The sequence below is a fragment of the Syzygium oleosum genome, unplaced genomic scaffold (genome assembly GCF_021117445.2).
Source record: "Syzygium oleosum isolate NSW1041296 unplaced genomic scaffold, Sole_v2.1 Sole_v2.03, whole genome shotgun sequence".
NCBI lineage: Eukaryota > Viridiplantae > Streptophyta > Magnoliopsida > Myrtales > Myrtaceae > Syzygium > Syzygium oleosum.
This window is the reverse complement of record NW_026607487.1, coordinates 13,952,991-14,016,949: the sequence shown is the minus strand read 5'-3', so window position 1 is coordinate 14,016,949 and position 63,959 is coordinate 13,952,991. Positions and strand designations below refer to the sequence as shown.

Below are 63,959 nucleotides of genomic sequence, written 5' to 3'. Positions count from 1 at the left end.
ATTGCTAGGGTTTTGGAGCCATGACCCCACATGTTTCGATCTTCTTCCTTCTCCTCTTTCAACCGGAGCATTAGGGCTTGCAAGATCGGATTGCGATCGTTGTTCGCATACGACGACATTGATTATGTTACCATATCTGTGTTCCCCACTCTTACAGCTGGAGGTGATGTGTATTCATCTCCAATTGGTCAGATTGATTCGCTGTTTTCTAAATTGTTCCGCATCTTGTTACGAACTCTTCCAGTATTTAATCTAGGGTGCCTTTGTTTCGTGAAAAATTTCTCCTTTTTTTACTGTTTGGTGACGTGCCTCGAAATAAGAAGGAAGCATTTGTCGGATATTAGGTACGGTTTATTGAGAAGATATTTCCCGTTGTACACAAAGAGTTGTATGTGTTTTCTAGTGAAATTATGTTGTAGGTCTTCAAAAGCTACAAGAGAGACAGGAAGAGCTGCAGCTCCTGTCCTCGGCCAGATTGAAGTTTTGCATAGTATCTCCTCATAAGGAAACCGCTTTCCTTTTTAGGCTCCGTTTATTTCGTGAAAATTTAAAATTTCAAAAAAAAGAATTTCAAAAAAATGTCAATATTTTTAGGTGTTTGATTGAAATCTGAAAATAAATTAGAAATTATTTCTTTCGTTTAGAAAGGAAAAATTGATTTTATTTTTCTTGAGAGACATACAGTATTCGTGTGATATAAGAGATACCCAACTATTGAGATCCCGGTTGCACGAGTGGGGGTTTCTCTTCCCAACCACTAGCAATTTGAGCCAGGCATTGGGGACCCGTGCTTGGCCTTGATGAACTCAAGTCTGGGTGCCGATGACTTGGGTGTAGGAGTCGGATACCCAAGCATGGTCGCTAGAGACCTAGGCACAGACACAAGAGTCTTGGGTTTGGCCTTAAGGGACCTGGGCCTAGCCTTTGTGGACTGGGGCTTGGTCATCGAGGAACAGAGCTTGCGCTAATGACTAGGGCATGGGAGCAAGGTACTCAGGCACAAGTATTGTGGTCTTGAGCATGGCCGATGGGGCCTTCGGCATAGGCAATGGAGACCCGAGCCTGACCTCTGTGGACCCAACCATGGGCGATGGTGCCTACACAAGAGCTGAATACCTGGGATAGCCATTGAGGACCCTAGCACGGACATTGAGGACTTGGCCAAGCCTTAGTGGACTCGGGTTCGGGTGATGTTGACTTGGGCGCGAGAGCCAATGGCCTGGCCATGTTGTCGCACGGGCAGTGGGGTCTCGAGCATGAGGACCCTAGCACGGACATTGAGGACTTGGCCAAGCCTTAGTGGACTCGGGTCCGGGTGATGTTGACTTGGGCGCGAGAGCCAATGGCCTGGCCATGTTGTCGCACGGGCATTGGGGTCTCGAGCATGGCCTTTGTGGACAGGGCTCAACCTCTATGAACCTAGCTTCAAGCACCAATGACTTGGGCAAGAGAGCCAAGTAATCAGGCGTGGCCACCGAAGGCTTGGTTAGGGCACTAGGGTCTCAAGCTTGGCTTCTATGGACCCAGGCTCGAGCGCCGGTGATTTGAGTGGAATAGTTGGGTACTCGAGCATTGTCATCGCGACCCGGACACGGGCACTAGAGTCCTGAGCTTGGACTCTGTGGACTTGGGCCCTGGCCTTCATAGACCAAGGTGCCAAACTAGGGTCCTAAGCCTAGGCACTATTGACTGGTGCGAGAGCTGCTTGGCCATCGAGGACCTAGGTACAATCACTGTGGTCTCGGGCCAGGCCTCCATGGACCCCTGCTAGCCTCGATTGACCCAGGTCTGGGCGGTAGTGACTTAGTCATTGGAGCTAGTTACTTGGGCAGAGCGTCGAGGACCCGGGCATGGGTATCAAGGTCTCGAGCGAGGACTATGCAAACTTGGGCCTAGCCTTGATGGACCTGGGCTTGGGTGCCGAAACTGTGGTCCTCAGCCTAGCCTGTATGAACTCGGGCCTAAGTGCCACTAACTTGGGCGTGTGATCGAGGTATTCGAACATGGTTGTTGGGGACCTAAGCACCCGGCACATGGGTCTTGGGCCTAGCCTCCGTGGACCCAGGCCCAACCTTAATGGACCTGGGGCTAGGCGTTGGTCGCATGGGCGTAGGAGCCAAGTACCCGGAGTCTTGGGCATAGCCTTAAGGAATCTGGGTCCAGCCTTTATGGACCCAGGCTTGGCTGTTGAGGAATCGGTTCCAAACTCTATGGACTCAAGAGTCGAGTACCCGAGTTTGGCGGCTAGGGATTGGGCACCGATTTTGGGGTTTTGCGCATGGCCATTAAGGACTCAGGAACAAGCAACAGTGTCTCGGGCCTTGCTTCGTGGGCTCAAGCCAAGGCATCGGTGACTTGGTGAAGGAGGCGTGTCACCGGGCATGGGCACCAAGGTCTTGTGCCCAACATCAAAGGACCAAGGCCTAGCCTTTGTGGACCCGTGCCCGGACACTGAGGAACATGGCTTGGCCTTGATGGGCCTAGGCCCAGGCACCAATGACTTCAGCGCAAGAGCTGAGTACTTGGGCATGGGGACCAATGTCTCAGGCCTGGTCTCTATGGACTTGGGTTCGACCTCTAGACTTGAGCTTGCTATCGAGGACCTTGACAAGGGTGTCGTCATTGCCATCCACAAGCGCCGAAGTCTTTAATTCAATTGTCAATATTTAGCATATTTTGGAAAATAATTTCCGATTTTCAAAAGAAAAAAATTATTTTTCCTAATTCAAGCATGAGTCTTCCGATTATTATGAAAAGATTTTCCGTTAACTCGTTTTCTTAAGCGATCTAAACGCCGAAAAAAGAGGAAATATTTTTCGAGAGAACTTTTTTTCGTGAAAGAGAGCCTTAGAAAGTGAATTTCCACTTTTTATGATGTGGGGGATTCTCTTGACCAAAAATAGTTCAAGTTGACCATTCATTTTCCATGTACCAAACACCAAAAATCTACGAAAACCCTTTTTCCGGAAAATCCGATCTACTTTGCTATCATTACTTTTAGCGTGGAGTGTCAAGCCTATTCTCTAAAAGATTAAGATGTTTAATCGAAGAAATTTGGAGAATGTGAGTGGGGCTCTTGTTTTTACTTGAAGTTTATGCTCGAACTTGAAAAGACAATCTCAAGAGACGTGATGAGCCCCATTATAGTCAAAACCTACTTTTAATTAGCAAGATCCTGACTAAATCAGCTTCCTAGAAGTCAAAAGGTAATCTATCAAAATCTTTAGACAATCTTGACCACTTTTCGGATTTCAGAATCTCACTCCTGCTCTCTCAGTAAAAAGAAAAATAACACTAATAGTATCTAAACTTTAGTTTAATATGTAATATTTATTCAATATGATTCTTGAATTATTACTAAATGTTCAATATAGTCCATTTCGTCAGTTCGAGTTAACATAATTTGCTAACACACTGTTCAATTTGTTAAGTTTTAAGAATAGACGATGAAAATAAAAATCTGCTAATTCAAAAGAACATGGATAAAAGAAATTGAATTCATTGTCACATACATATTCCTGTAGCGTATTGACCCATCATTTCAATAGTCCAACTCGGCATTGAGTATCCTATTATGTCATCAAATCAAACAAAACGATTACATCAAATTTTTAAGGAATAGTTCAAGAACTACGTCGAATGAACTAAAAGTTTTAACATGACATTATGAGTCGGGGCGAAATTCAGGAACGATCGCCCTGACGAAATAATGCATTCAATCATTCGATCCACGAAACAAAAAAGCTAACTATTTAGGATTCTTTTTGCGCACACGAAAAAGGAGAGTTTTTTTTTCTTTGGTCGAAACGAAAAGGAACCAAAGAAAAAAGTTGACATGACAAAAAGTTGTTCTTGTATCGAAACCCTTTCGTGAGCTGTACCCAGAGAAAGGAGATGCTGCAGACCCCTTGTGAAAGGCGCAGAAGAGAGAAAGGAAAAGAGAAAGGATTCGATTTCGACATGCAACAAACTCCCAGCATCATTCCCTTAGCTGGATCTTACCACATTTATTCCTCCCTTCCAACGACCCATGCCCCCTCTCCATTTAATACCTTATAGCCCCCCCTTCCCCTCCTTTGCATTATACTGTGGTGTTTGTTCATGAGCTGCTTTTATATTCACCAAGAAGCAGCAGCAGCAGCGGCAGCAACTTTGCACCTCCTGCTGCTCTGGATGATGTACTTTGCTCGCTTTATTACACGGGGGGTCGTACGGTGGGGCGTTTGACATTTCGTTTTCATGTTTGAACCGACTGCAATTAAAAGAGTACACACCTGTTGCTCGGATTGACTCGGTCTGGACCCTATCTATACACATACGACCAAGTACACAGGTATACACGTCCGCAGAATTGATTACTTTCTCTCCCTGTCTTTCGAAAAGGTAAGGGCATACAAATGGAATGCGTCAAGTCTGATTTGAGATGAATGAAATGCTAGTAAAAAAAAAAAACACGAGGCCCGAAAACCCGGATCATCCCTAGTTTTCTCGGGCTCAAGTAGTGCCCGAAAACCCGGTCCGGCCCTACTTCTGAGTTCGATCATAGACAGATAAGGCGCGAGTCAAATATAAACCCAAATTGGGCTACATGTAAACTGTCGAAATGGGAAAATTTTGGTCAATGGCAAAAGCAAGAGACGGGAAGGAAAGTGATTGCGCACGGATCGATCGGCAGCAATCTGAGGACCATGACAGCAATTGGATAATCATAAGGAAATCAGAACCGGATAAGCGCTAAGTAATCATCACGAAATCGACCCAGAGGGGCATAAAAGAGGGAGCGAATCATCCTGGAATGATGCCGTGATTACGCCACCAGCGGGAGGGCATTCTCGGAACCCGACCGGGACAGCTCCCTCGGAGCAGTCCCTGTGGTCCGTCCCTCCCTTTAGAAACGCCCTTCAAAAAGATCTCTCCTTTGACCGTCGTACTCTCTCTCCTCTCTCCTCTCTCCCTCTCTCTCTCTCTCTCTCCAAAAAGAAAGAAAGGACCTTTTTTTAAAGATGTCGCAAGCATGAATGCGAAAATCAATTAATGGGAATCGTATCGCCTCTCTCCTCTCGCACGACCCTTTTTAGCCGCGGTTGCTGCAGAGAGACATACAGGAGTCGAGCCTCGCTCTCTCTGTTTCTCTCTCTCTCAACCTTTTTGATCTCTGTCATCATCGTCATCATCGAGATTTTGCTAAAGCTTTCCCCTCCCCTTTGCCTCAGATTCAGATATATATATAATTTCCTCGGTGCAGAGCGAAAAGGGTGTGCCCATCATCTTCTAGTTTTCTTTTGCTGCTGCTCCTCTCGTCAAACTCGCACTCCCTCTGATGCATTGAATACTTCGCCGCCCATTAATCTCTCTCGCGCGCGCGCGCGGGGGCGAGCGCGCGAAGGGACCGACCTCCTCGAGGATCGATCGACCCGTCGTGGCGGCGGCGGCGGCGGCGGCGGTTCCCCTTCGCGTCGTCCCCGCGATCCGACGGCCCAGATCTTCTCGTCTGTGATCGTACGGCCGGGGATCCTCTGTCAGCCCGTCCCTTCTCCCTCTCTCTCTTTCTCTATCTTATCTCTACGTAAGTCTTGCCTCAGTATCTCTCTACCTACTTCCCCTTTTGGGTCATCGTTTTTATGGACCCTCTTCGTGTTTTTCCGTTTTTTGCCTCTCTCTCTTTCTCTAGTGCTGTGCTGTGTTGCGTTGTCGTTGTCGTTGTTCTATGTTCTCGCAACTTTCGTTTTTATTTTTTTTTCTCGAATCACCGAGTGAAAGACACGCAGATACTAAAATCTTCTGGCATCTCTGTTCATTTCTTTCCCTCGTTATTGCTTCTCTATTAAGCTTAATCCTCCACGTGTTTCAGTTTTTTACCTTTTCCCACTCGAAAAGGTCATCTCTTTCGTGTGCATGTTGATACCCATTGCTCTCCTCTTCTTTTCTGATTCTTGTGGATTATTCTCGCTCGGAGTTATTGTATAAGTGAGAGTGTGGCCGGCCAATTCGCATGTATATGTTGTTTTTGGTCTTTAAGGAATACCTGTAGATCCCAATTATCAAAGGTGTTCCATATTCTTTTCTGGTAATGGTAAACCATTTCAAAGTAATTTTCTCATTTCGAAATGGTTGGTGGTGTTTGGTAGTTGCACAGCGGGTAGATGCCTTTCCAGGTTTTATCTTGAAGGGATGAATTGTACGAAAAGCATCCCTTTTTTATGGGACTGTGATTCCTATGTATTAGCCCAAGTGAAAAAAAAAATTTCTTGGTTAATCGAAAGATAAATGAATAAGCAAATAACTGGTGAAATTCCGGTGTATCTCAATTTTCGGAAATCAGATTATAGAATGCCAACTTTTTTTTTTAAGTGAAATTGGTTCTGTTTTTGTATTTACTAGTCAATATTGATATGCATTTCAATTTATTAGTTTTTTTTCACTTGAAGGATAAAGACACGACATATTGAAGTTGTAGCGAATATAGCAAATGCTTCCCAGAATTTATGCTTTTAAAGGTTTTGAGATGAGATGTTCAGCATATACTTCTTAACTTGCTGAAACTTAGATAGATACAAAATGCAAAGTCTGGGTCAAGCAAGCAAGGTACAATTGCTTTGTTGGAAAGTTGAGGACCTTTTTTTAATGGTATTGTGGTTACTTGTAGCTATAGCAGCACATAGAATGCTTCAATGTCGGGAACTTTATTTCAATGGGTACTCATATCATTGGAGTGATGCTGAATGTCAGTGTAGTATCTGGGGCAACCTGTAGGGGTCCATAACAGTTTGTGGAATGAGCTGGATTCAAAGATCAGACATCCCATGTTCTTTATTACCTGCAGATGTTTTTTTGGGGCGGAGATGCTCTGGAAAGATTACCACATATTGGGATGAGTACTTGATGGAACTAAGAATTGTAATCTGCATGTTGCAGTACATTCCTCAAAGGCTGAAAGTCACTACTTTTATCGACTATCAAAAAAAAAAGTCACTACTTTTATCTTGTGTTGGGAAAACCTTAGAAGTGATAGTTTTTGCTATGCCTTTTATTTTTTCTGGGGTAAGAGAGAGAAGGGGGGAGGGGGGGCGCACGGTGGTCAGCTTTTTGCGTGTTAAGATGGTGTCAGGACTAATTTAAGCATAGACTGATTTTTTACTACAGGCAGATGTTAATATGATGCATGCTTTTGTTTCTTCTGGACAGCACTAATTTTTAAGGATGTTACATTTGCTATAATTGGCTCTAATTAGTTGTTGGGAGAACAGTGTTCTTTTTTCTTTACTTTAATTTAATTACCAAGCTTTTCTTGTGTGGTTTTTTTAGTAGTTTGTTATGATCTTTATTCTCTTGGAACTAGCAGTTTCTTATCTGATTTTATTTTTAAAGGACGTCATGTTTTTATCATCTTCCATGATTTGCAGTTACTAAGTTGTGTCTTATGAGCTATGGAGCCTCATGATCATAGAAGACAAAAGAGACAGAATAATCTTTTGCATGCAAATGGCGAAGGCAATGCGACCACTGTTGATGAATTAGATCCTTGGACTGCGTGGGCGTACAAGCCACGGACCATATCCCTCTTACTAATTGGAGCATGTTTTTTGATGTAAGGATATGCTGATTGGCAACCATAGTTCAGATGATATGCAAGCTTACGTTAAGATTTTTGCGTATAGCAAACATTGAAGGACAGACTCTCTTCATCTATCCTCTGATGTGTTTCTGTTTTTTATTAATGTTGAAGTGAATGTTAACTATGGCCAAAAAAGAAAAACAAGTGGGTGATATCTGCAATCTGTTTCTTTTGTCCTCATGGTGGCATTGTCAGACCTGATTAATTTCTAAGCTGTGCATAACTTCACCTATCTTATGAACTGGAAGAAAGATTTGACGGTCTTTCTTTAACTCACAGGACCATATGATATATTGACCTTTCTTGAGCAAGTGGAATTTGCTACTGAAAGTTTAGTGATGTAAATTAAACTATAATTGAGCTGTTGGTTAATTTCCAAAATTCAAATATCTTCTGTCCAGATGGGCAAGTGGAGCTCTTGATCCAGAAGGCAGTGAATCTGGTGATCTTGTTACATCCGTGAAAAGGTGCGTTATCATGTTTTACCTCGAATGCTTCATGTTGCATTTCATGTACTTCGCCCATCAAGAATTACCTTTTTGATGCCCTTACTTTGGTTGTTTCTTGCAGGGGTGTGTGGGCCATGATTGCAGTGTTTCTAGCTTATTGCTTGCTGCAAGCCCCTTCCACGTAAGTCTGTATGTTATTAACTTGCATCTAACCATCGGTTTGTCTTTCTCCTTTCGTGCACATACTTTGCTTACAGGTGTAGCAAATTAGTCTATGTTGAATATCCTGACATCTGGAGAATGAAAGAGATCAAAACCTTATGTTATTCTCTTATTTAAAACTGAAATGGAGGGACTAAAAAGAATGAATGAGGGAATGGACAAGAATGGAAGGAGGAAGTAGATAGAGTACTAACTACAATTCCTTTGTATGGTTGTGATTGTGAGGCTGTAGATCGCCACATTGCTTAAATGGTTGCATGTCGACTTGTTGATTAAATGCAGTAATATCAGCGAATTCTGTATTTCCATTAATTTAAAATAGAGAAGGGGATTGTGTGATGGCATGATGAGGGGATGCGTGACGGCATGATCATTCTTGCAAAGTCGGCCATCTCCACTTAGTGGGATTAGCAATTTTTAGTTGTTCTTGTATTTACCCTTGCAAACCGTCTGTTGTTACACCTCATGCAATGAGCTTAGGGAATTTTGATATGTAACATATCCAGATTATAGTGATATTGTGAAATTTTTTTGAATGACGGTTTTAAAAATGGAGAATGGAATTGTGTGATAGTCATGACTTATGATAATTGTTAATGCCTTTGGTTTACCAGTATTAGTTTGGTTTCTAGCACATTCTGATCTTCTAATGGCTTATGGTCAGATTAAGTTACTTTTGTTCTTCTAATTTTCAATTTCTGTTTATTGTTTTATCCAACTTTCTCTTTCTGCTGCAATATTTGGGGTCTGTCTAACTTTCACCTATCTGCTGCATTATGCAGGGTTCTTATTAGGCCTCATCCTGCAATCTGGCGCCTAGTCCATGGGATGGCTGTTATTTACCTTGTTGTGCTCACATTCTTGCTTTTTCAGGTTGGTTCCCGTGTAGCCAGCCATTCTCATAACTACTCTCTCTGGACAAGGCTGCCTTCGTTTTTTTCTCTCATGTTTTTTTTTCCGTTTCTTCTGGCTAAGTCTCCCTTGTTCTTTTTTTTTTTTTTTTCCTTCTGGTTCACGGAGTGTTATTCTTTATTTTGTTTTGGGGGAGGGGGATGGGGATTTGTGATTTTATTCATTGAGACAAATATTTAGGAAAACTTTAAGGATCTTCAACTCGTCCCAATCAAGTGTTCTGCTGAAATATCCACTTCAGCTGATGATTGTCTGAATACACTTTCTCAATTTTCGATAAACTTTTTAATGTTATGTCTGACATTCTGACTAGGATATACATGCTTGGTACTCTGAAGTTTTAAAAGACCTTGTTTGCTACTTATCTCTGCCTTAACCAATGGTGTTTAACTGACATCATATTGCAATATGTTCCAGAAGCGTGATGATGCTCGACAATTCATGAAGTTTCTCCATCCTGATCTGGGTGTCGGTAAAGATTCCATTTAGACCTACTTTCATGATGCATTAGTTGTTGGGCATTTTGAGTGTTCCTGTGTTGATGCAGTATAGTATGAAAAATTCAGTTTCTTATGTTAATATGGTTAGTTGGATTTGGGACCAAGTGAAATCTGTTCGACTTTGCAGAACTTCCTGAACGATCATATGGAGCTGACTGCAGGATTTATCTGCCAGAAAATCCTACGAGCAGGTTTAAGAATGTTTATGTATGATTTCTTCCTGAATGGTCGTTTTATCTTCCCTTGCTTTAAGTCTCATCTTATGGAAAGTCTATCTGATTGTTTTCCTTAATGCCATTCCCTTTCCAGGATACACTGTTTGACGAATTTGTGCTTGCCCACATCTTTGGCTGGTGGGGAAAAGCGATATTGATTCGTAATCAGCCACTTCTGTGGGTGCTTTCAGTTGGATTTGAGTTCATGGAGGTTTGTGCTTTTGGCCTTATGTGTATGCTTATGTGCATGTAAGCATGTGGATGAACCCTCTTGTGTTTGTCTACAGTTGTGGAATGTTTCCTGTTCAACTTATAGTGGGACCTTTGTTTTCCTCAATTAAGTTGCTTTGCTCTTTGGTTTCAGCTCACATTTCGTCACATGTTACCGAACTTCAATGAGTGCTGGTGGGACAGCATTATTCTGGATATATTAATATGCAACTGGTTTGGTCTGTTTTTTCCTTCCCTTTCTTAGGTTTTCTTTTAATTTTCTCCATTGGATCATTATAGTTTAATTATTACTTTATTTATGCATGTCATGATGTATAAATTGGTCTTGTAAAAACGGTTATACCTATTTTCTTGATTTTATCTGATAGGATTTGTCTGTTTGGATAATTTGTTGAGCTTTGTCACAAATGTACAGGCTTTTTTGTATGATTGTGTAGCTCCTGTATCATTTGTGTTACAGAGACTGTCATTGCCTTGCTGCATGAACCTAACATGCTTCATGAATTATATCGGTCAAATTGCTAATGGGTCTATGGCGATGTCATGTCTTGACTTTGTCGCAATTGACAGATTAACCGGGCAAAAGAGCTGTTTGATTCTTAGTTAAGCATTTGGTGACTAGTTTTCCGTTTCAACTTTCAGGTATTTGGGCCGGAATGCATACTGTCAGGTATTTTGATGGGAAAACATATGAATGGGTTGGTATAAGTCGACAGCCTAATGTCATAGGGAAGGTATGGTCCTGAACTCGACAGTGTAATTTACAGCTTGGGCATTGTAATTTTTTTCTCATTTTTGTAAATCGATATTGACTATCATTTTGCAATTCAAGGATAAAAGTGATAAGCATGATAAAAGGACGCATCTCAAGATTTTTTACATTGGATTTTGCAGTTCCATAAATGAAACTTTTCTTCATGCAATCCACGTATATATTATATGCATGTCGATGCGTGTGTGTGTAGGTGTGTGTGCGCGCGTGCAACCCTCACAAGTGAGAGGGAGGGAGGGACGGTTCTGTGAGTGGATTACTCATGTGGCTTCATTTTCCATTCGATTTTTCTTTGGTAAAGTAGTTTACTTTTGACTCCCAAGTCTAAGGAAGGAAAGTTAGCATTATTTTTAAAATCAGCTACACTTCCAAACTTAATGTCTCCAAAATCAAAACCCATGAAAATAACTGAAAACAAAATAAGCACGACTCAGTTTCATCCATAGTAAGCAGTGTATCACATGGCATCTGGTTGCTTGTTTCTTTTGGAGGAAGTGCTCTTGTGCTCTTAGCTTTGGCAAAAATGACTCGTACACAGCAGCTTAGATTGGATCTTGCAACACTATGTCTCTGAACTTTTAAAACTTTATACCTTGTTAATTTAATGTGTCTCTGCATGCCACTTTCATGCTCTTAATGGTGTGCTGAACTTTGCTTTTCAGGTTAAACGGACATTGGGACAATTCACCCCAGCTCAGTGGGACAAAGACGAGTGGCACCCCCTGCTTGGTCCATGGCGTTTCATTCAAGTCCTTAGTCTTTGTGTAGTCTTCTTGACGGTGGAGCTGAACACATTCTTTCTCAAGTTTTGTCTGTGGGTTCCTCCTAGGAACCCGGTCATAGTGTATAGGTTGATCCTATGGTGGCTCATTGCAATCCCCACAATCCGTGAATACAATTCATATCTCCAGGACAGGTCTCTCTCTCTCTCTCTCACACACACACACACACGCGCGCGCGCGCGCGCACGCACACGCATGCATGCACACAAATGGGACATTCTCTGGCAATGTTTAGAATTGCAGTTCAAACTATTAGTAGTTCATTAACATGATTGTTTTTTAAATATTCAGGAAAAAAGTGAAAAAGGTTGGGGCTCTAGTTTGGCTTTCGCTTGCAATATGTATTGTGGAACTTCTCATATGCATCAAGTTTGGACATGGTAAATTCTCTTGATGGCTAACTCATTGGCGTTGATGGTAGTTGAAATTTTCGTCAGTAATGACTTGGTTCTGCTGAATTTTGCAAGGTTTGTATCCAAACCCGATGCCTCGGTGGTTGGTAGTCTTCTGGTCTTCGGTTGGTTCGGGCATCGTAGCATTTCTGATTGTTTGGTCGTGGCAGCTACATAGAAGCATGCTAAGAAAGAGGCTTTGACTTAGGATATATCAGGCATTGATTCTTTGATTTCTTTTTCTTCCTTGTACTGATGTACATACTTTTAACATCTTGAAGAATTGTAAATGCTTGTTTTGCTAGGTCAGGGAGAATCGGAGTCCTTCTAGAGAGTAGTGAGTTTGCGTTGTTCTCGTTAAAGGGGCGATGTTTCTTTTTCTTTTAGCTGTTACGGTCGGAGAGTTGCTTCCATGTTTTTGCGACATTCGCAGTACTGTTGGTTTGATAATTCTATGCAGCTTAGCCATTTAGAATGTGCGTCAGACGTCTTATCTTGCACCATCTTTTGGATGGTCATCAACTGAAGCAAAACCTCTCAGTAGGCTTCAGTGCGTATAAGAGCTCTTCCATTGAAGGTGTTCATTGGATTGCGTTGACCAATGACATTGTTGTTGACTATGTCAATATGGAAGAAGAAAGTGGTACGAGTTATGATCTTTTTCCAATTAAATGAATGCCAAAAATTGCTAGGCGATTGTCAAGAAGATGGCTTATCAGAACTTTAGAAGGAAAATTATCCAAAAAGTCCTAAAAACAGTTTATTTATCGATTTAGATGCGAAGGTGACCGAACTTACATCCCATCACGAAAAGTTACCATAAAAATGGGAAATTATTTGCACATTGGGTTGCAAAACTTTGCAAAGTGTAAAGGAAAGTTCCGATCAATTATCTACTTGCTGAACAATAACGCAAAAGAAATTTACTATCAACTTGGCTTGATCTTTACTTTTGGGGAAAATTACAAATCACAGTACCAAGAGAACTTACGACCACCAAAGAGAAATTACACCCTCTAAATAAAAGTTACGAAATCATATTTCACCGATAAATTACTATAGTGAAGACAATCACGTTCACTAAAGGAAAGTAAGACTCATAGGTAATTTACAAACAATAAGAAAAGAAATTTATTATTGACTTAGGCAAATTACTATATTTTTGTGGAATATTACGAACCACAGGACCTATACAACTTACGCCGACAAAATGGAAATTACGTCTCGTAAACACAAGGTAGATAATGATATGTAACAAGCAAATTACCACTAGTGAGGAAAATAATGAATGCCAGAAATAAGTTAAGATTAATTAAGTGGTATCCGGTATCGTCCACGGGACTCTAATTAATTGTGAAAACAATACATAGAGAAATAGCCTAAGATCAAATAGGCTGTGTACTATGGAGTTTTGTCCTATGAAAAACAGAGTTATCATCAAAGAGTATTTTCATCATTATCTCCATTTTATGGTAATAACATTAGCCAACAAAGGTAACAATGTGGACGTTGAATTAATATGTATGCTCAAGAGAAAAATGTTGTCGAATAATAAGAGTATGTCCCGGTAATCAGGAGTCTGCCTTGGATCCTTGATGATGGTTATCAATGGTACCTCACAAAAGTAAGAGAAGCATATGCTTTCGACTAGGGCCTCGTCTATTCAGGTGCATTTACCTGGCGAGTTGACAGGACTTTGTTCCTCATTTTAACACGGGCACACCTAGTCCCCAATTGAAAAAAAAAGGTTTTCTTCCTTCTCTCGAGAGAATATCGCGTGTTAAATTGACTTAAAAGATAAGAAAGGAAGGAAAACAAACAAAAGAAGAGAGAGAGCCAAAAACTAACCCCCACATCAGAGTTGCGTCCGATTTTTTTTCTACTAACAATCGAACTTCGATTACGATCGTAGGATTTTGTCCAAACCTCTTTCTCAGCCAATCGTTCCAACACGCAGCCTTCAGATTTTTTCTTTTCTTCTTCTTCTCTTTCTTCTTCTTCGTCGTGCAAGAGAGAGAGAGAGAGAGAGAGAGAGAGAAAGAGAGCTGCAATTCCTGCTCTGAAATCAGAATTCGGGGAAGATGGGGAGCACGAGCGCTGCTCTCTTCCCTCATATGCACCTCAGCAACCACTACTTCAGCCCTCTTGCTTCCACGAGAAGAAGCGGCGGCGTGAGGCCGCTTTGCTTCGGTGGCTCTAGAAGAACGAGGTTGAGATTGGACTTGAGCAGCTTGAGGGGTCGCAAAGGTATCGGTGAAGCCGTTTGCTTTGCCTTTGAGGAGGGTGATGGTGGGAATAAGCAGCCCGAGTTGGGCACGAGCGGCAGCGTTGGCTCGGCCGTGGAAGATAGACCCGGTAAAAGTGCTGAATTCGGTTGCTTTGTTTGTTTTTTTACTTGGTCCCTGTTGATGTGTTTGCAACTTGGTGAATTGGGCTCTTTTTTCGGGCCGTTGAAGGATTGGATGTTCTTGGATAGGAGGAGGTAGTGAATTGGGGAATCGGTATTGGATTTGTGGGTTCTTGTTGATGAGTATTAATTGGGAAGTGTCCTGATTGGGCATAGAGTTATCTAGTTCCAAAGTGTGATTTTCGTATGTACAAGAAGTTGAGTGAAGGAAATGGTGGATTTGGGTTGATGTCTGCAAATGCAATTTTCATGTCACTTGGAACTTTGGCGCTTCTATGTCTGATGATCTAGTTCTTGCTTTTCCCGTAATTACACAATCTCTTCCAGGTTAAGATTATTCAAGCTTAAGTACCTCTTGTAATTATTGGGGACTCAAATAGTTTTTAGTATCAACCCAGAGGGTGATCAGATTTGATTTCTGTGATATATGTTTGGTCAAATGGTGTTGTCGTATGGGGCACCGGCTCTGGAGGTTGTTCCTGAAACACTTATTTATGTGCTACGTTTTTGGTGAAATTGCGTTGTCCTATAGGGCACCAGCACGAGAGGTTCTTCTTATGTATTACCTGACACTAAAACACATTGCATTCTTTGTATCCTGAGTGCTTCCCACTTTGCTGGCAATCACTCTGTTATCTTAGTGTCTGTTTGTGGTTGCCATGTCTTTTCATTCCTTTGTGATGTGTATATGCAACATAGATGAGTATGTTTGATTTGAAGTGATTTTAGCTTTTAGCTGTGTCAAACACATCTTTCCTTTTTATTTTTTCTTTCTGTTGCATAAATTCACCTCTGTTCAATCAAACCTAACACTGGAAAAAGAATTACGCTGTTGCAGCCATGCAGCTACCAATTTACACTTTCCATCTGCATTGTCTGTCGCTGAAAACACATCTCTCCTTAGTTACAGCTTGTATATGCAGGCTAAATCTTTACTATTTTTCTGCTATTCAAATATTCAATTGCCGTTTATTTGTTATCGAAGCCATACGTTTGAGACATGGAAATAATGCACTTGCCTAAGTTACATCTGCAGTAAAATTGTAAGCTAACATCGCGTTAGTGGATGATGCAGGTGAGGTAGATACCTTGAGGCAAGAGACCATTGAGACCTTCAACCAAGATGATGGAAGAAGTCCCCTTTATGATCTTCTGTATCCTGATAAAGAGCTCCTCCCAGATGACAAGGAAATGAGTATATTTGATCATCTTGAAGAGCTGAGACAACGAATGTTTGTGTCTGTTATGGCAGTTGGTGCTGCTATTTTGGGATGCTTTGCTTTCTCAAAAGAGTTAGTAGTGATTCTGGAAGCTCCCGTTAAAACACAAGGCGTTAGATTTTTGCAACTGGCTCCTGGCGAATTCTTCTTTACAACTTTGAAGGTCTCTCTTTCTCTCTCTCACACATGTGCGCGCACACACATACATGGGTGAGCCATTATCCATGTATCTTTTGTACAAGTCAAGTGATTCCATCACTAATGTGGATTTCATGGATCCATCATGACTAGAATATCAGAATTTATAGCTTCAGACATAGTCGTACTAGTTCATTGGTAAGCAGATTGTTTTTGTTAGGTCTGTTTGCACAACGACATTATTTATTACGTGAACCTGCCAATGGGGTGGACTCCTGTTGCTTCATTGTCTAACTCAACAGATTGTGGGACCTGAGTTGGCAGCTTCTAACAAAACAATATATGCCTGAGCTCTTTCATATTATCAAGTTGCATAAATGGTAGAAGAGTCGATATTTAGCATGTATGGCTTATTTGTTTGATTGTGTGATGCAATTCGCATTTTTTTATGCCTTGATCAAACCATGGTTGGGTGATCTGTATATGATGAATGGCGTGCTGTTACAATTTAAGTATTTTATTTCATACTGCAGGTTTCTGGATACTGCGGTCTTCTCCTAGGAAGCCCTGTTATTCTCTATGAGATCATAGCGTTTGTTCTTCCAGGTCTAACGAGATCAGAAAGAAGGTTCCTTGGGCCTATTGTTTTAGGGTCTTCCGTACTTTTCTATGCGGGCATTGTGTTCTCCTACCTAATTCTCACTCCAGCAGCCTTGAATTTCTTTGTGAGTTATGCGGAAGGGGCCGTCGAGTCACTGTGGTCCATTGATCAATACTTTGAGTTTGTGCTAGTGCTCATGTTCAGCACTGGACTATCTTTTCAGGTAAAATTTTAGTTTGCAAGTTCATACATGATATGATTTGGTTGCTTTCTTTTGTCTCTCTAAAATTTGTTTCATGGGGACTTTTACACGTCTGAGTGTTGAGTTAACCATGGAGATTTCTAATGATCTTTTGAGAAATTTTTTCAAAATTTGATGAAACAAAACTGCTGCTTTAAGGATGGAGATAATGGATGGGGGATCACAATGTGGACATAGTTTGCAAATTGGAAACAAGGGATGAAATGATAATTAGGGTTTAACAGTTGATGTTTTTGGATGGGAAAGATGGATTAGGAAGGAGTTGTTACTGCCCAATGAATTGATAATTAGGATTTGTGATGTTTATGCATGGACTTCCTCCAATGTTGGAGAGAATGAAATACTGGACGAATGAAAATATCATCCCATGCTTCTAGCAATAGGTCTTCTGTTTTTTTGGAAAAGTTCTACTTTTATATCCCTGAATTTTCACGCTTTGTCTAATCAAGTCTTACTTTAACATTTTTTCTAGTCAAGTCCATCTAATACTAAATCCGATCAAATTTAGTTGACATGATTGTTGAACGATGCCAAAATATGGTACACTTAAAACATGCGGATGCTCACATGAACGTGTAGAAAAATTTAGCTAATGTAGACAAAGTCAGAGTATGATGCGTATAAAATTTAGCCATGTGGACGCCCACGTGGACATCACATTGGAAAAGTTTTATCCACAACAGAGGGCTACAGCAGTTTGATTTAGCCGGATAATGTCGAAGGGAATTGATTAGAAAGTTTGTAAAAGTAACACGACTATATTAGACAAATTATAAGTCTAGAGACTTGATCAGAAAGAGCGTGAATTATCATCAATGAAAAGTAGAATTTTTCCTTGTTTTTTGGCCAAGGGTTTCTAGCAATAATTTTGTTCAACGTGATTGATATAAGAAATTATTAGAAAACAGCTCTACTTGAGTTTCATCCTTCATTGTTCTCCATCTCCCTGTTCAATTGATAAGATTAGTCAATAATTGTGGTATTGTGTGCTAGAGAATGCAAATTTAGACATCAACCCTAACCTCTACCAGTGTACGTGGATTCCTTGAAAGCTGAATAGTAAAGCAAAATTGATACTAGAAATAGTTCGTGGAGTCTTTCCTGTCAATGACGAGGTATTTATCATGAAAGGCACGTATGACTTCATTTGACTAAAGAGCGAAATTTGTGGTTCCAGTTCTACTTTACTCGAGTCTTTTCTACAACTTTGTTCAACTCCTGATAATTTTACTTGTCCTTCAGGTTCCAGTAATACAGCTCCTTCTAGGACAAGTCGGTCTAGTAACCGGAGACCAAATGCTGTCCATTTGGAGATATGTAGTTGTAGGTGCAGTCGTAGCTGCTGCTGTATTAACACCATCAACAGATCCTCTTACTCAAATGCTGCTGGCAGGACCTCTTCTCGGACTCTACTTGGGCGGCGCATGGGCAGTTAAGCTCACAGGGCGGTGAACTTTATGTGCTCACAACTTTACTGGTGTGTACGATCAGAGAGTGCATGGCATCTGCGACTACCCCAAAGGATGTACTTGAAAATAGCTGGTAGTGAAGCATTTATGTACAAATTTACTGATCGGTCTTCGTGTTCGAGGGTTTTGTATTCTTTTACACTAGTGATAGTGGGATACTGTTCCTCGTTTATAGAGGAGCATTTTTAATACATTTGCTCTTCAGTCTCTTTACTCCTGTTAAAAGGCTTCCATCGCTTATCACCAAGAATTTGTTGCTAACGTAAACACCAAAGCTTCTATGCAGTCTGCCACGCTTCGTCCTTGAACACGTCTTCAATTTTTCGATCAGTAAGATTTCTCAAACATTTTGCACAACCAGTTGAGCTGTTGTTGGTGTAAGTTTGTCTTCACCCATTTGTAATTTGCGCAGGACATCGACTAACTCATTGAAGGCCATCTGAACTTCTTAGCGTGTTGACTTTTCTATAAATAGGTTTCTTACTGTGGATGCAAAGAAAGGGTCTGAGGAGCAAATTGAGATCATTGGTGCATGACCTTTATCCTTCCATCTCCATTTATTTGTGAAAGCATCGAATGATGCCTCCGAGGGCCTTTGGGTCTCTAAAGGACCTTGGACAAAAGTCAAGCCGTTTCACAAATTTTTTTGGAAAGCTTAGGGAAATGCTTTTCATTTCCAAGACAGGTCTGTAGAAACTTTGGGCTTTAGATGTTAATGTATTTTTTTCTTTCAACTTTGGCCTCTCTAAACTTTTGAAATTGCGGAAATGCCCTCTTCACACGACTGTCGCCTGCGACGTCAAATTTGACCACCAGCGAAAGCGTGAGATTTTTTTTCTGTTTTTTTTTTAAACAAATTTTTTACGAGTGTAGATTTTTCCATACAGCGTTTAAACCAATTTTACTTATACTTTACCGAGCACTATTTGCATTTTGAAAAAGCCCTTTAACCTAACGTCCTTTGCATTTTCCTAAAGTAGCCTTAGCAAAGGCAGCAATATTGTACTTTACAGTTGACCACTTTCACGGAAAGGAGCAAACTTCTGTTATTGATGCAAATGCAATGCTGTCAATAGAAAATGCTTTGTTCTTAGCCTAAAAGAAGCAGAGCATAAAAGAAAAGAAAGTAAAAAGGAAACTGGTTGTGCTGACACGGAGGAGAGAATACAGAGGTTGCTTATTACTTTGAAAGTATCTTCACATCGTGCGGTGGTCTAAATGGTACGTTCTCATTCAATGCAAAGCAGTCATCACTTTCTATCGGCAAAACTTCAGCCACTAACTTACGGGAAAGAATTGATTTGAGCATGAGTTTCTTCCTAAGAACTCTTTGCTTGCTCACTCCAGGGCATTGTTAGTCTGAGATCTTCCATGAAATATTCTGTTCCTTGCCCGGTCTGCCTGCAGTATCAGGAAATGGAGAAACAAGAAACACAGTGGTTGTTAATATCTCAATAAAAAACTGTCTGACGAAATCACGCACATCTAGTTCCGGCCTATTTGAATCGTTAAGAAGACTCATGGCTGGAAGCTGAGAATCTTGGTTTAACTTAAGAGTTGAAACGATGATTTCAAGATGATGAATCCTCTTCAATCCTCATTGATTCCTAGTAATCGATAACAGAGCAGCATTGCTGCATTGGAATGCGTATTCCTTTTGGTTTCTTTTCACAAGATTTGCGCTAGGAGCAAGCAAGTACCTGCTTGTCCCAGTCCGTGCAGGTCGTGACAATAATTAGCAGAACCGTCTGAATAAAAGAACCGATCTGAATTCCGATCCAAAGCCCCTTTCCTCTCAAGTGTGCATAGAAACTCAACATTGCAGCAATAGGAATCCCACAAAGGTAATATGCCCCAAGGTTGATGTACGCTCCAATGTCCTGCCAACCACATCCTCTGGCCACACCTGGGACAGAACCAGAAAAGAAAAAAGAAGAAATCAATTGGGGTTTCCAAATTCTCAGGAATAAGATTGCCGCTAACTCTTATTTGATCCCATGTTCTGAGGAACGAACCTGAAAGGACCCCTTGTAAGTTGTCTAGTATGACAGACAGGCACAGAAGAGGAGCCATGGATTCGACATAATGGACCACCTCTTCCTCGTCGCTGAATATGTAGCCAAATGAGCGGCGGGCGGTGAACAGGATTGTGCTTACCACAGCAACCTCCAACACCGTAATGAGCATGGCAACGTTCACGGTGCGGCGACCCGCCAGTGGATTCCCTGCGCCTAGTTCATTTGAAACCCGTGTGCTACAATCAAATACTTGTGTTTTTTAGCAGAAAAAATCGAAGAAAATTGGATGATAACGATGAGGCATATGTTCATATATGGGTAACATGTACGTGCGAGTTTCTGGGTGCATACCTTACTGCTGCCCCAAGTCCATCTGGGATCGTAAAGAGTGTTGACATCACTGCCAAGCTGCCGAGGATTGAGAAATTGAAAATCAATCAGCTCTACAATTTTTTTTCCCTTTGGAAGAAAGGTGTTAAAAGTTTTGAGCATGCAGGCAAAACCAGAAAGAATTCGCATGCGAAAGCCTAAAGTCATACCACACAGATAGGACTGAAGTTTCGAGCTTCGGGTTGGGGAGAAGCCCAGAGAGCATTATCAGAAACTCGAACGACCACCACTCAAGGCTGAAATCATTAGGACGATAATGCATCATTTGGTATAACGTCTCGGAGACTCACAATTTAACAGGAAAACTTAAAGCTAAGACAAGCAAGAGAGTACCCACCAAATCATGACAGCAGAAGGGACAGCGAAGCTGAAGAACTCTCTCATCCCTCGGAACAGCTCCATGGAGATCCTCACACGGGTCTTCATCTTCGCGGAATGGGGGGAAAACTTCATGTACAATGCAAGCAGAATCGCATTCAACCAATAGGACAGGCCTATGGCCATCGCTGCCCCAAGATTACGGAAGCTAGAGTTGAACACCAGAGTCCAGCAGAGCGCTATGTGGAAAACTAGCGTCACGAGAGAGCTCACGAGCAGAGGGAAAACAAGGCTCTGGGTCTGAAAGTACCGGACCAGAGGTTGGAGAGTTCCGTAACCAAAGAGCGCGGGAATGAGGCAGGTGGCGAATTTACCGGCCTCGAGGGAGATCTCGAGGTGTTGACCCATGAGAACCAGTAGCTTTCCCATGAAGATTCACACTAGCGATAAGGGGACACAGACTAAGACAAGACAGAAAATACCGGTGTGGATATGGATGCTGAACTTTTGGTATTGCTCAGCTCCATATGCTTGTCCACAAAAGAGTTTCGAGGGCGCTCGACATTCCAAACTGCATCGACAATCAACACGCGACATGGCTCAGCCAGTCACAGCAGAAATAAAAGCATCAAAGGCATATAAGCATACAAAGTTGGTGAACGAAAACGATGGATCCTGTTCTGTAAGCGCGACCACAAGTGTGCATATTGATTTCAGATATGTACAGTGTGGGTGTGTGTGAGATAGAGAGAGAGAGAGGTGTACGAGGGGACTGAAGCCGGTGACGACGCAGAAGGAGATGGCGATGGCGGTGCTGGCGAGAGAGAGCTCGCCGAGGTGCCCCACCATCATCACCGATACGATCAGCAGGAAGTACTGCGACAGGTTGACTGCTACCATCGGCCCTGCTATGTACCCCATCCTCTTCGTCTCCTCCTTCAATGTCTTCCACCCCGAGCTCGAGCCGGAAACGTCATCGCCGCCGCCTCCTCGGTCTCCACCGCTGCTCACTAACAAACTCTCGCTCTCCTCCATATGCCAATGTGTCGCGTGCCTCTCCCCTTCTCTCTCTCTCTCTCTCTCTCTCTCTCGCTGTCTATGTTCTATATCTCAAGCGCTCAGCTAGAGACATTCATGTTTCAACAGCTCCCATGATTTTCTTTTGGCCAAAGTAGAGCTTTGCATGATGGGGTCTTGACTTAACCTGATGACACTATGAATGGTTTCATCGTGTCAGCGGCGCCCATAATATGACATCATGCCTACGTCATATATTAACGCAACTAGGCACATCGCAATTACGAGCTCTTGAACATTGTTTCATGATTTTCAAGGCTTGTTGTGCAAAGTTTTCTTTTTCACTATTAACGAGAAATTTCGGATTATGTAATTACTACACCACCACGCGTTCAAAATTTCGGCAAGTAAGGAATTCTTTTCAAAACTTGAAGACCAAGAGAATTAGAAACTTTGATAGTCTTAGATATATACGTGACTCTTATGGTTATTCTAAAAGAACATAGCTTGTTAGAAATAATTAGGATGATTCTCTAAGATATTTTTCCATATTAGAGATAATTAGGATATTCCCATGGCCGGAGTTGTTGCATAGTTTATAGCGCAAAGGCCACGTCGTTCAATAACAGTTTTGAAAACAAAGCCAGCCATATCGACCACTTATTATTATAAAGCTAGCCTCGTCGGTTACGTTCATTCTGTTACTGTTTTAGTCAACAAAGCCAGCCCATGGCTGCTTGACATCGACGAACCAAATCTAGTCCAAGCGTTTTCAGAATTTTTTTTACACTTGAGTTTGAGGGGATGTTAAAGATAATTAGGATAATTCTTTAGAATATTTTTTTTATAATAGAGATAATTAGGATATTTTTGTCAGTTTATTTCTCTCAAGATTGTGCGAAAATCTTCTCTTGATTGTGCATATCTTGATTAATATATGTTACTTTAAATAATCATTTCATAATAAATAATAAAATTAAAATTTGCAAAAGTCAAGATCAGGAAAATATTTTTTGAAAAATAATTGCTTGTATCGTTTACAAAAATAAATGAAAATATTTTTTGTAAACTTATTTTCTGGGTGATATGACAAATTATTTTTGGTAAATATTTTCAAACTCTAAAATTTTTCGTGAAATAAACGCACCCTTATTTAATATCCATTTACCAAAAAAGAAGCAAAAAAATCTCCCTAAAGCGATAGGAAGGCACTAGTGTCAAATCGTAGACATGGACAATTAACTTCGAAGAACGATGAGGATTCGATAGACATGTCGCGCGTGCAAATATTTTATCCACATTCAAACAAAATGTTTGCAGACTGCAGAAGAAATATATTAACGTTTGAAGGAAAAGACAAAGGAAGAGGGACAAAAACAAATCCTAATGAAATAGCAGCGAGGGGTGGTAGCAAACTAGCATACGACACCTGCTCGCCATCGGCATTGCCTCCCTGATACGAGGATTACGGTGTGCTTCAGGATAAGATAGGCACTTCTAAGAACTATCTGCAAAAGGTGAAAGATCTAAACTTAATTCGTAAATGAGATGTTCCACGAGCTTCCGGATAGCCGAGCCTTTCCACTCATGTCCCCGAATTATATAAATGAAAAAGGGGTGCCGCCGTATCGGGTATGACGCATGTCGGCCAATAAGTGAAAAGAAGAATTCCTGGGACCAGTTGGTTTGGCTGTACAGAGCCTGATAGGAGAAGCAGAGCTCTTGCAGTTCGCCCTCCTTCTCACTTTCAGTGCGAAAGGGACCCTGCATAAACAAAGAAGGACGAAGGAAGCTTGAGCATGTTGTGAGGGCCCTTTGGTTTCTCGGGTGATAATCTGGCTCAGACTACTTATCGCCTGTCGCTACTTATATTAAGGGAAGATGCATTATAACTAAATAAGTTACGGAATAGAAAGGAATGGGATGGAATGATGACCGAAAACACTATAATTTCAAACTCAGATTTCAAGGGAGTAAATGGAATCTTTTAATATCTCAATTCGAATGACTGACGTTCGTATATGGCTTAAAGAACTATACTTGGGATTATCGAATGTGGGTTGATGTTTAAGAGGTTGGATCATTGTGCGGATATGGTGACCTTGTTTAGTAAATTTGAGAGAAAATTGCATGTGTCTACAGATGCCTCGTGTAATCTAATGCAATCAATACAGGTGATATCATTGAATCAAGAACTGAAAAACTCGAGAGCATGTGAATTGCGATGATCATTTTTCTGTTGGAGCTCTGCTTGAACTCAAATAATTGTATGAAAGGGAGAACATGGACTCAAACACAAGAAGAATAACTCGCAATCAACGTGACATGACATGACATGACACTGACTTAACACATCGACACGAATCGACACCTTTTATAATGAACAGTACTTTGTAATCACATTAACCCATTTTCTAACAACACGAATAACTAATATGGAAATACCCACCACTGATCAAAATCTTTCGATTGACTGCAGTAAATTTCTAAATCTTCTTGAATAGTTGCAATCGAGTTCTTACAAGGCAGCAAGAATATTTTCTAGACAACAGCCTATGGAGGATGTCACTGAGGAAAAATTGAAGATTTGATGACAAGAAAAACTCGATTGCACTTCCCATAAAAACCCAAATAACTTGTGATGATTGCACCATGAATAGAAAGAGAATTGCATCCTAAATAGAAAGAGAATCTAGGGCTGTCCCAAGCTCCTCGTCATCTAGTTTCGGGCTACATGGGAAAGAACCATGCCCAAACCCAAAGAAGGGAAAAGATTATTAGGTATAGCTGCTAAGAAGTCATCCACAATGCATGATTCTGATTTGAGTAGTGAAGAACAAAAATAATTCACCCGCTTTCCCCAATTTGTGCATGATTCTGGTCACGATTGAGGGCAACAATGTCTGTATCCTGATAAAGAGCTCCTTCCAGATGACAGGGAAATGAGTGTATATAATCATCTTGAAGAGCCGAGACAATGAATATTTGCGTTCGTTATGGCAGTCAGTGCTGCTATTTTGGGATGCTTTGCATTCTCAAAAGAATTAATAAGGATCGTGGAAGCTCCCGTCAAAACACAAGGTGTTCGATTTCTGCAACTGGCTCGCGGGGAATTCTTCTTTATATCTTTGAAGGTCTCTCTCTCTCTCTCTCTCTCTCTCTCTCTCTCTCTCTCTCTCTCTCTCTCTCTCTCTCTCTCTCTCTCTCTCTCTCTCTCTCTCTCTCTCTCTCTCTCTCTCTCTCTCTCTCTCTCTCTAGTAGCCTTTGTACAAGTCATGTGATTTCATCACCAATGTGGTTTTCATGGATCCATCATGACCATAATATCAGAATTTACAGCTTCAAACATAATTGTACTAGTTCATTGGTGACTGAGAAAACAACACTAGCAGAATATGTTCATTAGGTCCGCTTGCACAATTGCATCATTTATTACATGGACCTGTCAATTGGGTTGACTCCTGTTGCTTCGTTGTCTGAATCAACAGATCGAAACAATATGCCTGAGCTCTTTCACATTATCAAGTTGTACAAACTGTAGGAGAGTCGATATATACATCTGTATGGCGTATTTGCTTGATTGTGTGATGCAATGTATATGATGAATGGCGTGCTGTTACAATTTAAGTCTTTTATTTCATACTACAGGTTTCTGGATACTGCGATCTTCTCCTAGGAAGCCCCGTTTTTCTCTATGAGATCATAGCGTTTGTTCTTCCAGGTCTAACGAGAGACCAAAGAAGGTTCCTTGGGCCTGTTGTTTTTGGGGTCTTCTGTACTTTTCTATGCTTGCATTGTGCTCTCCTACCATTTCAAACTTTTATCAAGACGTTTTCAAATATGTTTCATGAGAGTTTTGCTCGCCTGTGTTTTGACTTAACCATGGAGATTGTTTCTGAAAATTTCATGGAATGTTTCTTGGAGGATGATACCTTAACAGATGGGGGATCGCAATGTGGACATAGTTTTCATAATGGAAACAGGGCAAGGGTTTTTGCCGCCCAACAAATTGGTAAATTGGTTTTGATAGTTGATGTTTTTGCATAGAAAAATGGAATCGGAAGGAGTTTTCACTGCCCAATGAATTGATATTTAGGGTTTACATTGTTAGAGAGCACAAACTACTGGAAAAATGAAAATATCATCCCATGCTTCTGTATTATCACGCCTTATCTAATCAAGTCTCTATACTTTTAATTTGTCCAATCGAGTTTTTTTATTTTCACAAATTTTCTAATCAAGTCATTCCAACACTAAATCCGACCGAATTCAGGTGATATGACTATTGGACGAAACCAAAATATGATGCTGGTAAAATATGCAGATTGCCACACTGACTTGAGTGGAAAAATTTAGCGGATGTAGATAAATGATGTTGATAAATTTAGCCAATGTGAACGTCCACATGGGAAAAGTTTTATCCACGTCAGACGCCACATCAATTGTAAAGGTGTCCAAAAAGCCCACGCCGGCCTGATCCGGCCCAACTCGCGCCGTCCTGACCTGGCCTTATAATTTGGGTTATTTTGGGGTTGGGTGTTGTCTACGTTGGATAGGGTTTTTAGGTATGAGTATTACTAAGTTTGGATAGGGTTGGGCCCGACCCATTGACACCACAAAACCTCCTATGGGCCACAGTCCACACATCTCCCTCTCTCTCCTCAACTCAGAAAAATCAACACTTTCTCTCTCTTCTGTATCTCCTTCTTCTACGACATGATCTAGGGCTTCGGGGATGCTCTTCTCCTTCGCATTCTCCTCTTGAATTCGTGGCGAGATCCACTTTCCCCCCCCCCCCCTCCTTCCCCCGGCGCATCCCGATTTGATCCGATTCGATTCAATTAGGGTTTCGATTTCCTTTCATCCGCTCCTCTCGATGGGACCGGAAAGTCAGCGCCTTTGCTCGCCCGCTCCCTCGCTGTTCCTCTGATCGGGCCTCGGCTCCGGCGTCCCTGCGATCGTCGATTGAATCCTCCAGTTGTGGATTTCCCTTTTGGTGTGGGTGGTGCTGTTCTTCAGGGGAGAAAGCGGGGACCTTTTTCTATTTTGGGACATCTCTTTTCGTCGATTGGGACGGTTCTTTGCCCGATTTAGGCTCTGCCTTTTGCTTTTGCGTTTTGATTTGATTCGTCTTGGATGGTGAGTTCGGAGGGATTGAGGGAGTCACCGCCCCCCGTGCCAGCGATGGCGATGGCAGCAAGGCAATTCGGGGTTACAAAGCCGATTTCGGTGTTGGGGCCCAACGAAGCCGATGTTCAGAGAAGCATGGAGTTGGAGAAGGATGAAAAAACTGGAAAGGTCGTAATTGAGTGACGAACCCGAACCCCGACCCGGCCTAACCCGACCCGACTCGGACCTTGGGGTATATGCTGAACAGGGTCTTGAGCTGGGGACTGGGCGGGCCAAGCGCAACCCTATTGATTTTGGGTCAGGTAGGGTATCATAAAAGCCCGACCCGACCCGACCCATTGACACCCCTAATCAGTTGGATTTGGCGTCGAAGGAATTTGATTAGAAATTGTGAAAGTAGAAGGACAATATTAGACAAATTCAAAGTCTATGGACTTGATTAGAATAATTGTGGCACCCACAAATGTCATGTCAAAGAAATAAATTAACATAACTCCGCACATCGGAATTACAAAACTCTCAAACATTGTGTCATGATTTTCAAGATTTGTTGTGCAAAATTTTCTCTTTTTATTAATAAAAAGAAATTTCGGATTATGTAATTACTACATCATTTGTTAGTGGTGACTCAGCAATTCTCTTCAAATCCTGCATACCAAAGTCGGTTTTATCACTTGACATGCCAACACTACTTCAGCATGCTACACAACATATCAGCAGTGCAAACGATCCATGCCATGCTATATTATTCAAGATTTATTTCCAAATAAATTTTGGATTATATGCTACTTATGCTATCATATCTTTACTGTATATCGTAGTATAGATGCGGGATGGAAATCATATAATATAGAACGATGCCGACTTCATACACGTCTCTGTGCAAATATTTTATTCACAAATCACAATCAAACAAAGTGTTCGCAGATTATAGGAGAAAAACATTAACAGTTGAAAAGACTTGATGGTGTCTTCAATTATCAGTGGCAATAATTGCATTTTATAAAGCAAAAGGAAGGGCCGACATGTTATAATCTCTTGATGGCAAAAGGAAGGGCCGACATGTTATAAAGCAAAAGGAAGGGCCGACATGTTATAATAAGTGGCAATAATTGCACTTTATAAAGCAAAAGGAAGGGCCGACATGTTATAAAGCAATAATTGCAGAGACCGCATGTTATAATCTCTTGATGGCATTGGCGAGTAGAAGACAAGAAGGGCCGACACCTATTCGCCATTGGCATTTTCTTATAACATGACATCAACGTCTTGACTGATCGTAAAATCGTATCATAGCATTCTAACGTGTCGTCGCTGTAAGTGTAAGATAATTGTAAAGAAAGAGAATAGTGACCGCCATTATCTTATTAAATTATAAATTGCGTGCAAATTGCTATGAGTCAGGGCTATATGCACATACCAAAAGTCTAGACTTAATCGATGTATGGGATGTTCCACGAGCCTCCGAATAATCGGGCTTTATATAAAGCAAAAAGAAGCACGGCACATCTGGTGTGACACGTGTCTATGAATATGTCAAGAAAAACTGCTGGCACTAATTTGTTTCGTTGTAGAAGCAGAACATTTGCAGTTTGGCTCCTCTTCAACTTTCAGCTTGAAAGGGATTTTGCATGAACAAGAAGGTAGAAAGAATCTTGCGCACATTGTGAGGGCCCTTTGGTTTCTTGGTGATAATCTGGCTAGACTACTTATCGTCGGTGGCTGCTTATAGGCAAGAAGCGTTATTAGCTTTGGATCTTGATTTATGTTCCATGTTGCTGAGGTTTAGAATAAATCCCGCGATTTCTTTTCCTTTCAAAAAGACGGTGAAGCACTTAATTTGAAGATATTCCGAAGAGGGCTCTCCGCTACAACACAATTACTATAAATGATAATGGCTAACAACATAACTCGACTCACGTATTTAGATTTATCTGTCTAGTTCACCAACTAAGAAACGGTATCTGAAAATGACCAAGAATCTAGGTACAACCTGTTTAATAACTTGATATGATAAGCATTTTCATTTAGGGCAAGGCAATGAAATTACCCCCAAACTCTTGTTTGAATGACTGATGTTCATGTTCATATATGACTTATGCTTGAGATTATTGAATGCTGGCTGATGTTCAGGGGCTGGATATTTGTGCGGAAATGGTGACCTTGTTCAGTGAATTTTAGTGTGAATTGCATACGGCTGCAGATGCCATGTGTGATCTAATGCAATCTATGAATGTGACATCACTGAAATCAAGAACTAAACAACTGGAGAGCTTGTGAATTGCAATGATCATTTTCTCAGTTGGAGCTCTGCTTGAGCTCAAATGATCGATCCATTATCGGCTGAAAAGCTTCCGTCAAATAATCTCTCCCTCGCTTTGCTTGCCTGCAACACCAAAAGAAAGTTCAGCACCAACTTAATTCCTTGATGGCAATTCCCACTATCATAGGTGAACACGGAGTCGAATACAACGGGAATTATCAAGAGAAACTGCCAATCGACGTAACATGACATGGCACAGCTCTACACATTGACGTGAATTGATACCTAGTTCGGTGATAACAATACTTCGTAATTACATTAAAACATTTTCTAACATGATTAACTAACATGAAAATATCCAAGACCAATCTAGATCTTTCGGTTGAGTGCAATTAGTTCCTAAATCTTCTTGAATATTACAATCAAGTCCTTACGAGGCAGCAAGAAAAATTTCTAGAGGACGGCCTACAGAGGTTGCCACTAAGGAAAAATCGAAAAATTTATGACAGGAAAAACTTAGATTGCACTTCCAATAAAAAGCCATATAACTTGTGACGATTGCACCATGAAGAAAGAGGATCTAGGGCTGTCCCAAACTCCTGCTCGTCTAGTTTTATGAAGGTATAGCTGCTAAGAAGTCATCCCTAAGGCATGTTGTTGATTTGAGTAGTATAGGAAAAAAATAAATTACCAGCTTTTCCCAATTTGAGCAATAGGTCACGATTGAGAGCAACGATATCTGTACAATAGCACCCACTTGAATCCCTATCCAAAGTCCCACTCCTCTCAATCCCACCCAAAAGGCCAAAGTTGCAGCAACTGGAATTCCACACAGATAGAATGCCCCCAGGTTCACATAAGCTCCAATGTGTTGCCACCCACATCCTCTCGCAATACCTGATCGAGCAAAACAACATCACGACAAAAAACCGATTGCATTATAATCGCTCAGGGAGGTGATCGACTTATCTAGTGTAGGCTTCCCTGTTCCTAAATGGTAGTTCCATGGGTCTATCGAGATCAAGTCCAGACAAAGTTCTCTCCAATGATACAGAGAGGTTGAGTTATACCTGAAAGGACACCTTGGAAGGTGTCTAAGATGACAGAGAGGCAAACAAGAGGAGCCATCTTCGTAACGTAGTCCACGACTTCCTTTTCGTTGCTGAAGGTGTAACCGAAGACTTTCTGGGTAGCAAATAAGACCGCGCTCACGATACTTGTCTCGGTGACTGCTATAAGCATCACTGCATAGACAGCTACACGAGCTGCCTGCGCATTTCCTGCTCCCAATTCGTTGGACACTCTCGTGCTGTTATTGAAGAAAGACAGCGAAAAAGAGTTATGGTTCTGTTAGAACATTATAAGTGTACTATGGGGTCAGTCTAACATGCCCCAAGAGGCTACAAGAGGGGTTTACAAACCTTCCAGCAACTCCAACTCCAAATGGTATTGTGTAAAGTGTTGATATCGTTGAGAGACTGTTCATGAGATTAAACAGAAAAGCAAATTAGAATGCGAGATCAATACACAGCTCTAAAATCATATGTTGGTCAAGTCATGAAAACTGTAACATGAAAGACGGGACATACCACACAGAGAGAACTGAAGTTTCAAGCTGTGGATTCGGTAGAAGCCCAGAAAGCAGGATGAGCAGTTCAAATGACCACCATTCAAGGCTACAATCCATCCAAATGAGTACACAGAAAGAAACTCCATCAACAGAAAATATCTTAAACAATAAAACAAAAAAGATGGGTTGAGTTCATTTTCCAATCAAGAGGAATGCAAGACTAATGCTAGGTGTACATTGAGCGGTATAATAAATTGATACATCAAGTGATGCGGTAGACTTCAAGAGAAACAAGTGGGTCACATTCAAAACCCATGTAACAATCCGTCATATCTGTTACTGCTAGCATACAAAATATGTAAAGTAGTCTTACTAGACCTAGCATGAGTCATCATTCAATATAAACAGCATATACACATGCACTGCTACTAGAAAACAAAGAAATTCACACAGAAGTAGCACTTAGGCATGAACATAAGTTACCAAAGCATGACAGCTGATGGAACAGCGAATTGGAAGAACTCCCGAATGCCTCGGAATATCTCCATTGACACCGGCACACGCGTCTTCCGGCACGCGCTAGAGAACGTCATGTACAGCCCGAGAAAGATCACATTCAACCAATAAGAAATTCCCAATGCCAATGCGGCTCCAAGGTTATGTAGCCCGGACTTGAACACGAGGACCCAACAGAGAGGCACATGTAAGCAGAGCGTGGCACAGGAGCCTATGAGCATTGGAGTGGTGAGGCTCTGGGTCTGGAAGTAACGGACCAGTGGCTGGAGCGCCGCGTACGCAAAGATCGCAGGGACGAGCCACACTATGAACCTACCCGCCTCACGTGAGATCAGCGGGTCTTGGCCCATCAACACAAGGAGTTTTCCCATGTAGAACCAGAGGAAAGAGAGAGGGACGCACACTAAGGTCAGAGAGAAGATCGCGGTGTATGTATGTGTTCCGAGCTTTTGGTATTGTTGAGCTCCGTAGGCTTGTCCGCACAGAGTTTCCAGTGCACTGGCCATGCCAAGCTGTTGTTGCAAATTCATGAACTAAAAAGTTTAGCCATCTATAAATGAAACAATTTTTGTCTCCCATACACTTTGGATCAAAATTCGTTCATAAAGACTAGTCTGAACATATATTTTATAAAAGCAACCAAAATTGGTGGAATGGACAATTTTTATGTCAACAAGCAGGCCCATCATCATCCTTAATCAGTTTTCTAACATAGTACAATTGCTTTTTCTGGACTCTCATACACACAAATGACTATGTGCAGTGTGTTTTAAAGAAATAACATGAGCAGCTCAACTGACAGAAGAGCCCAGAATATAACAACCTCGTCTCAGTACTGTTACATGTACAACTCTAGGAACCCACAGAGAAAGCACATAGGGTCATGCTAATACTAAATTGATTGATAAAATAATTTTAAGAATTATTGCCAGTAAATTGAATATCACTCACTTTAATAACCTAATAATGTGATTTTGTCCCATCTGAATCAGATCCCTATCTTTTTTACTGTTAAAGAGCATGTCCCTGACCAAAGAGAGAACGAGCTTTTTCCCGATTCTCACCAACTTGGGTTAAATCACCATTAACTTTTGGAACAGTGACCAGCTTAAAGCGGACCAAGTATTGACATTGTCAACAAGAAGACAATACTGAAGTAACCGCCATCTTGGACTATTATTCAGCACCAGTTATGTGCCTATAATGCCCTCGGGAATCTCACAAATCCAACATCTATAGGTAATAGGATCGGCAAAGACATAATTATACACATTCAACTGGTATAGGCAGATGATGCTTCAAAGGGTCGTTCACGACAAATGCCTAAGGACATGTACTCCGCTGTTTCTCGTGTGTGGTTTGGAGCAAACGGGTTACATTTAATTCCACGGAATCGTTGTTGAGAATTGAGATTCTGACACACACGCCGTCGCTATTCTCATTATAGATCGTGGAGTTCATTTGCTCGAAAAGAATGAAAGGAAAAAACCGCAATGAAGATGAATTGGCTGAGTCTGCTACTTCAAATTAATTTTAGCTGAAGTGCATCATTGTTGAGAGCATATGGAAGCATATGAAAACGGATAGCTCATGTGTGATTCAAACAAGCAGTCACCGATCATGTCACGACGACTACAATGCTCGTCCAGTAAGAAAAATGGCACCACGGTAAAAATCAATCCAAAACAAAGAGTTAGAAAACGTGAAGGGGAGAGAGGGAGAGAGAGGGAGTACGAACGAGGAGGCTGAAGCCAGAGACGGAGGCGAGGGAGACGGCCATGGCGGTGCTGGAGAGGGAGAGCTCGCCGAGGTGGCCGACCATCATGACGGAGATAATCTGGAGGAGGTACTGCGACGACGTCACCACCACCATCGGCGCCGCTATGCGCGCCACCCTCTTCACCTCCTCCCCCACTCCTCCCCACGTGATGCCATCGCTCTTGCTTTCTTCTGCCGCCTCCTCCCTCTTCACCAGCAGCCTCTCCTCCATCATCTGCTTCGTCTCTTCATCCATGGAAGAGCCGAGAAGGACTAGTAAACGGGAATCGGGATCTCTCCGCCGCCTGCCTTCCGCTTCTGTTAATATGAACACTTGGGGGAGAGAGAGAGAGAGAGAGAGAGAGGGACTGAATGTCCGCGTGGGAGATGGCATTTTATCGGTAGGTAGGTAGGTCGTGGGAAGTGATGGCGGAAGAGTATCGCGTGTGTATGCTAGCTGGCATTGTCCTTTTCTGTACTCTCGAAGGCGTGGACGGATGCAACACCATGAGTCAACGACGCCGAACGTATCTCGTGGATTTGACAGGAAGAGTCGTATTGGGACGTATCAAATTAATTTGAGGGAAGACTTCATGTCGACTTGTCAATTTCTCCGAATTTATGTCGCCGGAAGAATAGGTGAGCATGGATTTAGAATAAAATCGGAAACCGAATTGATCTGATTATAGGATCAGATCCTGCGGTTACTTCCCGATTCTTAAAAAAGTGAAATTAGTATTGTGCGATTCATTTCCAATTTCCAAGGAAAGAAATGAATCGGGAACCGATGAATTGGATCCGTGTTTTAAATGCTCGTTTTTAATCTTACCAAAGATAACAAGCATCCGCTTCTCATCTTCTCTTCTTCTGGTTCTACCACCTTAATAATGACAAACCGTTGTTTTTTTTTGGTCAGAAGTAATGACAAACCGTTGAGGTGGTAGAGATTAGGTGGAGGGAGGAAATATTCGGTGGTTTGCCAGCAGCACGTGCTTATTATATTGTTAACCAATTACAAATTGACACCTGGAATTGAAAAATTGACCTCCTTCCGCCACAGCTGGCTGGCGCCGCATCTCTCCACTTCGGCCGTCTCCTCCCGCCCGGTGCCTCACTTCCAGATCTGGCGGCGAGGGGCTGGATTTGGTGAGGAGAGAAGAAGCCATGGCTGAAGATCTCTCTCCTTCCACCCACTCAACAGAGAATCCATGGGCTGAAAGTGCGTATACCAGATCTGGAGCCTTGGCCGCGAGCCCACTGCTCTGCGTCCCTAAATCTGCCGCTCAGCCGATGGGATGGCAGAGAAAGTCGGGCGCTCAGATCTGCGGACGAGAGGCCGTCCATGGCCGACCCGCTGCTCCGCATCTCAAGTCCTCTGGCTCGTTCGTGGCTTCCGGCGACGAGCTGCAGCATCTCCATATTTGCGGCGGACCGTGGCGGCCACGGTGGGGCGGTGGCGGCTTGGGCGGTGGAGATGGAGCGGAGGTTGAAGATGGAAGAGGAAAAAGAGAAATTTCTCTTTTTAATTTTCCAGATCACTATCCACGTGTCAAGATCTCATTGGATATCAATAAATAAGCGTACGTCACGTCAACACTGGTCTGGCGCTTGCAAGCCATATTATTTTCTCTCGAGAGAAAGACGGCTCCCCATCGACGGAACCCGGGAAAATGGGAGGAAGAGGAGGAGGAGGAGGAGGAGATCAAGAAATCGATGAAGCGTCCCTTCTTGAATCTCCTCTGATCCAAAGCCATGATCTCGAGCGTGACGGCGGCGGCGGCGGCGGAAAACCTTCACCCGGCTCGGTTCCAAGGGACGAGCGTCGCGTGATCATGATCGAGGAATTGAAGCGGCAGGTGCGGCTGTCGGGGCCGCTGATCGGGGTGAGCATGCTGCAGTACAGCGTGCAGGTGATCTCCGTCATGTTCGTGGGCCACCTCGGGGAGCTCCCCCTCTCCGGCGCGTCCATGGCCACCTCCTTTGCTTCCGTCACGGGCTTCAGCGTCTTGGTACCACTCTCTACTCCGTTGCTTTCTCGTGCATCGCCATTGATGTTCCTGTTGCTTCTCGTTTCTTATTATTGTGTGTGCGCGGGGTTTGTCTTCTGATGATGTTGGTCTTGCTAGTCGAAAGAAAGAGAGACATTAGACAAAATGGTTTGAGGAAAATGTGTTCTGAAGGAGGTGATACATCAGCACGAAACACGGGAATTGAGCGAGGCAGGAAATGTATTAACACAATAATACCCATCTTTACCGTAACATTGAGGAAACTGGAAAGGAAAATAAGTTCAATTTGTCGCCTCGAGGCCACATTCGAGTACTGAATTTGAAGAAGCAAGTGGTAAAATGTGTTTTTTGAGTTTTCTCCGAGGTTTCACTATCCTTGTCTCTGAACATGTATGGTGCTTCTCTGGTGTTGAATTTCCACGCGCGACACCGCTCGCGGAAATGACATGTTACATCTGCTGAGGTCGACTGTGCTTTGAGCATGATTCCTAGGTTGTGTATACTTAGATCTTCATTTTGTTTGCAAACTAAAATGTCTCGACCAAAATGTCTGATGAAAGTTAGGAATGGGAAGTGCATTGGAGACACTGTGTGGCCAAGCCTATGGAGCCAAAGAGTATCATATGCTTGGAGTTACACGCAATGAGCTATGCTTACGCTTCTATGCCTAAGCATCCCTCTTGCAGTCATATGGCTCTACACCTCCGACATTCTCATAGCTTTTGGCCAAAATGTGTAGATTTCCAGGGAAGCGGGAATTTTCAACCGTTGGATGATCCCAAGTCTATTCGCGTATGGCCTCCTCCAATGTCTGAACAGGTTCTTGCAGACGCAAAATAACGTTCTACCGATGATGATGAGCTCTCTGGTTATTGCTTCTCTTCACATAGTCGTCTGTTGGGTCTTCATCTTTAAGTTTGGACTAGGAATTAGAGGAGCTACTTTGGCGAACACGATTTCAAATTGGAACAATGTGATTCTGCTGGCGATTTACGTGAAGCTCTCTTCAGTTTGTATCAAAACTTGGACCGGTTTCACAAGAGAGGCCTTGCTTGACCTTGTTAGCTTCGTCAAGCTTGCTGTTCCTTCAGCAGTTATGATTTGGTGAGTACCTATTTGTTCTTATGTTTGCTAATGCGATGCCAAAATTTATGATCAAAAGAAAAGATTAGTAGCTGTTTGGTTTTTTCGAAGCGTTTTGATGATAGTTGGTCAGACTGTATTAATCTAAGTCCCCTATTTCAGAAGTGAGAGTCCTAGCCTTGAACTAGTTTACTCACATCATTTGTCTCTTGATTTACTTTCTTTCGCTGTTTCGAGTACTGGTCCTTCGAGCTGGTCGTTCTTCTATCGGTCTTCTGCCAAATCCGAAACTAGAGACGTTTGTGTTATCAATTAGGTATGAATTGAAAGAATTTGTATTTTCGTGGAATGAGAAGTTTAGAACTACGTTCATACCTTCAATTTTGCAGCCTCAACACTTGTTGGATGGTCTACATGATCTCTGTCGGTCTCGGCGGAGCAATCAGGCTTGTTTGAGTCATTTGCTTCAGTTGTGCAGTTTACTATGAGTTAGAAATAAAAAGAAAAGAAGAGAACAAATTTTGCTTGGCATTAACTTCACTAAGATAAATTCCTAGACTAGGAGGGGAGGGTAAAAGATGGGATTCTGTGAGGACAAGCTCGCAGGAGTCTTGATACTGTGGTACAGAAGGAGACAAATGCATTGACTGCCAAATGTTGGATCATCTTTTTTTTTTATCCAGAATTAGATAAAATATTGTCGCGATCTCCCCAAACCGGCGCTCGCCGCCTAAGGGGTTTGGCTAATGAATTACTAAGTTTAAACCTAGTTCGAGCTCTCCCAAGCTAATACCAATTCGCGACATAGATTTTGAGTTATTAACACGCGAATCAATTTCATCTAGGAGTCGCCACTAGTTAGTTTTTGGTGAGTCGATCAGACACCCAAGTAAAGCGCGGGAGAAATGCTTCACTTTTACGAACCAGAGACTCAATGGGTACTAGGACTTGATTACACTAATTGACCAACTAGTACCCTTTCGGTACCTAACATTATTCAATCACCGCCTAACATGTTCACACTAATTGGGAATCTCAAAATTCCATCCCTAACCAAGCTAAGGGAAGCAACAATCAACACATGAACCCAACATGCATAATCAACTACATGCGAGGTTAAATTAAACGAGCATTTCAAAGTGTGTGAATCAAGCAACGTGCAATCAAACAAGATACCAATCATACAAAAGGGCAAGAAAAACCAATTCCAAATCCCAAATAATGTTTTTAATTTTCGAAATTTTTTTCTTTTTTTAATTTTTTTAATTTTTAATTTTTTTTTAATTTTTGAATTTTCTGCATTTTTTTAATGTTTTTCAGACTTTTTTTATTTTTTTCTACTAAACATTTGGGAATTTTTTTTAATTTTAAAATATTTTTTATATTTTTATTAATAAAATAAAGATTCCGGACCGGGTCCCTTGACCCGATCCGCCCGACACCTGACCCGACTCTCTATGACCCACTCGGGATCTTTTCCTATTTCTTTTCTGATTTTTTTTTCTTTTCCTATTTTCTCTCTTTTCTTTTTTTTTTTCTTTCCTTTTTTCTTGTTTCTTTTTCTTTTTCTCTTTTGTCTTTTCTGGTCTTCCTTTCCCCCTTCGTGCCTTCTACCCAGAATATCCTCTTCTTCATACTGTTCTTCACCGAGGCCTCCCCCACGCATCCAGTCGAGACCACGCCGTGACCACCTCTTCACCCCCGACTGTCGGCATGCGTCGCCAACGCTGGTGGCCGCCATTGGACCCACACTCTCACCGCTGGCTGCCGCCTCCACCGAACCATAAACTAACTCCGGCTATGAAAAATTACGCGAGCGACCGAACATTGGTGTCGACTTACCCCTTTTTCTCCGAATCTCAAACAGATCTAAAGCTCTAAATCTGCACGTACATAAACACACAAAACAAAGATGGGAAACTGATTCCAACGGCCTCTAACCGCGGGCATCGATTCGGCGACGAAGAGCTTTCCGGCAGGTAGGGAATGCACACATGGCCGCCTCGTACCGGAGTTAACATGCCATAAAATCACACGAAATCAAGGAATCGGTGACCAAACATCAATCTTAAACGAACAAAACATATATCGAAGATTCTATGCACTGATTTCATGTTTCTTTTTAGTTTGGGCCTTCACTCAGGCATTTTATCAAACGAGTGGTATGCGAGTTCAAACGAAAACTTCAGGCCGAGATTCAAGGTGATATATGGCTCAAACGTGCTGTGTGGTGCTTTGCACAATCACATTTTGCAACAAAGTGGTCACGGTTTGCAAAAGAACGCTGAATAATGGCACACACAGATCCAACGTTTGAAGCTTGAAGGGCTTCTTTGAGGCATTTTAACAAATACGTGGGAGGGGACTGAGAGATGGATTTTCTGGGCTGATTTTGACACGATTCATGGGTTCTCTTCGACATACAACGTTTAAGAACACTTCTTTGAACGTATAACAAGCATTATCCTCCTTTGGTGGGGGCCGGGCGGTCACCGAATAGATTCGGTGTGCCCGGCACCCGAAAGGCCGGGGACGGGGACTCAAAATAGGGGAAGATGAAGAGAGCCCACCTGGTTCGGGGCTGACCGGGATGAATCACGGCTGTCGGAGACTCGACGGGGGCCGACGGCAACTCAGACGGACGGCGAGCGAACGCGCAAAGCTATCCCTTTTCCGATTCACTCCCAAACTCTCTTCCCCTCTCTGCTCTCGTTCTCGCTTCCTTTTTTGCTCTCTGTTCTGGACGTGTGTTGACTGAGGGAACGAAGAAAGCTCTGCCCTATTTTGTCTCTTCTTGCAGCTTTTCTTTTTAATGAAATATGCAGACTACTTTCTTCTGTGTCCTTTCACCCTTTTCTTCTTTTTCGTAAGTGTGCCCAGAGGGGGACCCTCTTTTGTCTTCTCTCTCTCTTATTTTTTCTTTTTAAAATTTTTTTTATAATGATTTTCTAAATAAAAAATAAAAGGAAAATATGTTTCATTAAATTCTATTAATGTAAATTTTAATGAAATATTTTTGTTCATGGGCTAAAAATTAATCCCTAACCCGGCCTAACCCGACCCGACTCGGACCTTGGGGAATATGCTGAACAGGGTCTTGGGCCGGGTCTGGGCGGGCCAAGCGCAACCCTATTGATTTTGGGTCAGGTAGGGTATCATGAAAGCCCGACCCAACCCGACCCATTGACACCCCTAATCAGTTGGATTTGGCGTCGAAGAAATTTGATTAGAAATTGTGAAAGTAGAAGGACAATATTAGACAAATTCAAAGTCTATGGACTTGATTAGAATAATTGTGGCACCCACAAATGTCATGTCAAAGTCATAAATTAACATAACTCCGCACATCGGAATTACAAAACTCTCAAACATTGTGTCATGATTTTCAAGACTTGTTGTGCAAAATTTTCTCTTTTTATTAATAAAAAGAAATTTCGGATTATGTAATTACTACATCATTTGTTAGTGGTGACTAAGCAATTCTCTTCAAATCCTGCATACCAAAGTCGGTTTTATCACTTGACATGCCAACACTACTTCAGCATGCTACACAATATATCAGCAGTGCAAACGATCCATGCCATGCTATATTATTCAAGATTTATTTCCAAATAAATTTTGGATTATATGCTACTTATGCTATCATATATTTACTGTATATCGTAGTATAGATGCGGGATGGAATTCATATAATATAGAACGATGCCGACTTCATACACGTCTCTGTGCAAATATTTTATTCACAAATCACAATCAAACAAAGTGTTCGCAGATTATAGGAGAAAAACATTAACAGTTGAAGAGACTTGATGGTGTCTTCAATTATCAGTGGCAATAATTGCATTTTATATGCTAGCATCTCAAGGAAAAGACAGAGGAAGAGGAATACAAAAACAAACGATGATAGACCAAAGCCTAATAAGATAGCAGCGAGGGGTTGTCGCAGATCAGCATGTGGACAAGAGCTGAACTCTCACGTGTGGCGAGACGATAAATGTTTTCTATCAGCATCCGGGAAGCCGTGCATGTAGCATCTTCTCCACCTCCAACCAACAGATAATCAATTTCATTTGATTGGATCCATCAAATCATATTCTGAATGAACAGAGAGAAAGAGAGAGAGACCGCATGTCATAATCTCTTGATGGCATTGGCGAGTAGAAGACAAGAAGGCCCGACACCTATTCACCATTGGCATTTTCTTATAACATGACATCCACGTCATGACTGGTCGTAAAATCGTATCATAGCATTCTAACGTGTCGTCGCTGTAAGTGTAAGATAATTGTAAAGAAAGAGAATAGTGACCACCATTATCTTATTAAATTATAAATTGCGTGCAAATTGCTATGAGTCAGGACTATATGCACAGACCAAAAGTCTAGACTTAATCGATGTATGGGATGTTCCACGAGCCTCCGAATAATCGGGCTTTATATAAAGCAAAAGGAAGCACGGCACATCTGGTGTGACATGTGTCTATGAATATGTCAAGAAAAACTGCTAGCACTAATTTGTTTCGTTGTAGAAGCAGAACATTTGCAGTTTGGCTCCTTTTCAACTTTCAGCTTGAAAGGGATTCTGCATGAACAAGAAGGTAGAAAGAATCTTGCGCACATTGTGAAGGGCCCTTTGGTTTCTTGGTGATAATCTGGCTAGACTACTTAACGTCGGTGGCTACTTATAGGCAAGACGCGTTATTAGCTTTGGATCTTGATTTATGTTCCATGTTGCTGAGGTTTAGAATAAATCCTGCGATTTCTTTTCCTTTCAAAAAGACGGTGAAGCACTTAATTTGAAGATATCCCGAAGAGGGCTCTCTGCTGCAACACGATAACTATAAATGATAATGGCTAACAACATAACTCGACTCACGTATTTAGATTTATTCGTCTAGTTCATCAACTAAGAAACGGTATCTGAAAATGACCAAGAATCTAGGTACAACCTGTCTAATAACTGGATATGATAAGCATTTTCATTTAGGGCAAGGCAATGAAATTACCCCCAAACTCTTGTTTGAATGACTGATGTTCATGTTCATATATAACTTATGCTTGAGATTATTGAATGCTGGCTGATGTTCAAGGGCTGGATATTTGTGCGGAAATGGTGACCTTGTTCAGTGAATTTGAGTGTGAATTGCATACGGCTGCAGATGCCATGTGTGATCTAATGCAATCTATGAATGTGACATCACTGAAATCAAGAACTAAACAACTGGAGAGCTTGTGAATTGCAATGATCATTTTCTTAGTTGGAGCTCTGCTTGAGCTCAGATGATCTGTAACGCCCTTACCTCACCTCGGTCATGCCTCGGCCAAGACCGTAACCTGAGGCTTACTTTGTGACGTCCCGTTCATTGTTATCTTTCTTTAAATATAAGCGGAAGCATAATTTCGGGACAATCACATTAAGAACAACAACGGGATTAAGACAAACAGCATTATGAGCAAATCTTATATAACAGCTTGAAATCATGGAAAACACAACAGGCATAACATGCTATTTCCATTTTACTTAAACAGATTTTACAAGCCCTTTTTCCACTGGCCGTTCCTCGTACAAATCATATTACAAGCGGAGGCCGAGGTTAATCCTAGCTCCTCTATGTCATCCTTCATCTTACGAACCTAAAAAAGAGAAACAACGGGGGATGAGTCGAGGAGACTCAATGAGTAAATTCACTAATACTCGTGCAGGATGATGCCTCGTCGTTGTACTAACGCATACAAATACTTTCCCCAGCTTATGTTGATGGCAAATCAATAGCAAAGACTTTGACCTTGCCCTTGCTATGTTTACATGGAAACTCACCTGTAAATGTACATCTCGGCACACATATAGAATTCATTTATCACATACCGGTACATATATAAGAATCATTTACTGTCATCCTGGCTCAACCAGGGCATCCCGGCTCAACCGAGGCATCCCGGGGCTAGCTCACCCGAGACATCCAGGCTCAACCAAGGCATCCTAGCTCAATTAGGGCATCCCGGCACTAGTTTACCGAGGCATCCATGCTCAACCCAGGCATCCTAGCTCAACTAGGGCATCCCGGAGCTAGTTTACCTAGGCATCGCCGCCAACGCGATGGTCTTCATCTTTCCTTTAGTGATCACACATCATGAGTCACACAAGTCGATTTATTATCTTGATTTCATTAGTCCATGCAATCGAGCCCAAAGGCGTGCCGTGCTTGTGTAATCATGATCTCTATGACATTCGCCTAACATGCAAGTCGCGATCGAGGGTACGTGACTCGGTCCGCCATGCCGAGCGCCGGCTCGGAGCCGAACTTGGCCCGGATCTACACACCTCAATGTAAACCCGTACCAAGCCGAACTCGTCCCGTGACACCACAACATGAGTACGAGACCATACGACACCCCGTTTCGTAACTCGTACGTGCCTTGACTTACGATCATGAAGTAAAATAGCAACCACTCATGCAAACATCGAACATCACAAACACAGTCACTACTCGAACCAAACACGCAACACCACGTCCTATCCTCTTATCAACAAGCATGGATGAGAACATCAAGCATGGTAACAAGCGATGCGTGCAACACCAAGACAAACAACAACAACAAGCAAGTCCCAACAAAGGCTCGGGTGAGAGCTCAAGCCAACCACGCATCATAACTTTTTATCCCGAGATTAGGGAATCGACTTACATGCCGCGTTCCAACCACGTAACACACCGCCCTATCCAAGTGTTAGGGAATCCACTCACCTATAAGCACATGTAAACGTCTACGGCGGTCGGCGGCGGCAAATGGTGAGAGAGAGAAAAGTGCTTGGCGTGAGGGTGAACACTGGAGTCTCAGGTGATTCTCGGGCGTTGATTCTCAAAAGGGCCGAACCAAAAAGGAAGGAAATATTCGGCGGGGTCTCTTTCTTGGGCGTGAAAGTGGAAGAAAAGATGGTGATGGCCGGTTGGTGGGGAAGTGAGAATGAGAAAGAGGAGAGGAAGTGGCGTGAGAATGGAGAGGAGGGACTTCACATGAGGCTTCTTCAACCATTTGGACTCCTTCAATTTATAGCAAGTCAAGGCAAAAAGAAAGATAAAGTGTCATTTTCAAGGGGGTCCCTAAAGTCCAAGTTTATTTAATGTATGCCATCATGACAAGTCCCCAAAAGTCTAAGGCTATTAAATGTTTGTCATCATAATAGGGCTTCAAAGTCAAGAGTCATGATGGATAGCATTAAAGTTCATTAATGGACTATTGCCAAAGGAGCATGATGAAGAGATCAAAATGAATCCAAGCCATTAATGGTTTCTCTCTTCCTTTCCCTCTCTCGGCTCTCTCTCGGCTCACTCTCATTTTCCCCCTTGGATGACCTCCAATCAAAGCATAAAATATCTCATTTGAAAGCTCAGAACGTATGCTTTAAATCATCAGAAGACATCAAGTCGAAATTCCAACATTCTCATATAGAAAATGCTGAATCTTTGAGATCTGATAAAACTGGGCAGTTTTGTACTGTTCACGAAATCGGACTTGAAAACATAGTAAATGGATTCATAAAATTCTCAAATTCGAATATGTCATGAACGAGGCCTTAAAATACATTTTCTATGAAGAACATGAAACCTAAATCTTTCTATAAACATAACGTTTAGTAGATCAAAGACAGACTAAAAACAGTTCGTTGGAACAGAATCTTTGCTTCTCAAAGTAAGCTCTTTCCAGAATCTAAATGATCTCCAAAAATTCCCAAATTTATATATGTTATAGAAAAAGAAGTTATCAATAACTTTTGTGAAGGAAGTTTATTCAAAATCGGCCCAGAAAAGCTTGTAGAAAATCGAGAAAGTGTAAACATCACAGAAATACCCATTCTGGGCAGTCTTATACGGTCCGAAAATGAGGTGATCGTCCAACCCAAATCAAATTCAAAAATTCTGAAATTAAAGTATGTAAAACTTCAAGATGTTTGGAACAACTTTCAAGAAGGAAGTGTTCGGAAATTCAGATCACAAAAGTCTCTACAAAAATAACAAAATGACTGGGTACAGAGGATATGAATCTGGATTTTTCAATACAAGATGAAAATTGGCTCTGATTGGAAAACCGCCAAACTTAACCCATAGCCATTTCCCAGGAACTAAAATTGATGATGTTATAATTCTCCTCTTCTAAAAGAATTTCGTCCTCGAAATTTAAAACATACCTAGGGTTTAGTTTCCTTTTCCTACTTGAAATTCTAAAGGTTTCTGTCACTTATCCATATAACCGTTTTAGTCTATTTTAGACAGTCCTAAGCTTATTTTCACTTACCTGGACATCATCAGTTGTAGTTTGGACTAGCTCTGGACCAGTGACCTTTCTTTTTCCTTAACCTCAACCCAACAGACTAGAGTTCTACAAGCTTGATCACGCTTCCACTGCGCTACTCTGATAAAATCTTCCTCAAACATAGTCTACTTTTATATTGATGTTAATATCTTACAGGGCCAACACGACTAGATCTACTATGCCCTATTTTTACTTATAACAATCCTACATCCTTGGCATAATACTTCATTCAGTGATGACGGTCTTGGAATTTTCTGCTTCTTCTTGAGTGATTGCATAAATCTTTCCCTAAGGTGGCGGACGCCGGAAATTATTGCATTGCGGTGCTCCGTTTTGCTGCATCGCATGCGGCTGCTGCTGCGGCATCATTTGTCGTCGTTGTGGGCAATCTCTAATGATGTGGCCTTACTGACCACAACCGAAACAAGCTCCCGTTCGAGCCAAGCACGAAGCGTTGCCGTGTCATTTCCCGCAATTACGGCATACATCACTTGGAGCGAAGGTTGGCCTCAGGGTCTTATTCTTCTTGTTGGAAGTAGATGGACGTTCTCCTTCCTGTATCGGCCTCTTGTCACGATGCTGATTGTCTTGAGAGGTTAGATGACGAGGCCTTCCTTGGTTAGTGGTGGTAGCTCGTTTTGAGGAATCTTTCTCTATCAGCTGGGCTCGCTCGTACAACTCGCTATAGTCTTTAAGATTTAACGGCACCAATTGACTTCGGATGTCAGGTTTCAGGCCATCTCGGAACCTCTTCGCCCTATCCACCGGATCTTCAATCAACCTAGGAGCATACCTCGACAGTTCAGCGAACTTGGCCTCGTACTGATCGACCGTCATGTTATTTTGTTGGAGTTGCAGAAACTCCGCCATCTTCCGATCACGAGCACACTCGGAAAAGTATTTTCCGTTAAACGCGTTGGTAAATGCTTTCCAAGTCACCGCGGTGTCAACAGAGAACACCATGCCTTGCGTTGCCTTCCACCAGTGACCGGCGTTACCTTCCAGCTGGTATACCGCCAAGGTCACCTTATCTTCATCAGAGCATTTCAAAAGTGCAAATATCTTTTCTAACTTGTTGACCCATGATTCAGCTTCTTCAGGATCTCCCGTCCCGACAAATTTTGGGGGTTTTAACTTCAGAAATTGTTCAACCAGCCCATGCGTCGTACGGTCATCATTTCCGTTTCCATTTCTATTTCCATTTGCTGCGGCATTTCCAGCAGCGTGGTTTGCTTGCTGCTGAACCTGTTGGCCCATTAATTCTCCAATGGTCGCAAGAGCTTGCAGAATTCCGTCTAGTCGGGGGTCTTCTTTTGACTTTCCTTTGGAACTCAACTGGCCCTGAGTCGTCTTTCCTCTTGTGGTCACTTGGTCCTGAGCACTCATGTTGCCGACTAATAGGAAAACTATCGGAATTCTAACGGAACTTTCTACATCACAGGAATAGGTCAGTGGTCATAATAAAATGTAATTAACTAAGGCCTATTCAACAATCAATCAAACAATCACATGCGCATGGTGTTTCCTAGCTAACTACCCTAACTACAGCGCACATTATCACTCCAAGTCTTTATTTCCGCTTTGATTTCAGAATCGTTTTCCCAATTCGATGCACAGTTCGGTCGTTCCTGCCTTTAGCCATCCTATAAGCCTGCCAGGAGCCGCTCAATGATCAAGCCTTTCACCTCGGCGCCACTTCTGCCAGAGGCCGCTTAATGATCAGGCCTCTTGCCCCGGCGCCACCTCCGTCAGAAGCCGCTCAATGATCAGGTCGTATGGCCCCGGCGCCACTCCCCGCCCTCGTCGGACTGGCCAATTGCAAGCTGCCCCGAACTGCACCCACTGGAGGAAAAACCTGCTCTGATACCAAATAAATCTGTAACGCCCTTACCTCACCTCGGTCACGCCCCGGCCAAGACCGTAACTTGAGGCTTACTTTGTGACGTCCCGTTCATTGTTATCTTTCTTTAAACACAAGCGGAAGCATAATTTCAGGACAATCACATTAAAAACAATAGCGGGATTAAGACAAATAGCATCATGAGCAAACCTTATATAACAGCTTGAAATCAAGGAAAGCACAACAGGCATAACATGCTATTTCCATTTTACTTAAACAGATTTTACAAGCCCTTTTTCCACTGGCCGTTCCTCGTACAAATCATATTACAAGCGGAGGCCGAGGTTAATCCTAGCTCCTCTATGTCATCCTTCATCTTACGGACCTAAACAAGGGAAACAACGGAGGATGAGTCGGGGAGACTCAATGAGTAAATTCACTAATACTCATGCAGGATGATGCCTCGTCGTTGTACTAACACATACAAATACTTTCCCCACCTTATGTCGATGGCAAATCAATAGCAAAGACTTTGACCTTGCCCTTGCTATGTTTACATGGAAACTCACCTGTAAATGCACATCCCGGCACACATATAGAATTCATTTATCACATACCGGTACATATATAAGAATCATTTACCGTCATCCTGGCTCAACCAGGGCATCCCAACTCAACCGACCTGGCCTAAAGCAATCGATCCATTATCGGCTGAAAAGCTTCCGTCAAATAATCTCTGCCTTGCTTTGCTTGCCTGCAACACCAAAAGAAAGTTCAGCACCAACTTAATTCCTTGATGGCAATTCCCACTATCATAGGTGAACACGGAGTCGAATACAACGGGAATTATCAAGAGAAACTGCCAATCGACGTAACATGACATGGCACAGCTCTACACATTGACGTGAATTGATACCTAGTTCGGTGATAACAATACTTCATAATTACATTAAAACATTTTCTAACATGATTAACTAACATGAAAATATCCAAGACCAATCTAGATCTTCCGGTTGAGTGCAATTAGTTCCTAAATCTTCTTGAATATTACAATCAAGTCCTTACGAGGTAGCAAGAAAAATTTCTAGAGGACGGCCTATAGAGGTTGCCACTAAGGAAAAATCGAAGAATTGATGACAGGAAAAACTTAGATTGCACTTCCAATAAAAAGCCATATAACTTGTGACGATTGCACCATGAAGAAAGAGGATCTAGGGCTGTCCCAAACTCCTGCTCGTCTAGTTTTATGAAGGTATAGCTGCTAAGAAGTCATCCCTAAGGCATGTTGTTGATTTGAGTAGTTTAGGAAAAAAATAAATTACCAGCTTTTCCCAATTTGAGCAACAGGTCACGATTGAGAGCAACGATGTCTGTACAATAGCACCCACTTGAATCCCTATCCAAAGTCCCACTCCTCTCAATCCCACCCAAAAGGCCAAAGTTGCAGCAACTGGAATTCCACACAGATAGAATGCCCCCAGGTTCACATAAGCTCCAATGTGTTGCCACCCACATCCTCTCGCAATACCTGATCGAGCAAAACAACATCACGACAAAAAACCGATTGCATTATAATCGCTCGGGGAGGTGATCGACTTATCTAGTGTAGGCTTCCCTGTTCCTAAATGGTAGTTCCATGGGTCTATCGAGATCAAGTCCAGACAAAGTTCTCTCCAATGATACAGAGAGGTTGAGTTATACCTGAAAGGACACCTTGGAAGGTGTCTAAGATGACAGAGAGGCAAACAAGAGGAGCCATCTTCTTAACGTAGTCCACGACTTCCTTTTCGTTGCTGAAGGTGTAACCGAAGACTTTCCGGGTTGCAAATAAGACCGCGCTCACGATACTTGTCTCGGTGATTGCTATAAGCATCACTGCATAGACAGCTACACGAGCTGCCTGCGCATTTCCTGCTCCCAATTCATTGGACACTCTCGTGCTGTTATTGAAGAAAGACAGCGAAAAAGAGTTATGGTTCTGTTAGAACATTATAAGTGTACTATGGGGGTCAGTCTAACATGCCCCAAGAGGCTACAAGAGGGGTTTACAAACCTTCCAGCAGCTCCAACTCCAAATGGTATTGTGTAAAGTGTTGATATCGTTGAGAGACTGTTCATGAGATTAAACAGAAAAGCAAATTAGAATGCGAGATCAATACACAGCTCTAAAATCATATGTTGGTCAAGTCATGAAAAATGTAACATGAAAGACGGGACATACCACACAGAGAGAACTGAAGTTTCAAGCTGTGGATTCGGTAGAAGCCCAGAAAGCAGGATGAGCAGTTCAAATGACCACCATTCAAGGCTACAATCCATCCAAATGAGTACACAGAAAGAAACTCCATCAACAGAAAATATCTTAAACAGTAAAACAAAAAAGATGAGTTGAGTTCATTTTCCAATCAAGAGGAATGCAAGACTAATGCTAGGTGTACATTGAGCGGTATAATAAATTGATACATCAAGTGATGCGGTAGACTTCAAGAGAAACAAGTGGGTCACATTCAAAACCCATGTAACAATCCGTCATATCTGTTACTGCTACCATACAAAATACGTAAAGTAGTCTTACTAGACCTAGCATGAGTCATCATTCAATATAAACAGCATATACACATGCACTGCTACTAGAAAACAAAGAAATTCACACAGAAGTAGCACTTAGGCATGAACATGAGTTACCAAAGCATGACAGCTGATGGAACAGCGAATTGGAAGAACTCCCGAATGCCTCGGAATATCTCCATTGACACCGGGACACGCGTCTTCCGGCACGCGCTAGAGAACGTCATGTACAGCCCGAGAAAGATCACATTCAACCAATAAGAAATTCCCAATGCCAATGCGGCTCCAAGGTTATGTAGCCCGGACTTGAACACGAGGACCCAACAGAGAGGCACGTGTAAGCAGAGCATGGCACAGGAGCCTATGAGCATTGGAGTGGTGAGGCTCTGGGTCTGGAAGTAACGGACCAGTGGCTGGAGCGCCGCGTACGCAAAGATCGCGGGGACGAGCCACACTATGAACCTACCCGCCTCACGTGAGATCAGCGGGTCTTGGCCCATCAACACAAGGAGTTTGCCCATGTAGAACCAGAGGAAAGAGAGAGGGACGCACACTAAGGTCAGAGAGAAGATCGCGGTGTATGTATGTGTTCCGAGCTTTTGGTATTGTTGAGCTCCGTAGGCTTGTCCGCACAGAGTTTCCAGTGCACTGGCCATGCCAAGCTGTTGTTGCAAATTCATGAACTAAAAAGTTTAGTCATCTATAAATGAAACAATTTTTGTCTCCCATACACTTTGGATCAAAATTCGTTCATAAAGACTAGTCTGAACATATGTTTTATAAAAGCAACCAAAATTGGTGGAATGGACAGTTTTTATGTCAACAAGCAGGCCCATCATCATCCTTTGATCAGTTTTCTAACATAGTACAATTGCTTTTTCTGGACTCTCATACACACAAATGACTATGTGCAGTGTGTTTTAAAGAAATAACATGAGTAGCTCAACTGACAGAAGAGCCCGGAATGTAACAACCTCGTCTCAGTACTGTTACATGTACAACTCTAGAAACCCACAGAGAAAGCACATAGGGTCATGCTAATACTAAATTGATTGATACAATAATTTTAAAAATTATTGTCGGTACATTGAATATCACTCACTTTAAAAACCTAATAATGTGATGTTGTCCCATCAGAGTCAGATCCCTATCTTTTTCACTGTTAAAGAGCATGTCCCTGACCAAAGAGAGAACGAGCTTTTTCCCGATTCTCACCAACTTGGGTTAAATCACCATTAACTTTTGGAACAGTGACCAGCTTAAAGCGGACCAAGTATTGACATTGTCAACAAGAAGACAATACTAAAGTAACCGCCATCTTGGACTATTATTCAGCACCAGTTATGTGCCTATAATGCCCTCGGGAATCTCACAAATCCAACATCTATAGGTAATAGGATCGGCAAAGACATAATTATACACATTCAACTGGTATAGGCAGATAATGCTTCAAAGGGTCGATCACGACAAATGCCTAAGGACATGTACTCGGCTGTTTCTCGTGTGTGGTTTGGAGCAAACGGGTTACATTTAATTCCACGGAATCATTGTTGAGAATTGAGATTCTGACACACACGCCGTCGCTATTCTCATTATAGATCGTGGAGTTCATTTGCTCGAAAAGAATGAAAGGATAAAACAGCAATGAAGATGAATTGGCTGAGTCTGCTACTTCAAATTAATTTTAGCTGAAGTGCATCATTGTTGAGAGCATATGGAAGCATATGAAAACAGATAGCTCATGTGTAATTCAAACAAGCAGTCACCGATCATGTCACGACGACTACAATGCTCGTCCAGTAAGAAAAATGGCACCACGGTAAAAATCAATCCAAAACAAAGAGTTAAAAAACGTGAAGGGGAGAGAGGGAGAGAGAGGAAGTACGAACGAGGAGGCTGAAGCCGGAGACGGAGGCGAGGGAGACGGCCATGGCGGTGCTGGAGAGGGAGAGCTCGCCGAGGTGGCCGACCATCATGACGGAGATAATCTGGAGGAGGTACTGCGACGACGTCACCACCACCATCGGCGCCGCTATGCGCGCCACCCTCTTCACCTCCTCCCCCACTCCTCCCCACGTGATGCCATCGCTCTTGCTTTCTTCTGCCGCCTCCTCCCTCTTCACCAGCGGCCTCTCCTCCATCTCCTGCTCCATCTCTTCATCCATGGAAGAGCCGAGAAGGACTAGTAAACGGGAATCGGGATCTCTCCGCCACCTGCCTTCCGCTTCTGTTAATATGAAGACTTGGGGGATAGAGAGAGACAGAGAGAGAGAGACTGAATGTCCGTGTGGGAGACGGCAATTTGTAGGTAGGTAGGTAAGTGGTGGGACGTGATGGCGGAAGAGTATCGCGTGTCCTCCGGAGAAAATATTAGGTGCCTCTGGTGATTCCACCGTGGAGAAATCACAACTCTGAGGTGGAGACACGTGTCCGAGGAGCCCACCGTGTCAGGCTCCACGGAGTTTAAGTTTGGCCTCCCCTCTCTCTCTCTTCATAAATTGCCGTCATCTACTCTGTCCTTCTCCCGCTCGCGTTTCCCCTTCTCTTCTTTATTCTTCTTCACAGGCTGCACGAAAGGCCTCAAACATTTTCTCTCTTTTTCAAATTTCTCTTCCTCCCAAGAGCGAGCCCGCCGGTCCCCAGCTCAGATCCGCCGCTTCCGGCACGTCGCCTCCGCCTTCGTCTCCGCCTCCTCCGTCACCTCCAGGAGCCACTCCCTCAAGCCAAGAGCCCGCCGGTCGCATCCCGAGCTCAAATCCGCGCCTCCACCACGTTGCCTCCAGGAGCCAGCCCGTGGGTCGCAGCTGCTGGGTCTCGAGCTCTGATCGCCTCCGCCTCCACATTCTTCGTTGTTCCTGCTCGCGGACGAGACCGGCTTACCCGCTGGGCAGTGGGTCTCTTCGTGATCTTCGTCCCTAGACCATGTAGGGTGTTCTAGTGATGGCTCTACAGGGTAATAGAAAAGCATCTCACTTCTAGTCAGGTTTGACATCCAGTGACTTTCACTGAAGAGTTGTTCACTCTTTAGAACTAAATTTGTGCCGTTAAATGTCAAGGGAACTTCCGATAAAAAAAAAAATGTCAAGGGAACCGTGCATATTATGAATAAAGCTTTCTGGGGCTGGTTTCATGAATGTAGATGCCACGGAGTTGTGCAAATCTCATAAATCTTCATGTTCTTAGAGTAATGTTTAGTACTTAGGTAAATGATGTCTGCCTGTGTGCACACGAAAATCAGTCCTGTACATCAAATGATAACAGTTCAAGTGCAGTCTCTTTTGAATTGAATAACTTGAAAGCTGTTGAAGTGGCTTCAGGGGCAGCGTTTCTTCATGTCCTTTCCTTCCTTTAGATACAATTTTCAAGCAGTCAAATATTACTTGAGATAATAACCCGATTTTACAAATCAAACAGGCATTTTTCTCGCACAAACCAGATTCTGGAGAACATCGGACTTGATCCCATAGATTGGCAATTATGAAAGGGAGATGTGTTGGTTTTCTACGGAACATACATAGTTAAAAAAATATAAACACAGCGGAAAAATATAACTACACATGTATTTCCAAAGGCGTTGTTGGTGCGTTTCAATTAAAAATCGGAAGACCATAGGGGGTTAATCGGATTACCTCTCGTAACGTGCTCAAAACGATGTCGGTTCGGATGTTCTTCAGTTTGAGCCCCACAACCGTCGGACCTCTAGTTCAGACACACCACCAATTGCACGACGAACGGAAGGAAGAACTTGCGGATAATCACCAATAGAATTGTGCTAGCAATCTTGTGGCGATAATTCTCCGCACTATTGATATTTCAATCACGACGTCGAAAGAGAGAAAAAACTATTTTTAACTCTCACGCACACTGATTGCACTCTTTCTTCTATGTATTTTTTTATATCAGCAACTGTTGCTGACACCATTCTATTTGTGCGATCAGCAACAGTTACTGATCGCATGGATACTCACCACACAATCAGCAACCGTCGCTGATCGTGTGTGCATATAGCACACGACCAGCAACGGTTGCTGGTCGTGGATGATGCCCACGGTCAGCAACAGTTGCTGACCGTGGGTGATGCACACGGTCAACTGCTGACCGTGTGCATGCACCACCATCATCATCATTTTCATTTTTTTTTATAATTTTAAATTAAAACACACACGATCAGCAAGGAGCTGATCGTGTGCTGCACACGGTCAACATTTGTTGACCGTGTACATTTTTAATTAATTTAATTTTATAAAATTAAGAGTGCAAGATCATATGGCACATTAACATGTGTCCACTTTAGGTTTGCGTGTGTATCATATGCATGCACGCTCATGACTAAAATAAAATAAAATTAAATCACATTTAATTTAATCTCAATCTGACTAATCGATTGCTATAATTGCAAACATATTTGCAATATTGCATCTTCCGTACAACGTCATCCTAAATTGGTTATAGTGTGTGACATTCCTAGGTTCATCACTGAGCTGGTAATAGGACTTGCACTAACACGTTAGTACTCTCAAGAAAATTGATTGTTCCGATCAACCTCTAGATCCTACAAGCCATGATTGACATCTAGCAATATGTCATGGTTACCCAGACAGTGTGAATATTTTAAGAACATAATGAACCCGTTAGCTTTGGGTACAGTGTAATTCAATCCCTCTGCCTTACTATGTCCTGATCGAATAAAGACCATGGAATATTTGTCAAGTCATCAATTCGATCATATGCACAAATCTAATTGACATGCATTTTATATGAGACATGAACAGTTCATTCTCGGTTACAACTCCGGCCGAGGATTTTAATGCAATGTAAAGATTATATTGCATACGACATCATTATTGTACCTTGTGTATAACAAGGAGACAGATTCCATTTTGCGCACACGTGTAACTTCGTATGTGAACGAACTATGGCCATCAAGTACAGAGACGGATCAACGAACTAGCAATATGTGCACCTGTGAACCATAGCCATCCAACACACAAGTCAACACTGTGCCTCAGGTCTAAGGATTATTTACACAAGACCAGAGCATGAACGATTAGGCATTGACCACGCTAAAAGCTTCCATGTTGCTAATCGTTATATGCATGTCACGTTCAGTGAACTTGTCTGATACAAACACCTGTGTTCTAGCTCGGGCATCACAATACCCAATGACTTGTGACTCGTCATTCCCTTAAATATCCAATACTTAATGGTGAAGCTAAGAACATACCGATCTCAACAGGATTATTAATATCCACTCAATGATCCATCGATCGGGAACAATTTAAAGATTCAGTCTAACTGTGAACCTATCACACATATTCTTAACTCTCAAGAATAGGTCCAGTCACAACTGATCTTATGGAATCATTCATATATTTAAATAATTGGACAAATGAATAAATACGTCATTGCCATTAAATAAATAATGAAATTGAAAATACAACTTAAACCCCTAATATGTAACTATTACATGATGACTTTAGGGCATACATCTAACAATCTCCCACTTGCACTAAAGCCAATTTGTTTGGTATCTCAAACCCATCTTGTCAATGTGTCTTTCAAAAGAAGACTGAGGTAAGGCCTTAGTGAAGGGATCTGCCACGTTTTTCGCTGAGGCAATTTTCTGCAAGGCGATATCACCTCTCCCAACAATTTCTCTAATGAGATGGAAGCGTCTCTCAATGTGCTTGGACTTCTGGTGAGACCTTGGTTCCTTCGCTTGAGCTATTGCCCCATTGTTATCACAAAACAATGTTATTGGTTGTTCAATGGAAGGAACGACTCCAAGTTCAAAAATGAACTTCTTCATCCAAGCGGCTTCCTTTGCTGCTTCTGAAGCGGCTACATACTCTGCCTCAGTGGTGGAATCAGCAGTTATGCTCTATTTGGAACTCTTCCAACTAACTGGGCCACCATTCAGTGTAAAGACAAACCCAGATGTAGACTTATAATCATTAGGATCCGATTGAAAATCGGAATCAGTATAAGCTTCAACTTTAAACTCTCATTCTCCATAAACCAAGAATAAATCCTTAGTTCTTCGCAAGTACTTAAGGATATTCTTGACTACCATCCAGTGCTCTTCCCCTGGATCAGACTGATATCTGCTAGTAATGCTTATAGCATGTGCAATATCAGGTCTCGTACATAGCATAGCATACATTATGCTTCCAATAGCAGATGCGTAAGGTATCTTTGCTATCCGCTCTATTTCTTCAGGAGTGTTGGGACACATCTCCTTGGAAAGATGGATTCCATGCCTAAAAGGCAATAATCCTCTTTTGGAACATTGCATGTTAAAACGTGTTAACACTTTGTCTATGTACGTAGACTGTGAGAGGCCAATCATTCGTCTCGATCTATCTCTATAGATCTTAATACCTAAAATATAGGTTGCCTCTCCTAAATCTTTCATGGAGAATTTCTGTGACAAGAATAGTTTGATTGATGATATCATCGGTACATCGTTCCCGATCAAAAGTATATCATCGACGTGCAAAACTAGAAATGCAATTGCACTCCCACTGACCTTCTTTTATACACAAGGTTCATCCGGGTTTTTGATGAAACCAAACGATTTGACTACTTCATCAAAACGGATGTTCCAACTTCTAAAGGCTTGTTTGAGTCCATAAATGGATCTCTTAAGCTTACACACCTTCCGACGTTCACAATTGGATTCAAAACCTCGTGGTTGTTCCATATAGATGTCCTCCTCAAGAAAACCATTTAGAAAAGCCGTTTTGACATCCATTTGGAATATCTCATAATCTAGGTGTGCAGCTATAGCCAACATAATCCGAATGGATTTTAGCATGGCTACAGGTGAGAAAGTTTCGTCATAATCGATTCCTTCTTTTTGACGATATCCTTTCGCCACCAACCGTGCTTTGTAAGTTCCAACTTGACCCTCAGCATTCATCTTCCTCTTGAAAATCCATTTACAGCCAATTGGTACAATACCATCAGGCAGGTCAACTAAGGTCCAAACTTCATTGGAATACATTGAATCCATTTCGGATTTCATGGCTTCTAGCCATTTACCAGAATCGATGTCCGACATCGCCTCCTCATAGGTGTTTGGATCACCAGGTTGATCACCATCATTCACAATGAATAATGGTTCAATATGTTCAACCAAGTGTCCATAACGAGTAGGTGGATGAGACGTTCTCGCACTCCTCTTAAGAGGTTGTGTATCAGAAGCTCCCACTGAATCAGAGATCGGTGTTTGAACTTGGTTATTTGGTACTTCATTGTTCTCTTCTTGTAAGACTATTTTCCGCCCAGCACCACCTTCCTGGACGAACTGATTCTCCAGAAAAGAAGCATGCCTGCTGACCGAAATTCTTAGGTCAGAGTGAAAATAGAAATACTATCCAAGAGACTCCTTTGGATATCCAATGAAGCGACCTTGTTCAGACCTAGCCTCCAATTTTTCCATTTTCAGCTTCTTGACGAAAGCTGGACAACCCCAAATCTTAATATGATTAAGACTTGGTTTCTTACTATGTCATATCTCATAAGGCGTAGTTGGAACAGATTTGGATGGCACTCTGTTCAGTACATATGCGGCTGTCTCGAGGGCATATCCCCAAAGAGACATAGGCAAATCGGTGTAACTCATCATAGATCGCACCATATCTAATAAAGTGCGATTTCTTCTTTCAGATACACCATTGTGTTCTGGAGTTCCAGGAGGTGTCCACTGTGATACAATGCCATTATCCTTAAGATAGTCCAGGAATTCAGTACTAAGGTATTCACCTCATCGATCAGATCGAAGAGCCTTAATACATTTTCCTGTTTGTTTCTCAACTTCAGCCCTGAATTCCTTGAACTTTTCAAAAGATTTAGATTTATACTTCATTAAGTACAAATAACCATACCGTGACTGATCATCGGTGAATGTAATGAAGTAAGAATAATCACCTCTAGCATTTTCATTTATTGGTCCACATACATCTGTATGTATCAATCCCAGTATGTCAGCAGCTCGCGCACTATGTCCCACAAAGGGCGCTTTGGTCATTTTTCCTAGAAGACATGCCTCACAAGCCGAGTATGGCTCAAACATTGATGGATCAATATACCCATCATTACTCAACTTGTTGATTCTATCTTCTCCAATATGACCTAATCGAAGATGCCAAACATACTTTGGGTTTGGACTATCTCTAGGGCGTTTATTAGTTATGGCATTTATATCATTATTTTGTTGCTTATTGGCATTGATAATCGCATCACCGGACATTGTAATGGTATAAAGATTATTGGTTAATAAGCCAGAACCAACACATCTCCTATTATGATAAATAGAACATACATCATCAGCAAAAGAAAATTCATAATTCTCTTTACTCAAACGAGGTATAGAGATGATGTTCCTAACAACATTCTTATAATGCAAGCAATTTTTCAATACCAATACATGTCCAGAAGGCAAACATAAACGAAAAGTCCCTACAGCTAACGCAGCAACTCTTGCTCCATTTGCAAATGTTAGGACAATTTCATTTCGTCCTAGCATCCTGCTTATTTCCAGATTCTGCAAAGACATACAAATATGTGAGGTTGCAGCAGAATCTAGAACCCATAAGTTGGATTCAGCACTAACCGTAAGATTAGTTTCTATAAGCATAGACACCACACCTTCGCAAGGTTGGTCCTTAGGCTTGACCTTCAAGCTCGCGAGGTACTTCCTGCAGTTCCTCCTCCAGTGCCCTTTGACACCACAGTAGTGACAATTCCCTTTTTCAATCTTGGACTTTGATTGCACATCATGTTTCATAGGCCTCTTCCATTTCTTTTTCTTCAAAACAGTCTTACTCTTTGAAGAAGAAGCCTTAGCCATAGCCACCACATTGGGCCTCGTGTTGTGCATTTCCTTCTCATAAACTACCAACATGCTATGTAACTCAGCAAGAGTTTTCTCCATCTTATGCATGTGGAAGTTTTGGACAAAACCAGAGAAGGAATCGGGTAGAGATTGGAGGATCAAATCCACAGCTAACTCATTATCCATAACAAGATTGAGCCTAGCCAACTCTTCGATGTGCCATATCATTTTCAAAGCATGATCATTAACCGATGATCCTTCAGCCATTCTCATACGGTACAATGCTTTAGATATCTCATATTTAGAGGTTCGATCATTCTCATCAAAATATTCTTTTAAGTGCAAGATGATCGACCTAGCATCTTCCATAGTTTCATACTTCTTCTGCAATTCATTGTTCATTGAAGCAAGCATGTATGACCTAACTTTTAGGTCATCATCACGCCACTTATCATAAGTAACGCGCTCCTCTTGGGTCCCACCCTCAGGAAAGGAGTTTGGCATCTTTTGATCAAGCACATACCCAATTTTTTTCGAATTGAGAACAATTCTCAAATTCCTCACCCAGTCAGTGAAATTGGGTCCAGTCAAACAATTCTTGTCAAGTATAGAAGCGAGTGGGTTTGTGGTCACCATTTTCAGAGTAATAATATATCTGTGCAGAAAATAAATTGTGAGCCGTTGTCTTTCAAAATAACCATTTCATTTTGGCCTTTAAATGAAATAGTGCCTCCCACTAAATTTTTCGAATCCCTTACTCCTTAAAATGGGAAAACGGTAATCTTTGTTGGGTAAAGATTACTAGTGGGTATTGGAGTCCCACTAGCCCATAGCCCACCTCACCTGACAGTTATTGGTGTTCTATGAACTTAGTGAGTGAACCAACTTGTTCAACGCATCATATGCGAGTCCCAATCATAAATTCGGCCTCTAGACCATGAAAGTCTCACCTGACAGTTATTTACATCATGATCATAGTCAAGTCTAACCCATCATCTTATGCAAGTATTGAAAACACAAACGATCCCCTCACCTGACAGTTATTGGAAATCGTTCGGCTTCAACCCCACAACATCATATGCATAATGGAGTGATCCAATATTATAAATGGCAATTGACCCCTATGTATCCATAGCTAGTCAATCAACCACTATAATGTTGGACCAAACCACGACGATGGAAGGCCACGAGTCCGAAACTCGTTTCGACTTAATATAATTAATAAGGAGATTTGGGTCGTTATTAATGGTCTCACTTTGCACATTAATCGGTTTAACATGCATAACAACTGAATAAATAAATAGATATCAAATGCATAAATATCTATTCTACGTGGTGATCATGGAATTATGGCTCAATGGGTCTCGAGCCAATGAGCCCCATTTAGTTTTTTTAATGTTTTAATAATAGAGACATGCTCTTCACTTTTTCTTGGATCCTTGAACTCTTCACGGACCGGGCCCATAGAGCTCTCCGGCTTAATGGCTCCTCCTCGTGTAATGTTTACATCAACAATTGATAATACTAAACTATACTAAAAAATACATTACATGGAAAATAAAAAGAAGGACGCAGCCTCCATTTAATAATTACAACCCCAAAAATACCTGTAATCATCATACATTCATTCATACATCAATCATATTGATTAGGGGTTTTTCCATGATCACCACCCTTCCTCGCAAGCCATAAATTCTAAATTTAAAGCTTTGGAAGGCACAAATAAAATTCTGCACTGAATCAAATTCATGGCCGAGCAACGTAAGCCACGTTAAGAAATCAAAGCCGGTGAAACAAATTTCACGTGCGTGATTCCAAGTGACGGTAGTGTTGTCGCCTCTAGATTCATAGTTGCGAATCATTTTGCAGAAGATAAAAGCAAAAGAAAACAAGCTACGGATTTTTGATTCAAAATTGATTTAGTTCCAATTTTTGCTCAGTTGATCAAATTTATCATATAAATTAATCAACTTCTATAGGCCACTTAAGAGTAAGCAATTCTCTCAACAAAGTAAATTGGCCATTGGATCGCAAAAATATATATGAACCAAAATCAATTAAACGCACGAGAACGCCTAAGGATTGGCTCTGATACCACTGTTGGTTTTCTACGGAACATGAATAGTTAAAAATATAAATGCAGCGGAAAGATATAACTACACATGTATCTCCAAAGGCGTTGTTCGTGCGTTTCAATTAAAAATCGGAAGACCATAGGGGGTTAATCGGATTATCACTCGTAACGTGCCCAAAACGATTTCGGTTCGAGCCCCACAACCGTCGGACCTCTAGTTCAGACACACCACCAATCGCACGACGAACGGAAGGAAGAACTTGCGGATAATCACCAATAGAATTGTGCTAGCAATCTTGTGGCGACAATTCTCCGCACTATTGATATTTCAGTCACGACGTCGAAAGAGAGAAAAAACTATTTTTAACTCTCACGCACACTCATTGCACTCTTTCTTCTCTGTATTTTTTTATATCAGCAACTGTTGCTGACACCATTCTATTTGTGCAATCAGCAACAGTTACTGATCGCATGGATACTCACCACACAATCAGCAACCGTCGCTGATCGTGTGTGCATATAGCACACGACCAGCAACGGTTGCTGGTCGTGGATGATGCCCACGGTCAGCAACAGTTGCTGACCGTGGGTGATGCACACGGTCAACTGCTGACCGTGTGCATGCACCACCATCATCATCATTTTCATTTTTTGTATAATTTTAAATTAAAACACACACGATCAGCAAGAAGCTGATCGTGTGCTGCACACGGTCAACATTTGTTGACCGTGTACATTTTTAATTAATTTAATTTTATAAAATTAAGAGTGCAAGATCACATGGCACATTAACATGTGTCCACTTTAGGTTTGCGTGTGCATCATATGCATGCACGCTCATGACTAAAATAAAATAAAATTAAATCATATTTAATTTAATCTCAATCTGACTAATCGATTGCTATAATTGCAAACATATTTGCAATATTGCATCTTCCGTACAACGTCATCCTAAATTGGTTATGGTGTGTGACATTCCTAGGTTCATCACTGAGCTGGTAGTAGGACTTGCACTAACACGTTAGTACTCTCAAGAAAATTGATTGTCCCGATCAACTTTTAGATCCTACAAGCCATGATTGACATCTAGCAATATGTCATGGCTACCCAGACAGTGTGAATATTTTAAGAACATAATGAACCCGTCAGCTTTGGGTACAGTGTAATTCAATCCCTCTGCCTTACTATGTCCCGATCGAACAAAGACCATGGAATATTTGTCAAGTCATTAATTCGATCATATGCACAAATCTAATTGACATGCATTTTATATGAGACATGAACAGTTCATTCTCGGTTACAACCCCGGCCGAGGATTTTAATGCAATGTCAAGATTAGATTACATAGGACATCATTATTTGTACCTTGTGTATAACAAGGAGACATATTCCATTTTGCGCACACGTGTAACTTCGTATGTGAACGAACTATGGCCATCAAGTACAGAGACAGATCAACGAACCAGCAATATGTGCACCTGTGAACCATAGCCATCCGACACACAAGTCAACACTGTGCCTCAGGTCTATGGATTATTTACACAAGATCAGAGCATGAACGATTAGGCATTGACCACGCTAAAAGCTTCCATGTTGCTAATCGTTATATGCGTGTCACGTTCAATGAATTTGTCTGATACAAACACCTGTGTTCTAGCTCGGGCATCACAATACCCAATGACTCGTGACTCGTCATTCCCTTAAATATCCAATACTTAATGGTAAAGCTAAGAACGTACCGGTCTCAACAGGATTATTGATATCCACTCAATGATCCATCGACCGGGAATAATTTAAAAATTCAGTCTAACTGTGAACCTGTCACACATATTCTTAACGTCTCAAGAATAGGTTCAGTCACAACTGATCTTATGGAATCATTCATATATTTAAATAATTAGACAAATGAATAAATACGTCATTGCCATTAAATAAATAATGAAATTGAAAATACAACTTAAATCCCTAACATGTAACTATTACATGATGACTTTAGGGTATACATCTAACAAGATGGGCTTGGAATGATGTCCTTTTTTGCGGGTGATTGTTATTTTCTGGTGTTAGCTTCACATGCCATATGGAGATGGGCACTTTTTGACACAGCTGCTGGCTTACCCTCTTAATTTGTGTTCTGGTAACATTTGTATGTACGTAGAAACTAGATAGATTGGGAAGGGATGAGTCTATTACACTACAAAAAAACCGGGTTTTTCCGACGAAAATTTCCGACGAAAAATTTTTCGTTGGAAATTTGCAACGACATTTCCAACGAAAAACAAATTCGTCGGAAATTTTCCGACGAAGCACTTTTCATCGGAAATCTCCAACGAAATTTTCCGACGAAAAAATTTTCGTCGGAAATTTTCGACGATTTTATTTTTCGTGGAACATTTCGTTGCAAATTTCCAATGAAAATTTTTTCGTCGCAAATTTCCAACAAATTTTTGCGACGAAAAAATTTTCGTCGGAAATTTCCGACGAATTTTATTCGTGGCAAATTTGCAATACGAAAAATGATGTTTTTGATATCTGTCCCGACCCCTAATTTCTCTCTGTCGACTGATTCCTCTTATCCCCTCGCTGTTCTCTCTCCGTCTCTCTCTTTAATTTCTCTCGAATTACTTATCGGTGCACGCGCAAATCAATCTCGGTAAAGCTTTTTCGCCGGTAAGTGTCGTGGCTAATTTCATGAATAATTGGCGACAAAAATGGTTCGTCGCAAAATTATTCTTCGCTGGATTTGTATTTGTTGGTGTTATTAAAATTTTTTTTTTCCTTTCCTCACTGGTTTGACCGATCGCCGGCCATGGGGCGAGGTCCGGTGGCCTGGCCATGGCCGTCGGTCAACCTCGCCGACGCACAGGCGGGCTAGCCTCGCCGGCCAAGCTCGCCGGCCATGGCGAGCTCGGCCCCGGCCAGCGGTGAGGCGGCCCTCGGCCACGGCGAGGCCGATCTCGCCATGGCCGGCGAGCTCGAGCTCGCCCGGATGTGGGCGAGATCCGGGCCTCGCCGGCCATGGCGAGCTCGAGCTCGCCGGCGGCTTGGCCGGCCTCGCCGGCACCGGCAAGGGCCGAGCTTGCGGGCGGCTTGGCTGGCCCTCGCCGCACCGGCGAGGGCCGAGGCTCGCCACGGCCGGCGAGCTCGAGCTCGCCCGGATCCGGGCGAGATCGAGCGAGCTCGCCGGCGGCGAGGGCGGAGCTTCGCCATGGCCGGCGAGCTCCGGCTCGCCCGGACCTCGGCGAGATCCGGGCGACCTCGAGCTCGCCGGCGGCTTGGCTGGCCCTCACCGGCAGAGGGCCGAGCTCGCCATGGCCGGCGAGCTCCGGCTAGCCCGGACCTCGGCGAGATCCGGGCGACCTCGAGCTCGCCGGCGGCTTGGCTGGCCCTCGCCGGCAGGGCGAGGGCCGAGCTCGCCATGGCCGGCGACCTCGAGCTCGCCCGGATCCGGGCGAGCCGGAGCTCGCCCGCGGCTTGGGCGGCCTCGCCGCAGACCGGCGAGGGCCGACCTCGCCATGGCCGGCGAGCTCGAGCTCGCCCAGATCTGGGCGAGTTCTGGGCGAGCTCGCCGGCCATGGCGAGCTCGGCCCTCGCCGGTTCCGGCCAGGGCCAGCCTCGCCGCCGTCGAGCTCGATGTCGCCCAGAACTTGCCCAGGCGAGCTCGCCGGTCGCCGGACCGGCGACCGGCCAAGAAGAAAGGACAAAAAAAAGAGAAAAAGAAAAAAAAAGAGAAAAATATAAAAGATAATTAAAAAATTAATTTTAAGTCATTTGTTTTTATTTCAGGTACGTGTCTATTTGAAGGTCTCGCAATCCAAGTGAACGTTGCAATTCTCATCAAATAGACCACTTTCTACTACAAAGGTTTCAGTCAAATACTTGGTAAGTTTTCTTGACATAGTAATTTTTTCATTTTTTTCAAGTTGAAAGTAATTATTTCGTAAAAAAGAAAATTGTAATTGTTAGAATTTTATGGTTTTAATTAACAATATTAAACAATAGATATGATATTTTTAATATTGTACGAGAATTTTTTTATTTTTATACAGACACAATGCAAAGAGACAGGG

At 42.2% G+C, this 63,959-nt stretch overlaps 4 protein-coding genes and 1 pseudogene across 7 annotated transcripts; 3 read left to right on the top strand and 2 right to left on the bottom strand.

Moving 5' to 3' along the window:
- Window positions 1-5,008: 5,008 nt before the first annotated feature.
- Window positions 5,009-12,569, top strand: LOC115693513 (CDP-diacylglycerol--serine O-phosphatidyltransferase 1). 2 transcript variants are annotated; one of them, XM_030620535.2, is made up of 13 exons: window positions 5,009-5,566; window positions 7,404-7,588; window positions 8,017-8,082; window positions 8,186-8,245; window positions 9,069-9,159; window positions 9,616-9,670; window positions 9,826-9,905; window positions 10,008-10,124; window positions 10,278-10,362; window positions 10,787-10,878; window positions 11,579-11,832; window positions 11,990-12,078; window positions 12,166-12,569. In XM_030620535.2, exons 2-13 carry the CDS (start codon window positions 7,428-7,430, stop codon window positions 12,291-12,293), a joined length of 1,278 nt encoding a protein of 425 aa, XP_030476395.1. In that variant the 5' UTR covers window positions 5,009-5,566; window positions 7,404-7,427; the 3' UTR covers window positions 12,294-12,569. The 2 variants fall into 2 exon arrangements, with proteins under 2 accessions (XP_030476395.1, XP_056166006.1); XM_056310031.1 differs by lacking the exon at window positions 5,009-5,566 and adding an exon at window positions 5,903-6,067.
- Window positions 12,570-14,037: 1,468 nt separating this feature from the next.
- On the top strand, window positions 14,038-18,380 carry LOC115693526 (sec-independent protein translocase protein TATC, chloroplastic). 2 transcript variants are annotated; one of them, XM_056309601.1, is made up of 4 exons: window positions 14,038-14,445; window positions 15,573-15,880; window positions 16,389-16,679; window positions 18,112-18,380. In XM_056309601.1, exons 1-4 carry the CDS (start codon window positions 14,172-14,174, stop codon window positions 18,262-18,264), a joined length of 1,026 nt encoding a protein of 341 aa, XP_056165576.1. In that variant the 5' UTR covers window positions 14,038-14,171; the 3' UTR covers window positions 18,265-18,380. The 2 variants fall into 2 exon arrangements, with proteins under 2 accessions (XP_056165576.1, XP_030476408.1); XM_030620548.2 differs by having other exon boundaries at window positions 14,052-14,445; window positions 17,961-18,380.
- A 964-nt stretch (window positions 18,381-19,344) lies between these two features.
- Window positions 19,345-22,006, bottom strand: LOC115693535 (protein DETOXIFICATION 14-like; annotated as a pseudogene).
- A 7,050-nt stretch (window positions 22,007-29,056) lies between these two features.
- On the bottom strand, window positions 29,057-51,156 carry LOC115667119 (protein DETOXIFICATION 12-like). Of its 2 annotated transcripts, none has more exons than XM_056309845.1 (7): window positions 50,866-51,156; window positions 49,094-49,638; window positions 48,630-48,716; window positions 48,462-48,518; window positions 48,110-48,348; window positions 47,731-47,936; window positions 29,057-29,446 (listed from the first exon to the last, which is right to left on the bottom strand). In XM_056309845.1, exons 1-7 carry the CDS (start codon window positions 51,139-51,141, stop codon window positions 29,381-29,383), a joined length of 1,476 nt encoding a protein of 491 aa, XP_056165820.1. In that variant the 5' UTR covers window positions 51,142-51,156; the 3' UTR covers window positions 29,057-29,380. The 2 variants fall into 2 exon arrangements, with proteins under 2 accessions (XP_056165820.1, XP_030444593.2); XM_030588733.2 differs by lacking the exons at window positions 47,731-47,936; window positions 48,110-48,348; window positions 48,462-48,518; ... (1 more) ...; window positions 49,094-49,638; window positions 50,866-51,156 and adding exons at window positions 30,015-30,220; window positions 30,394-30,632; window positions 30,745-30,801; ... (1 more) ...; window positions 31,377-31,921; window positions 33,148-33,484.
- On the top strand, window positions 34,783-36,120 carry LOC130137761 (protein DETOXIFICATION 17-like). The gene is made up of 2 exons (XM_056309848.1): window positions 34,783-35,176; window positions 35,737-36,120. Exons 1-2 carry the CDS (start codon window positions 34,838-34,840, stop codon window positions 35,845-35,847), a joined length of 450 nt encoding a protein of 149 aa, XP_056165823.1. The 5' UTR covers window positions 34,783-34,837; the 3' UTR covers window positions 35,848-36,120.
- Window positions 51,157-63,959: the final 12,803 nt, after the last annotated feature.

Bases quoted from the DNA above. Each gene is read 5' to 3' on its own strand.
- LOC115667119 (XM_056309845.1), bottom strand. From the start codon at position 51,141: ATGGATGAAGAGATGGAGCAGGAGATGGAGGAGAGGCCGCTGGTGAAG. The intron at 48,349-48,461 runs GTTTGTAAACCC...CTTCAATAACAG, and splicing joins GGAGTTGGAGCTGCTGGAAG to CACGAGAGTGTCCAATGAAT. The intron at 29,447-47,730 runs GTAATTTATTTT...TTGGTGTTGCAG, and splicing joins GCTCAAATTGGGAAAAGCTG to GCAAGCAAAGCGAGGGAGAG.
- LOC115693513 (XM_030620535.2), top strand. From the start codon at position 7,428: ATGGAGCCTCATGATCATAGAAGACAAAAGAGACAGAATAATCTTTTG. The intron at 10,125-10,277 runs GTTTGTGCTTTT...CTTTGGTTTCAG, and splicing joins TTGGATTTGAGTTCATGGAG to CTCACATTTCGTCACATGTT. The intron at 11,833-11,989 runs GTCTCTCTCTCT...TTAAATATTCAG, and splicing joins AATTCATATCTCCAGGACAG to GAAAAAAGTGAAAAAGGTTG.
- LOC130137761 (XM_056309848.1), top strand. From the start codon at position 34,838: ATGGGAGGAAGAGGAGGAGGAGGAGGAGGAGATCAAGAAATCGATGAA. The intron at 35,177-35,736 runs GTACCACTCTCT...GTCTGATGAAAG, and splicing joins TCACGGGCTTCAGCGTCTTG to TTAGGAATGGGAAGTGCATT.
- LOC115693526 (XM_030620548.2), top strand. From the start codon at position 14,172: ATGGGGAGCACGAGCGCTGCTCTCTTCCCTCATATGCACCTCAGCAAC. The intron at 15,881-16,388 runs GTCTCTCTTTCT...TTCATACTGCAG, and splicing joins TCTTCTTTACAACTTTGAAG to GTTTCTGGATACTGCGGTCT. The intron at 16,680-17,960 runs GTAAAATTTTAG...CTTGTCCTTCAG, and splicing joins GCACTGGACTATCTTTTCAG to GTTCCAGTAATACAGCTCCT.